This window comes from Pinus tabuliformis, chromosome 8, assembly GCF_031772625.1.
Source record: "Pinus tabuliformis cultivar Carrire ecotype Pingquan chromosome 8, CPIR1, whole genome shotgun sequence".
NCBI classification, from domain to species: domain Eukaryota; kingdom Viridiplantae; phylum Streptophyta; class Pinopsida; order Pinales; family Pinaceae; genus Pinus; species Pinus tabuliformis.
In genome coordinates this window covers 825934726-826006814 of record NC_142294.1, presented here as the reverse complement: position 1 = coordinate 826006814, position 72089 = coordinate 825934726, and the positions used below count along the sequence as shown (strand labels likewise).

At 35.5% G+C, this 72089-nt stretch overlaps 1 pseudogene; it reads right to left on the bottom strand.

Annotated features, from left to right (window-relative positions):
• Nucleotides 1–54963: 54963 nt before the first annotated feature.
• On the bottom strand, nucleotides 54964–56746 carry LOC149238141 (mediator of RNA polymerase II transcription subunit 33A pseudogene; annotated as a pseudogene).
• Nucleotides 56747–72089: the final 15343 nt, after the last annotated feature.

Below are 72089 nucleotides of genomic sequence, written 5' to 3'. Positions count from 1 at the left end.
AAATGATGTTTCCTATAACATACCCAAAATTAGTGCTGCATTGGATGGGAGGCAAGCAGATCATCAGTCCACCATGGTGGAAGTTCAAGGTAAAATTCTTGAAAAAGATGTGTTTGTACTTATTGATCCAAGATCTACATTAAGTTATATTTCCCCTACTATAGTTTAATGATGTAATCTTGTAAAAGAGAAACAAAAAAATCCTTGGTTAGTACAATTGTCCATGTGAACTAATAGAAAAGTGAATGAAATAAGAAATAGTTGCATAATAAATCTAAACAATATGCATATCAATTTAACTTTGAATATATTACACTTGGGATATCATGCTATCCTCATAGGTATGTATTGGTTGGAATCACATAGAGTGATATTTAATTGTTTATAAAATAATTTTATATGTGTTGATGATAAGGAGGAAGCCTGTATGGTTCAAGGAATTCCAAGAAAGATTTTTGTTAGGAAAATCTCTACAATACAAATGAAGAAATATGCTAGAAAATGATGTCAATGTTTCGCTATCCAAGTGAAATATATTTATAATGATAATAAAAAATCATGATTGGAAGAATATCGTATATTGGAATAGTATGCGGATGCTTTTCTAGAAAAAATACCAAGACTAACTCTAAGGAGGGATATTTATTTTACCATTGATCTTGTACATGGAGTTGTTCTAGTATCAAACGCCCCATATAGAATGAATATGCCTATGTTGGAGTTGAAGATTCAACTACAGGAACTTTTGGATAAAAATAATATAAGGCCAATTATATCTCCTTGGGAAGTACCTGTTTTTTTTGTAAAAAATAAGGATGGTACTCTTAGGTTATGCATATATAATAAACAACTTAATAAAATGACCATCGAAGACAAATATTCCTTACCCAAGACAGATGACTTGTTTGATCAAGTAGGAGGAGCTTCTAATTTCTCTAAAATTGTTCTAAGATCAAGATACCATCATATCATAATAGAGGATGAAGATATTCACAAAACAACATTTCTCACATGTTATGGGAATTATGAATTTTTGGTACTTCCATTTGGGCATACTAATGCACCAACTATCATCATGTTCCTTATGAACATTGTACTTAGACCATTCCTAAAAAAAATTGTAATTGTATTTATAGACAATATTCTGGTATACCCGGAGAGTAAAGAAGAGCATGGCCAACATTTGAAGATGGTCCTTCAAAATATTAGAGCTAACGAATTATATGCTAAATTCAACAAGTGATCATTTTACCAGAAATTGGTTCATTATCTAGGGCATGTTATATGAGAAGAAGGAACTGTTTTTGATCTAGAAAAGATAAAGGAAACAATGGAGTGGTGGGTAGCTAAAAGTGTAGAGGAAATTAAATATTTTATGGGAATTCCAAGCTATTATAGGAGATTTATATAAGGATTTTCCAAACTTGCATATCCCATTACTTCCTTACAAAAGAAAGGGATCAAGTTTGAATGGAGCCAAAATTCTCAAGACAACTTTGACAAATTAAAATAACTTTTGACCATAGCCCTAATTTTAAAATTGGTTGACCCAAATAAGGACTTTGTGTTATGTACAAATGCATGTAAGGTAAAGGAATATTTTCGATGCAAGATGGTCATGTTATCTATTATGAATCTAGAAAACTAAAAGAGCATGAGAAAAACTATGCTACATATGATCTATAACTAGAAGCCATCATTCTTGCATTCATAATGTGGAGGCATTATCTTACATGAAGAAAGTTTCAATTGCAGACAAACAATTTGTCTCAAATATCTATTTGACCAACCTAGTCTAAATGCTAGACAAGAAATATGGTTAACATTTAAAAATGAATACAATTTTGATATTACACATATTAAAGGAAAAGAAAATGGAATAGTTGATACCTTAAGTGGAAATCTTAATCAAATATGTTGTACTTCAACAACAAGTTGGTCAATAAACTTAATAGATCAAATCAAAATAGCCACAAATTATGATTTAGAGTAACTGAAAATAAAGGAAAAGTTCAAAAAATAGAAAGTTTGGATGAGGATGGGAGTGATTTTTCAATAGATAGCCAAGATATATTATTGTTTAAAAGAAAAATTTCTATACCCGATGATATAAATTTGAAAATTTCAGTCTTAGATGAATAACACAAAAGGCTAAGAGCTAGCTATCTTGGCTACAAAAAATTAATTATTGTGTTGAGAAAGTATTTTTACTATCCAAATATGAGAAATGAGAAAAAATAACATGTGGCTAGATGTCTTGAGTGTCCAAAAGTTAAGGATTCTCATAAACACCCTATAGGGTTGTTGCAACACCTACCCATTCCAAAATCGAAATGGGAGATAATTTTAATGTATTTCATTACTGGACTACCAGAGACTAGGAAGGGAAGTGACTCCATTATGTTCATGGTTGATAAGATCAGTAAAGAAACACACTTTATCCTTGTAAAATCCACTTTTAAAACCATAAACATTATAGAAATGTGCTTCGGAGAATTTTTTAGACTCCATAGGATACCTAAAGTTGTAATTTCAAATATGGATGCAAAATTCACATCCAAGTCTGGGAAAGGGTTGTTTGAAAGTATGGGAACAAAGTGAAACATTAGTACATTTTACCATCCTCAAAATGATGACCAAACATAAATAACCAATCAGATATTGGAGGATATGTTAAGGATCTATGTTAAGGACAAAGAAACTAAATGGGAAGATTAGTTGCACTCAGTACAATTTTCTTATAATAATGGGTGTCAAACCTCCTTGAAAATGAACCCTTTTTTCTATGTACAAGGTATGCTTGAGTAGGGATCATCCTGAAGATAGATTAGAGTTGGGACACGATATGTAAAAGGAAATGGAAGAAGTGGTCAAGTAGGTTAAACAAGAAAACTTGAAACGTGTTCATAAAGAGTTTACTGTGGGAGATCATGTGTATTTGAAAATCATGCCTAATAAAAGCACACTCAAACCTTTCATATGTGCTAAGTTTTCACCTCAAGACTATGGACATTTTGAGGTGTTGGCCAAAATTTGACCAATAGCCTATTAGCTAGCCCTACCAGACAATATTAAAAGTCATAATGTGTTTCACGTATCTTTGTTGAAAAAATTTGTACATGAATCATCTCATGTAATTGTTTAGAATGTTGTATAGGTGGAACCAAAGGGAGAGTTCCTAGCATAACCATTGTTTATTAAAGACCAAATGGTATTCATCCTCCAAAATAGAGATGTAACACAATTAAAGTTTCAATAGAAGTATTTTTGTTTAGAAGAAGCAACTTGGGAGTTGGAGGATGATTTTAAAGAAACATATCCTTTCCTCCTTGGATGAAATACTAGAGTGTATTCCCAAAAAAGTGATGATCAGGCATCAAGATAGTGTCAAATATAGACAGGGGAGGATGTGATATTGCTTGCCTTCATAAATTATTTAAATAATTATGAATATTTATATTTCTAGTTAAAGTATGCTACTTTGAAATACAATTGAACATTTTAATTATCAATAATTTATTACTGATAATAACTTATTGTAAATTTCTATTTATTACATTTTATTTTGTGAGTGAACAAATATGGAAGATTACTCATTAAGTACAAATGGATAAAAGAGACAAGGATGCAAATTATCATAGAATATTATTACCCATCAAGAAGTCTTAGGCATATAATTTGAATGATTAGATTTATTTGAGGAATTATGATATTGGTCAATTAATTGTTTCCTAGAAGATAGGAAGTTGTCCTTAAGAGTGAGAAACAAGAGCTCATTAATCAACAGATCACTAGCTCATTAATCAACAGATAACTATCTACCACCTGATAGTGAGGTGGAGGTATCTATAAACCACCAAGAGTGGTAGAGGTGTTGGAATAAAGATATTTTGTCTCCTTGCTTTTATCTCATTGTTAGAATAGGAGAGACTAAATAGAAACAAGAAATGAAAATTGAAATAAATTGCAAGCCTAGTATGCCCCGGGGGACATTGGAAGTTTGCAGTGTCATGGCTGGGAGGAGAGAAGTAATGAACAATTGTTTTTCCAAAGAAAGAAAACTGTTTCAAGTTGGTATATCTAACTACAATTTTTAATTGTTTGACAAGAAAAAATAATTTCCTATATTTTTTACTTATTTTCTATAACCTTTAGAAAATATGATTTGAAAGAAGAAACTGTTATGGTTATAATAATTCAAAAGATGTGTATTATATATTAAAAAAAAAAAAAAAAAAAATTATAATTATTTGCAAATGTGAAATTTTATGCTTAATAAAAACTAGATGTAGATTCCATAACATAAAAAAGAGATTATGGAAAAATACACGAGTATATATATATATATATATATATATAAAATCTTTTGTAAAATGGTAAAGTGAGTATAGTCTTATATGGAAAATATATTCTTAATGTATACTTATATATTCTTAATGTATACTTATGGTACATATTGCAAATATAAGCTTTTAACATATATTGGTTTGGATTTTTATATATAAGATATATTAAAAATATTTATTTATAGAATATTCTATCTTTAAAAACATTCGCTGGAAACTAGGAAGAATAAACACTCTTATATATATATATATATTGATAATCAATTATCAATTATCAAGTTAAAGTTTTAGATTGATATTATAAATAGAGAAAAAATAAACGAGGAAAAGAAATATATATATATATATATATATATTTATATTTATTTATTTATCAATTATTAGTTATCAAGTTAAAGTTTTAGATTGATATTATAAATAGAGAAAAAATAAACGAGGAAAAGAAATATAAGAACATTGAGATGCAGAATCAATACTATAATATAACATTTATTAAAAAGAAATGTAACATTTAAAATCCATAGTACAACATTTATTAAAAAGAAATGTAACATTTAAAATCCATAGTACAAGGTTCAAATATGATAAGAGGTGTTCTAACCTCAAAATATTAAATAATAAATAAGTAAAAATTTGAAAAGTTTATTGTTATTAAACTTAGTACTTTGGATAGAACAAGTTTTGTAATGGAACTATAAGCCTCATGAGGCTTTAAACGAAACAATTTAAAAAAGAAAATTTAAAAAAAACAGGGTAACAGATGAATTGTCTTTACATAACTGCATCTTTGCAAAAGGAGGAGTTCCAACCTCAAAATATTAAATAATAAACTAGTACATATTTGAAAATTTTATTGCTATTAAACTTCAGTACTTTGCATAGAACAAGGTTTGTATCCTATTAACCTTAACTTAGTTTTGAATGGAACTATAAGCCTCATAAGGCTTTAAACGGAATAATTTAAAAGAAAATTTCCAAAAAACAAACGAATTGATAAATTGTCTTTACATAACCGCATCCTTGCAAAAGGAGAGACCAAGAGTTCGGGAAACTCTAACCTGGTAAGTGAAATAAGTAAGTTGAAAAAGTGACGCTAAGTTGAGAAAATATATGTGAAATGGCGCGACCATAATTGAACACGTACATGCCAAAAATAAATAAAAATAATTTAAATAACTTGTAAAGAGAATTTTGTATGGGAAAAGTAAACAGGGTTTATAAGCACGAAAATTATCACAGAAAAAAAGTAACAAGACAATACATGAGTGTAACATTGGATATCTTTATACTCTTCGTACCTGTATAGTGGGAAATTAAATTATAAGCCATTGTACATGGGAAAGAAGGTATTATTTAAAAGAGTATAAGATAAAAGGCAAAGGGGGCACCCTATCAAACCAAAGGAAATGGGTAATTGTTTTAAGCTAAAAAAATATGGAGTTTATATATATAAATGTGAAAAACAAGACTGACATTTCTATCCAAGGAACTAATATTCCTAATCTTAAAATGAAAAAAAAATATTGTGGTCATATAAAAATTTTGAAAAAGAAATCGTTGGTAAACAAGAACACAAAACTTTGGTTTCAAATTTAAAAAAAAAAAAACATTGGTTAGAGCACATGTTGTAATGACCAGAAGGATATTAATAATTACTCAATGCTTATGATTTCATTGTAAAACCTGCATATTGTGTAAATAAATGCAATCATTCCCATTGTAAAATCCTATTGTGTAAATAAAAGACCCAATTAAGGTTTTTACAGAAAATTTGATAAAAAATTAAACAAGAAATATTATTAGAACCTCGCTGAGATATCCTTTATAGAATAAGTAAATTAAAATGGATAAAAAATAGTTTTTAACAACCATCTCTTCCAATATACCTTTTTTTATTCAACAAAATAGCATAAGGGTTTAAAGGGTAAAAACCCTACCCAATGACTGTAAAAACAAAATTGACAAGAAATTAACAAATATAACTCTCTACATTGATGAGGGTGTAAAAAAACCAAATGGTTTTTCAATACATTAATCAATTACCAAAGGAGACACACATATGAGGGTATCAAAACCCTTTTATCAACAAAGTATCAATGGAATGAGTATGCCAAAGAAATAAAGAACTATGAAACGGTTTTATAGCGATTGTATTAAAAAACTTTGTGATCAAATCATATTGAATATAGAAGTAAACAAAGAGTTGAACCTCACTTAGAACTATCTGTAATTAGGGTTAAAGAGCATTGAGACCCTGTAATAAAAAAATATTCGGAATTGATTCAAATGCACTCATAATGAAAATCCTTTACAAGATTTCAATCAAAGGAGAAGAAATCTCGATGGAGAGGGAAACCTCTATTACCCTGCAAACAAGAAAAAATAGATAAATATTCAAGCGATACACATATAATCCATAGAAAAGATGTTGGAAGTAATAGAAAACTACCAGGGAGGGTTTTGGAATCATATACCTTTACAGTAAGCTACTACAAACCCAGAAATAGTGGTTTGTTCAAGAAGTGAGAGTTCTATTACCATTACGGAAACTCAGATGTTCATCGAAAGGATTTGAGTTGGAAAAAAGAAAACAAACCTAGAACGCTAGATGCAAAACACCTGGAGCAACAGATGAAAAGTGAGTAAACTGAATAGGGTTTTGACCAACAAAATGTAGTCATTAAACATTTGAAAAGCCCTAAATGAATTTCTCTCCTAGATCATGCTATATTAATTCTTGGACGTTGATTTGGTAGGTCAAACAATGATATGTGGCTACACTGTGTACACACCACATGTAAAGGTGGCAAAAATGTAGAGAGTTCCAAATTAAATGTATACACCACATTACACATGGTGAGCCCAATGTCAATACTTTAATACCACATTCAAATGCCGAAGAAAGAACACCATTTATATGGTTAATTAGTCTTAGTTCAACGTGATAAATATTATGAAAATATTGTAAGTTGTTATGTGCTTTATGCATATAATATGATGGAACGAAAACTTGAATATATTATAAGATCATTACTAAGCTTTTGATCAAAGCTAATAATATTGATAAAGGTAGGAATTACTAAAGTTTTGATCAAAGCTAATAATATTGATAAAGATAGTAGGAAGGTTTATATAATATTGATAAAGGTAGTAGGAATTACTAAGGTTTTGATCAAAGTTAATAATATTGATAAAGATAGTAGGAAGGTTGCTTACCTGCGAATACGGAAATAAAAAGGATTTAAGAACTATATTTTAATAATAAGGATAGTAAAGTATTTGTCTTAGATTTAGTATTAGATTAAGATAAAGAGTTGAGGAAAGTTTCACTTTGTGATAAACAATAAACAATATTTTTAATTTCTTTGAAGAGAGACAAAGATTAGATGATGAAAATTAGGAACAAATTACCTGCATAATACATGAGAAATGCAAACAATACATTTTATTTTTGTTTCAGTTGGAAATAGAAATCATAATGCGCATAAGAAATTTTAGAATTTCTTAGCTCTATCATTAATAGATAAGGATGGGAATTATAGGAAAGGAGAACCTTCATAGTGAGAGAAAAAATTATTAGAAGAGAAAAAATTAATGTGTGTGAGGTTCTTTAAAATAAAGCTCAAACACTGATTACATGAACCATTGTAGGTCCATCAAGTAATCATGTGATAGATAAAGGCTCACCAGTCATAGTGCAACACATATCAACACCCTTGACATCCTCAGAGGCCATAGACACCTCTGATATTTAGATTGGTAGGGAACTATCACCCCTCATAGAATAATTTGAAAGTACAACAAAGGAATTAAATAATTAAATGACAAGAGAGCTTTGCCTTACTAAAACTAGAATGGTTTTGGACACTCAACTACTGAGTTTCCTTGATTACAAGGGACACAAATTGAACTTGGCAGTCCTGAAGGCCAAGGGAAGAAAAGTTCACTCTACTAAAGACTATGATACCACTAGGATCACCTTTTGTTTGTCCCATATAACTTTTCATGACACCTATAGTTTTTCTAAGGATATAAACGATATCATATAAAATAAAGCCCAGAAAGCCCATTCATCCCTAAACAATATTAAGAGAGGACTACAATAGGGTAGAAAATAATTTGAAGAAGGAGAATGTGGCAATCAGGGAAAGAATGTTGAGGGTTGAAGCCTTAGATAAATTAATTCTAAAAATGTTTGTTTCTAAGGTTCACTTTTAGGAATACAAGAAGATATTAGATGAAAAAAATAAAGAAATAAAGATCCCTAGGAGACCAGGAAAATGGGAGGCCTATCCAATTCAAACAATGGAGCTGATGGAGGTGGAGAAATATAAAGAAGAGTTGGTGATAAAATTATATGAAGCCACCCAAGAGGCATAGAAATACAAAGATAAAATCTTACTATTGAAGTCAGAAGTGGCTAATCTAAGAGCCAAAGGTGGTGAAGAAATTGTTATCACCCATACCTGAGCAGAGGATTTGGCTATAGTTGTGGAAATTTTGTTAGTTAATGATGAACTCAATAAGTTGAGGGATTTTTTGGATAGAAAATATGAAGAATTCACAAAAAAAGGAGTGCCATCAAATAATTAAACAAAGGATATGAGGAGCAAGAAAAGTCATATAACTAGGTCAAGTGAGAACTAGATGCCATTAGGAAAAATCATTCCTCTTGAGAAAGCCTAAAGGTGACTTATCAAACCATTTGGGATAAGATCATTTAAGATATACTAGATGGTGATAATAGAGAACAAATTTCATTATTACAGGAAAAATGGGCTCTAATTCTAGAATACAAAAAATAAGCTGAAAGTTCTAAAATGGTGTTGGAGAACAAACTAGAGTAGTGTAAGATATTCATTTAGCATATCCCAACAAGAAGCAGAGTAGAGATAACGCTTCATGATAGAGCTTTCCTAGTCTTCCAATGAAATGTCATCTTCCATAAAGTGAAGTTTATAGGTGAAATGGAAAAAGGAAAGAGAAATGTCAAACCATCTAATGAAGGTCATAGGAGACATCAAGCCATTGTTCATAAAATGTTTTCCTATATTTATAAACACAAATGGAATCTTTTCACATAAAGAAATCTATGAAATTGGGTTAGAAGCAACTAGAAATGATCACCTAGTATTTGAAAAGGTTGGCAGTGCAATGACACCCAAAGATATAATCAAACACTTGCAACCCTCCTTCTACATTATGTGCAAAGAGAAAGAGGATCTCAATGGATTGCAACCTCTAGATTATGACTCAATTACTAATTTGGTTGTTTCTATTAAAACAATTTGAAATTACAAGCTATCTCTAATTAAATATTGGAGCTTGATCTCATCACATATATTTGTAGCTCAGAAATGGTACTTGAAGTAGTCGAAGAATATTACAACATCACATATTTCCACCATCGCCTAGTAGACACGATCAACATTTCCAACGGGGATGTATCACACACCTTAGAAGTCAACAAAATACTCTAACTAGTCACCTTCATAGTCCGATTTGTTAGAGTGATAAGCCTAAGAAGTGGGTTGCACAATGAAAATTGGAGTTCTATAGAAGAAGTTAATGAAAAACTACCCGTTTTCCATTGTAAATTTCCTAGTAGTTTTCTATTACCACTAGTAGTTTAGGGTTAGGTCCTAAGAGGTTGTGCCTTATAAAAAGGCCTTATTTTGAATTATATGGTGCAAATGTAAGAAAATGAATTATATGGCAAGAATAATAATTGGGAACTTAAGAATCCAATGATTTAACAGAGATGTAAAGTAAATTTGCATTTAAAATTCAAAACCCATGTGATAATTCATAAGAAGAACTAATAGTTCATAAATTCCTAATTCATATCATAGAATTAAGATGGAAAGCATACTTATTTAATTACTTGGATAATATACAACATACAACCATACATTAGACGTGAAAGATGTACCATAAAAAATGTCATGAACAACTTCATTTTTATTAGATTGAAATTGAAAATTCAAATTACATCATAATTACATGATCATAGAAGAAAGTACTGGAAAATCTTCATGTACTGCAAAATCCCAACTCTGATCCTAGCCTCACATTATAATCCCAAAAATTAAAAAGAAAAATTGAGAGAGTTTCCATACAAAAATTTCCCCTCCCTTATTACATGAAAATAAGGCCTATTTATAAGGCACAACCTCGTAAGACCTAACCATAAACTACTAGTGGTAATAGAAAACTGCTAGGCAATTTACAATGGAAAACTCGTAGTTTTCAATTAACTTCTTCTATAGAATTCCAACTGTCACTGTGCAACCCACTTCTTAGGCTTATCACTCTGACGGATTGGACTGTGAAGGTGACTAATTAGAGGATTGTGTTGACTGCTAAGGTGTGTGATACATCCCTGTTGTAAATGTTGAGGGTGTCTACTAGGTGATGGTGGACATATGTGATGTTGTAATATTCTTTGACTACTTCAGGTACCATTTCCGAGCTGCAAATATATGTGACGAGATCAAGCTCCAATATTTCATTAGAGATAACTTGTAATTTTGAGTTGTTTTAATAGAAACAACCAAATTAGTAATTGAGTCATAAGTATGCTTATTTCATCTTCATCACTAGAGTCCTCCCATTCTTAGGTTCAGGAAAATAGAGTGGGCACAAATTTTCAACAAATCCAACACCTCCAACAATAGGTTAGTGACATCTTGCCAAAAGCTAATGCCAAGAACAAGTAGCAACATGACCAACATAGGTTTCCATGTAAGTTTTAGGTTGGTGATAAGGTGTGTCTACATTTATAGAAAGAGTCTCTCAGAAGCCCCCATAAGAAACTAAAACCATTCTAATATAGGCCTTAAAAAATCATAAAAGTCGTGGTTGAAAATTATTTTGAATTAAGAATTTTACATTTCCTTAACTTGCACCTAGTATTTAATGTAGAGCTCCTTTGACCATATTATCCACCTCTTTGGACACCTTGAAGGAAATAAACCAATTATCCCCCATATAAATCAATCTTGATTACATTGAATAGGATAAATGGAGGAATCATGGACACCAAGATAAAGGATACCAATTGAAACACACAAAATTCTACCAGAATGTCAAAGCAGAGAAGCTTCATCACCAAGGCAAGTGACTCACCAAGAGTTAAATTTAGTAGAAGTTTCCCTATTTGATAAGGGGACTTGATGCAATGAGGACCACTACTTCCTAAGGATGGAAGAACGATCTAGATGGATATCAGTGCCAACCCACCTCTTCCACTATGTAAATAATTCTCTATCGTATTAGTATTTTTTATTTTTTTTTGGGTCACAAACTTCTGGGATTATATTAAGGCCCTAAACAATGTATTTTGTAAATTCAAGGGGCTAGTGGTTGTAATGGCATGCCCTAGCCCCAACCAAAACTTGTATTCCTTAGATAGGTATTTCCAACGAGCCATCGTGCACCCTAAGTGGATATTATGTGCAAAAGTTCCGCCTATGGAAAGTTGATGCACCAACTAACCACCTCGAGGCCCATAAACGTTTTGGCATTTTATCTTCTAGGGTTATGCTTTTGGACCTCTAGGGTTCTCTCTTTATGTTAAAAGGAAATACTTTTGGCCCTTTGTAGTAACCTTTTGTGAATGCATGTACTTGTTATCTCTTTGTTCAGAGATAGCTACCACCATTCTAGTGAGTGTGTGTTCTAAAATATATTATTATTGTATTTATTAATTGAGGTTGGGTTTTCAACATATTATTGTAATCTCTTCTATATTTCTTTTTGTGTGTTCCATTTACTATCTAGCATTTCATTCATTCTTTGTACAACTTGGATCATCCTATCTATCTACTCCTCCATTCACATTCACATTCCCATTGACTTGTTGAGTAGGTATGCTAGTTTAGTTGTACTCAAGTCAAGAAAAGTAATATAAGTGAATTTGAATTGGTATTTCATCTACATAGTCTATTTGAATTTTATTTCTTTCTATCTTCTCCTTTTTTCATGCAAATTACTAATGTAGTATTTTGTCACAACTCAATGTTATGCTTGTGCTTAAAATCCTACATGAAGTTCACAATTTTAGTGTTTGGGGACATAATGTTTATGTTAAAATTGTAGAAATATTCTATTACTAAGGAAAAATTAGAGTATGAAAGGATGTTTCTATGTTTGTTGATATGTTGGTTGGAAGCCAATAAAAGTTTGTAACTTGATGAAAGGGTAAGAAATGTTGTTGTTGTGAATAATTATTAGTGAGATTAATGCTTAGATGGAAGTTAATAATATTTTGTTAATAAAAGGTATGATATAGGAATCAAGATAAGAAGAAGTGGATGACATTGATTAAATTTCTATGTTTATTTATTATTTAATATAGGGTAGTTATATACTATATATTACTAAAAAATGTGCACCAATGACAAACTTGATCATCCCCATTTAATATCCATCTTGTCTATAAAAGGAGGTCAATTATATTTTTCATATGCTTTTAAATTTTGATTAATACAAGTATTAGTATTTCAAAAAATATATGTATCAATTAGTGTTATAGCTTGCATTCCTACCTTTGACAACAAACACAAGCAAGAGCATTTAGTCCCCTCTATATCTAGTTTTGTAACCTTGATATAAGAATGGTGGGATTCATTAGGACAATAAGATTAAAAATTCCCAATGGAAATGCACATGGCTCCACATAAAATGAATGAAAGCCTTCCTCATATATTTACAACTTCAACTTTTCTATAAGTAATATTTTTTGTCAAATAGTAATATATGCCATCTAAGGTAGTGTAATACATGCATATGAAAATCTCCAAACCATCGCTCCCTATTGTCCTATAGTGGGATCCTAAGGTTGACCCTTCCTTATTTTGTAGGCTCATTTGATGGAAAACAAGTTAGGGAATTTTCCACTTACATTAAGGATAAATTTGACTTGTTGATGAAGAGGGAGGGTATGATTACGCATTGGAGGGAAAATTCTTTGCACATGTGGTTCAATGATGCACTTATCTTTGGATTGAACTTATTCAGGAGGTACTTCGGTCAATTTTGTATGCCATCCCCAAATTTGATACACATTCTACATTACTCTTCATGCGAATTTCTATCCTTTTAACTATAATGAATACCTATGCTCAAATGAATTAAAGTTTTGGTTTTAATCTAGGCTAGACAACAATACATTAAAGTGTTATGCATGGTCTACGTGCAACTCTCCATTTCTAACATCTCACAACAATGTTGCTTACTATACCATTCAACACCAACTCTCTATTAAGGAATTATTTTTTGAACCACAATCCACTCCTCTACTCCTATTAAAGTGATCAACATTAAGAAACCTATTGAATCAAATCCTCAACTCATGCTCATGAATTGCACTTAGACACCTCTAGATCACGAGTTATTATATACTTATAACAAACAAATCAAGAATTGTATGGCTAAGTTGACTTTAAGAATTTGGTCTCTATTTCCTTAGTCAAAATGATGGCTCTTCCAATTACTACTCACCTTCACCCTTATCATTTGGGATGAGTGAATGAAGGAGGTTAATCCTTATTTGTTTCTAAAAAATGTGAAGTTACTTTTGTTATTGACCATGTTTCTAAGAGAGCATTCTATGTGATGTAACCCCATGAATTATATGGAATTGTTATAAAGTGAGCCTTATCAATTTGATTGCTTCACCTTGGATGGCTCTCACATGATCCCTTACATTCTCATTAAAGGTAACCAAAAGTATTACCTTTATGTCTTAGACACCCCCATGATAGTCCCTCTCTATGACATCAAAATATTGCACAACCATACTCTTTTCACCTTCATTTCATATCTTATTAAGATGATTTTTATAAACCTGATTTGGAAAAGTATGTCCCCCCACACTGATGTTCTTGGAACATGTAGATTCAAACACCACTCCTTGAGCATCTACTAACTAGAAATGAAATTTAATTGTCCTATACTTCAGATAACATAAACACTATTGATCTTTTTCCACTCCCTTTGTCATTTTTCACTTCAACCTTTATCATCATCTTTCTCCTTCTTCCTTCTAGAGACCTCACCCATAGAAATGTCCATGTCAATTTTGCATTGTCAATCAGATAGGTTAGGTTACATTTATTGTGTTCGCAAATTCAGTGTTTTCTTTAATAAAAAATTGCACAACTAATAGATGAACAAACTCCAAAATGGATAAATTTTTTGCAAATCCAATCCTCCATTTAATTAAAAATTAGATGCACAACTAAGGGATAAGAAAATTCCAAAATTGGAGGAGAATGAAGTTAAATTATGTATATGCTAAGAAGTCTTCAACCAATGAAAAGAAAAAAGGGAAGTAAGGAGTTGGACTTATACCATGTGTTTGGTGTGAATGATATTCACATTGCCATGTTTGTTGAATATCAAAATGGAAAAGTTTGGACTTTCTTGCATACCTTCAAATTACCTCTCCTTGCCCATAATATTCATGTAATATATGATTTTTTTGCATAGGATTTTAAGGTACTAGATGATGGCATGACATGGTGAGGTTTGAGATGGTTGTAGAATTTGGATCAAATATGACATGTCAGTGCAATGAACTTATGTTGTTGTTATCATGTGACAACCTAACATTTTTGAGGTGGTCTAGCTTGGTGTATGAAAGTAATGATATGCTTCCCTTAATAAATTACTTACTTTAGTACTTTACAAGATTTCAAATTGACCACATAAGCTTATTACAAATTCTTGACTTTTCAAATAATACATAAATATTTTAATGACTATCAAAATTTATCAATAATTTAAATATTTTAATGGCTACCAAAATTTATCAATAATTTAACGAACTATGATAATAGTCAAACTTTAAAACAACTAGATTTGAAACAACTTCAAACATCTAAATTTTGAAGCTCCTAGGTTTAATTACTTTTTTTTGCTGAAGCAAGAATCGAACCTTCTATTCACTTGTAGCTAAAAATAGGTTACATAGAATACAAAAAACCTAGAGCCAACTGCTCGAGCTCCTAGCCAAGGGCCCACAAAACAAAAGAACCTCCTAAACCGTTTGATCTATCTAATAGACGAGGATCTAAATCTAAATGAAAACTAGAAAACTCAATAAGTCTTTAAGCGGACCCGAAGAGGAAATAGAGACCGCGATGAAACGATTTCGGGTCCACTAGGGTGATAACCCTTGAGCAAGTGTTCCACCTGAAAATCCCCGATCCCGAGAAATGTGCAAGAAAGATAACCTGGTCCCATCAACTTGCACAAAAAACCTTAGCCGCAGATCTTTTAATCCTATATCCAATGTGTTAGAGACTAGATTTTCCTCAGGCTGAAAAGACAAGGTTCTAGGTCCACATCAAACCACGCTCAGCCTCGTAGCTAGCCCTACGAGGACAGGAGAGGGCTCTCTCTGGGTCAATCTCAGCGAAAGATAATTGATGGGGCTTGAGATGACTGAAATAAAAACTAATTTTAGGCTAGGTATGAAGTGCAAGGATTTGATTTGAGTTTTTGGGGGTTTTGTGTTGGAAAAAAGGGAAAGGAAAATTTGGGTCCGGGGATAAGGCCTAGTTTTTGCAGAGTTCTGATTGGGGCAAGCAAGGCAATCGTTTTGATGCTTTGGATTGAACGAATGGATGGATTAGACTGGTGAGGGGCTAAGGAGGGAAAGAGGGTCTCAAGAGTCCTCCTCAAACAGGTGAAAACATGTAAAATTAAACAAAATTTCAAGGCAGAGCAGAGCAGTCCAATGAATTCTACCTTAATCACTCATTTGTTTAATTGCAGAAGAAAAAGAAGGGGAAAATGATACACATAAACATAATCGAACTTACAAATACATAGAGAAACACACCATCAAAACATAGAGCCACATGGATCCCAATAAGTGCTGCAAAACCCTGGTCTTTCCTTTGCCAAAATTGTAGAAATGAAATGTACAATAGAGTGCCAAACAATCCCAAGTACCAAACCTTCTACCAAAATCCAACCCCTACACTATGAAATTCATAAAATATATACATTTTCTCATCCTTGTACTAAGGGATTGAGCTCAACCATTTTCTTCAAAATAGAATTAGTTACATTAAACTTGGGCCGAATTTCTGAAAATTGGTGTTGAAGATGAACTCGTATCTCCTAAACCATAGCACCTATTACAAAACGGAAAGAGGTTTTTGTAGAGAAGGTCATGTTGGAGAAAAACCTCTCTCAAAGTTTGGAAATTTGTTTCCAGTAGCTCGAAATATATTCCACCAAATCATCTCTAAAACATAAAATCATTAAAAATTTAAATCTATGAAAATGAGCTGTAAAGATCTAGTCACATATCCCAATCCATGACACCTGTGAAAAAAATGAAAGAGGTTTTTGTTATATGGCTTGCGCTTAAAAAAATTCTCCTTGGGTTTTGAAAAATTGCTTTCCATCTGTTGTAAAATGGTCCCGCACTAAAATGACTAAAACAGTAAAAAATATGAAAATTTTGTTTTATTTAAATGTAGGCTCCAAATATCACTGTATATCTCCCACATAGTAGCACCTGTACATAAACCAAATGAGGTTTTTTTTATTAGATATTATATGAACAAAAACCAAATTCCTTACCATTATTTCAGAAACTGATTTTGTACTAAACTTGTCATTGTGTGCAGCAACTGACCTCAAAACATGCATAACCAAGAATCACTCATTCATTCCTTCTAATCCAGGAACCGGTTACGGGTGTGTGATATACCATTGGAAATATTTTTCCGAGCTTCTTCTAATTGACACAATTGTGACATGTTTTGTGCTGAACATCATGTGCAAAAAGTATAACAAAACCAGACATAGTAAGAGCTTATGTTGATCCCTGGTGACAGGCTGCGAAGACTGGAACTAACATCTCAGCTCCAATGGGGATGGTAGCTCCTTGGAGGTGCCAAGAACTACAGATCTATGGAAGTAGACAATGCCTCTTCCATTGGGCATGGATGGTCAAACAACTGCAAACCTAAAACAACTCATACCAATCCAAAAACATATACATGCTGCAACTTGTACATAAACAAATACCGAAAACTGAAATGTTTCCTTGGGCAGCTTATTTATGTAAAAATATAACCCACTTTGCTGCAAAATTGATAGATCAAGTAATGTTGTAATACCATATCAACCAATCAAGTAACTGTGACAAGGATGCTGCTTGAAAGTGCTTCAACCAGGACACAAATGTAAATGTTGACAACCATACATGCACATAACGAGTTTGGTTATGTAAAAGACAATCTGACTTATCATTCAAACTAAAAAAATACTCCATATATGTGACAATAGGATCAAAGAAACCAGACTCTGTTTGCTGCCCTAACTCCTCAACACAGACCGCCAACTGCAAATTGTCAATGCAAACATCCATGGGCAGCTCTATTGTTTCTTGTTTTGAAGGAGGGAGAATTTCCAAGAACTTTTTGGGATCTCGGAATTCATATGATTGAATCTGATCATTTAAATACTGAATCTCCTTCTCAAATTTTTCAACAACTAACTCAAAGAAACCAGTTTTGGCTTTAGGAGGAAACTTCATAGATCTCAAACATTGAAGCACGACAATGAAAAATACTTCATCAATTTCAAAATCCACTAACTGATCTCTAACTTCTTTTAAAGCTTCACAAAACACAGGGTCTGCCACATACCCTACCATTTTATTTTAGTGCATGAATGGATTAGTGAGCGCTGGAATCTCTGGATTGAGTTGGAGTCGCCAGGTGAATGTTTTAGCCTTCATATGTATCTAACTGCTGTCCACCATCAACAATCAGATCTAACTTGATACATGTACCTGGGCAATTTGCAAGTTAGATGTTCAGCTTATAAGACTAGACCAGAGATTGACTGAAGCAGCTTTTATCTACTTATGCACTCACAAAGCAATGTGCAGTTCGAAGGCTACCTGGCATAACTTTAGGCTCCGTCTGTAGCTTATAAAATGAATGACATCAACAAGCAAACCATTTTCTTCCCCAGTACGGTCACTGAAAAAGATATCGGGCTGGAAAGAAGAGCGAGGAATACCCGCTCGATGAAGGCGATACTCTCTTTCCTCCTTGAGCCACGTGTTGAACGGTGAGTGGCATCGGGAGCCTTTCTATTAAACCACTTAGGGTCTTGAGGGTGCCCAAAAACCCCTTTAACTGTAGCAAAACTACCTTGTACTGTAGCAAAACTCTTGGTGCCGCAGTTTAGCTTCACACTCTTCCCCTGCTGCCATCCTTCCCCCTAAGAGACCCAAATGTGCCAATTCTCTGGTCCTCTGTTTGTCGAACCCTTATCATCCATCTGCGTGATTCTCAATTGGTTGCTTCTCCTTCATGCTTTGAAAATACTCCATGTCTACACGAGCCAGAGTGTGGCAGTCCTCAAGCAGTTTCCCTGTGGGTACCAACTCCCACGGCCAAATCTTGTTGTCTCTTGTATAGAGCACCCCTTTATTAGCCAACCGATCCACCACTCTGTTGGAATTTCTACGCACTTGAACAGATCTAAGTGTTCTTAGTATTCTTACGTGAGATTGGATTCGATGATAGACCTACAAAAGTCTCTAGTGGTTTGAAACTTTGTCTGATGCAGTGTCAGTGCCTATCTTTTTTATTGAATTAATTCTTAATTCCAAGTCAGCCTCTATGATTGTAATATGTAAATTGTATTCAATCAGAATTTCTAAGCATTGCTCAATGGCCATGAGTTTCACCATGTTGTTAGTGGCCTTCCCCAAATGACTATGAAAGATGATTATTATATTGCTCTCTTCATCTCTTATGACTCCTCCATAACCAGCATCCCTCGGGCTTCGTTTTGAGGCTCCATCTATATTGCATTTCAAAAAGCCATGGGGAGGGGGTTGCTAGAAAGCCTTTCCTTCTGATATGTGCCTTGCGATCTTGATAATGCCCTGCAGGGTAGGCAGCTGGAGCCCCAACAATCGTAGAATGCAAGCATGCTAGTGACAAGGGGGTTTCTCAGGGGGTCGCTTCAGAAGGGCATTAACAGTTTCTTTGAGGCGTTTTAAGATCTGAGCCATGATGCTTTGGATTGAGACAGATTTGTCCTTGAAATTCTTATTGTTGCATTCTTTCCAAACATCCCAGATCAAAAATCCTGGAATCAAAGTCTAGGCTATGTTGACTGTCTCATTATCTGAGAAGTCTTTCCTCCAATTATTTAAGGTTTCAATGATGTTATTTTCATTCTTGTCTGTTTGATTGAAGATTGAGGCCACCCAGTTCCATAAGGTGGAGGTGAATCAACAGAGCTTGAGAAGGTGATCCATAGTTTCTTCCTGTAGACCACATAACTGGAATCTTGATGGACCAGCAAAACCTCTCTTTCTAAGATTTTCCCAAGTCAGAATCTTTTTATGCTGTTCTAGCCTCATGAACATTTTGATCTTCATCTAGTGTGGTTTTTGCCATAGGTCCTTCCATATCTTATCAGGGCTTGGATAGTTAAGTCCGGTGGCTATTCTTTTGGCTTCTTTAAGGTTGAAAATGTCGTCATTGTTTCTTCCCCATCTTATTTTGTCATCCAAGGTTGAAGTCAAAATTTTTCTCTTTTCCAGAATCGCTTTGAGAACTTCAGCTTGGTCCTTCAAAGAAGTCTCTTCATTGTAAACTGGTACCTTTCATCTTCTCTATTTACCATTGTCCCTTGTCTAATCCCAAAAGCCACTTACCCTTTTTAGTCCTTTATTGATGGTATCATTTTTGATAATGTCTAGTCCTTCTCTGCATAGGTTAGGTTCCTGCTGCCAGTTATCCTCCCAAAACTAGGCAAGATTCCCATTTCTGATCTCCCGGAAACTATGTTTTTGAACTAAGCCTCTGTTCTCCCAAGCATTGTTCCAAGTATGGGAACCCTTGATGTGTCCTGTCATATGAATGTGGTCCCTTTATTGCCAATCCATAGCATATTTATGTTTCCAGAGCTTAACCCAGGGGTTTCTCGTTTCCTTTAGCCATCTCCACCAAAGTTTTACCCCCAAAACTTTGCTTAGAGTTTCCAGGTCATGGAGACCCAAACCACCGTGGGTTTTGGGTTTGCATATCTTTTCCCAAGCTACCAGATCCCATGTCTTTTTCTCTTCCCCTTTACCCCAAAGAAAATATCTTTGGATATTCCTGATTTGTTGTGAAACTCCCATTGGGTCAGGAAGAGCTGAAAATGTGAAAATTGGAACGGTTTGTAGGACTGTCTTTGTAAGAACTAGCCTACCTACTACATTCAAAGATCTGCTTGTCCAATTACTGACTTTGTCCTTCAATTTATTAGTTACTGTCTCCCAAACTTCTTTACTCAGAGGTTTTACAGTGAGAGGTATTCCCAGATATTTGGAGGGAAGATGATCTCTTTGGAAGTCGAGAATTTTGGAGAGATTTCTTTGAATAGAAATATCAGTATTGAAAAAGAAAACTTTTGATTTTGTAAGGCTTACCTCTATACCAGCTGTCATCGCGAAATCATGTAGGATTTGCTTGAAAGCTTTGGCTTCCTTGACTATGGGTGTGCCTTGCAACATAGTGTCATCCACAAATTGCTGATGAGTCAATGTGTCCCCATTTTGAGTAAGTTTGAGTCCCTGGATTCTTCCTTCTGCCTTGGCTGAATTGATCACTTTGCCCAATCCTTCCATCATGAGAATGAAGAGGAAGGGAGAGAGTGGATCTCCTTGCCTGAGACCTCTCGATGGCCTGAAGGTTCTCGATGGCGAGACTTTAAGAAGGATTGAACAATTGGCTATGGTAACCAGGGCCATGACCGATCTTATCGGTTGTGGTCAAAGCCATACGCTTTAAGAACTTCCCTAATGTATGACCAGCTTAGCTTATCATAAGCTTTCGCTATGTCAAGTTGTATTATCATACTTTCTTGCTTATTAGTCTTGAGTGAATGAACCACTTCTTGAGCTTGAATGATATTATTGAGAATTTGTCTACCTTCCACATATCCAGTCTGCTCCTCTGGCACGAGCATTGGGAGAAGAGGTTTGAGTCTGTTAGCAATAACTTTGGAAATGATTTTATACACCACATTACACAAGGCTATATGTCTAAATCTTTTTGATGTCATGGCTTTTTCCTGTTTAGGGATTAAGGCTATGAAGGAAGCATTAAGCGCTTTTAGATCTGTTCTTGATTTTCTCAAATCCTCCACCACATCAAGAATATCATTTTTGACTGTTTCCTAGCATGTTTTGAAGAAGTCTACATTAAAACCATTCGGGCCTGGACCCTTCCCATTGTGCATCTCTTTGATTACTTCTTTGACCTCTTCTTCTGTCACTGGCCTGTTGAGATTATAATTATCTTCCCTCGTTACCAGTTTTGGAATATGCTGAGTGAAGCTTTTAATAAATTGAGATCTGTCTGCAATGGTCTCCTCTACTATGCTTTGAAAATGTTGTACCAGAATAGATTCCATTTCCTTGTGAGTATTTAGCTCTTTCACTTGAGGATCTCTGAGTTTTGTGATCCTATTATGTGCCCTGTGTTCCATGGTAGACTTGTGAAAGAAACTGGTATTTATTTCCCCTTATTTTATCCATTGCACTCTTTATTTCTATCTCCAGAAGATTTCCTCCTACTGGCATTTGTTGTCCCATTCTTGTTGAAGAGAGTCTGCTTGCATTTTCCTTTCCTCTGTGAAGCCTTCTGTAATGAGAATTTGGTTGGTTTCTTGTAATTTTTTTTCCACTTCTCTTTTGGCTTTAAAAATATTTCCAAATTCATCTTTGTTCCATTCTTTAAGCCTTAGCTTGATGTGTTTGAGTATTTGTTGCAAGAGGAACATTTTCGTGCCCTGAGTGGGCATGTCTTCCACCCACCATTTTCCAATATTAGTGATGAAGTCAGGATGAGTGAGCCAGACATTTTCAAACCTGAAATATTTGTTCCTCGGAGTGCCAAGGAATGAAGCTTTTAGCTGAATGGGCCAGTGGTCCGAGCCACCGAAAGGGAGGATCAAAGTTGTCATGATGCGACCAGTGAGAAGGAGGTCCTCCGAGATTATGAATGTGTCTAGTTTTGAGGCAACTTGAGAAGCTCCTCCTCTCTTGTTATTCCATGTGAAGGTACCATTTATTATTTCCATATCCACTAGTCTCATGTTGTTTATGAAGTTCTGGAAGGCAATTGAGTCTCTTCCAAGTGTTCTGGTCCCTCCTTTTTTCTCTGTGAGAGATTTGATCATGTTGAAGTCCCCTCTCAGAATCCAAGGCATTACTGGGTGTCTCTCTCTCAACTCCTCCAGTGAGGTGAGGAGCCTGAGTTTGTCTTCAAGATGTTGAGGACCATAAACATTTGTGATCATGTAACATTCCTTGTCCCCCAAAGATTGGATAACCATTGAAAGGTGGTTTCTCAATGCCTCAGCATCCAAGATTCCAAATTTTCGAGGATTCCATAGAGTGAGAATTCCTCCCGCTGTGTTATTTGCTTTGACTTCTAGGTACTCATATTTTATAAACCATTTGCTATGTATTTCTCTCATTTTGTCCACAGAGTATTTTGTTTCCTGTATAAACACCATATCTAGTTTTTCTTCTTTTATTTTGTTACTGAGATTTCTTTGTTTTCTTTTACTTCCTAGACCTCTAATGTTCCAGGTTGTAAGCTTCATAATGATGGGTTTGTAAAGGAGTAACTAGTGAGATCTTTCATCTTACCTGAATTAATCATGAGTTTCCCACACTTTGTCAGCAGTTCATTCTGTCTCTTCCATCCTCTTTTCTTGCCTGGGTTTTTGGTGGAGTGTCCTAGTGTTATTTCCATTGATTTAACCCCTCTGTTCTCCTGGCTATCATGGTTCCTTTTGACTTCTGTAGCCTTTGTTTGAGACCTTTGGAGGAATAGCTATTGTACTTTATCAAACTCCTCTTGTGGTAGAGAGTTAATCCCTTTGGTTCCCTACTCTAGAAACTTTTCTAGATCAAGATTCTCCCTCTCAAGAATTTCTTGTAGGTCGTGATCCTCTGTATTTCCTTCACTTGCGGTCATCTCTTGGTCCCTGTCAAGTTCCATAGTGGTTGGTAGGTCCTCCTTTTGTTCATTGTTTTCTTGTATGATTTCCATGCTATCCTCTTTTTCCCTCTCTGCATGATTGTCCTCCGGTTCCTTGTTTGTTCCATTCTTTCCCCCTTCTTCTTCTAAAATCTCGAAACTGTTATGACTTGGTAGCTTGTTCTTGCTGGGTTTCTTTTCGTACTTTTTCGCCCTCCCTTCCCTTTGCCTCCCACTTTGGTGAAACCTTCATGGTCTTTTCCTGTGTTGATTTTCAGGTTGTCCTCTATTTTGTTGAGTGGGAAATCTTTGAAGAGGTGCACATGTTCATGACATTTACGACATCTGAATGGGATGTGTTCATAGTCGATTGCTTGCACCCATTCCTCATCATATACTTCCAGGATGACTTCATCAAGGAGTGCTCCCGATAAATCCATTTCAACACATATGCGGGCGAAGGAGGTATATTTACCTCACAGAGTCGCCTTTGATATCTTTATGAAATGACCTAATTTATTGCCTATAGCTTTTAAGGATTCAGGCAACAAATAATCTAAAGGTAAGGAGTATAATCTAATCCATATCGGGACTGATGTGAATGTTTCTCGCTCCGGGACAAAGTTCATCACCCAAGGTCGCATGTAAAAGCCCACGGCAGCATAGAAGTAGGGTCCTCCTTCGAAAACTCTGTCTTTGTCCTCTAGGTTAGTGAAAACCACTATGAAAAAACCCTTGGACCCAAGATGTAGATTTATTTCTCCCTTCAGTTTCCAGTTGTTTTTTATCCATGTGTACAACGCTTTCTCCGTGGGCCATATACCCATAAACTTACATATTACTATGTAAGTCGCCATGTGATTTCTGTGCACCTGTAGTGCAGGATCATTTAATACCACCCAGGGTTTAATGTTTGTCTTGGGTTTGCATGGTCCTGTCATAGATATGTTCTCAGTTCTCTGACTACTGTCTCTTGATTTCATTTCTCTCCTAACTTCCTCGTGGATCCCTTCCTTTACAAGGGATTTACTACTTTCCAGCTTTTTAGTGCTAGTGGTCTTTGTCTCTGCCTCCATTGGTTTCCGGAAATTGTTCATACTCGCCTCCTTGCTTCTGTTTGAAACCACGTTACTATAGGAGGGAGTGGAGCTCCCCCTCCTTGCTTCTTCATAGTTACCAGTTTGATTGTGTCGCTCCTTCTTCAAAACCCTAGTCCCTCCATAGTTACCAGCTCGAAGTTTTTTTCATCTGGCTCCCAGGTTTAATTACACTATGTTTGTGAAACAACTTTAAAAATCTTAAAATGTCCATAAAATATCTAACCATAAATAAGAATATTTTCAACTTATAATTGTAATTTATTGTAGTAAACCAAAACATTTTACAACACATAGGATAAACATTATTTAATAAATAATATGGATTAGTCATTACAATTTAGTATAAAAAATACCTCCATTATAAATTTTTATAATATTATAATTATATGATAATAAAAATTTATATAAAATTCATGCGTATGTAGTTTAATAAAATTTTCAATATTAATATATCTTTTTAAAATATTATAAACCTAAAAAATCTAAACATTATTTTTTCAATAATAAAAAAAAAAAAAAAAAAAACAAAAACAAAAACAAAAACAAAATCAAACCAACCATTAAAACATCGATCTCTGCTATCCATAAATATTAACTAACACATATTCAAACAACAACAACGAATTGAGAAAAGACGTTAATTAACCCAAATCATTTTAATTTGTTGATGTCTAAGGCATATTCAAACAACAATAATGAATTGAGAAAAGCCGTTAATTAACCCAAATCATTTTAATTTGTTGATGTTGGTGAAGGTGAAGCTCAGTCCACCCAATGTAGAATTAAAAAAGATTGGGGTAGTGTTTGGATCAAATTAGCGATACAATTGTATCGTATCGGGAGACATTAAATTTGCTCCGCTAATTTAATCCGGATCAAATTAACGATACAATTGTATCGTATCGGGAGACATTAAATTTGCTCCGCTAATTTAATCCTTCGGCACATGCGATCTTTTGGCAAAGCCCTTCTCCGCAAATCTCTTCTTAGAGGAATTTATGGCAAAAGTCAGTGGAGCATCATCATTAATCAAAAATATCTCAAAGGAAGGAGCATGGTATTCTGATACAGGAAGCAAACATTGGGCATCAGAAGAGGATCCTCTATATGGCTAAGCTTTAGAAAGATCGAGTCTTTCTTCATGAAGAATTTAAGATGGAGACTTTCTTCATGATCGAGTATTTATATTGGTTTTGACACAACCTTGTACAAGCTGGAATCGATGGTTCCCCCTGCCTTGCTCTCCTTCTTATACTCTAGAGGCCTCTTCACGTGGAATAAGCTAATTAAAACATGGTCCTCTCAGAATCGAGTTTGGAAGGATGGGGTCGAATTATCCTTGCCCCTCTCTCTTCGCCCCTTATGGTCATCGGCTATCAACAGCTTTTCAAGCAAAGGAATCATTCAATCGGGTTCAAAGGATGAACTGATTTGGTCACTCGAGAAATTCTCTCAATCTATCAGCGTCAGAGATCTATATGGTGCTTTCACATCCGGCCAGCCGCCTTCCTCCCCCATTTTTCCACTCAAATTTTGGAAAACATCTTGTCCGCTCAAGATGATTCTTTTCTCATGGCTTCTCTTCTCGGACAGGAATCTCACCTGGGAGGTTCTCCAAAGAAAGGGATGGCAGGGTCGGGAAGATGTCAAATGTGTCTTTCTGCTGCTGAATCCAATACTCACATGTTCTTCCAATGTGCCTCATCTTCTACAATCTGGTATGACTTGTCTTTGATTTATGGTTTTTCTCACCAGGTTTTTTAATGTGTTCACGATGGTTTCATCTGGTGGAGTGCTCAGAATCCTACTTGGCGTTCTTTATTCATTCTCACGTGCTGGTTCTTATGGAAATGGAGAAATTATCGCATTTTCCAGGACTCCAGGACGCCCCTTGCTTCTATCCTGGTCTCAATTTTGGGTTTCATGCCTCCTTCGGATTAATCTCTGATCCTGATCTGCTTTTAGCAAGCTCTTTTTGGACCCATATGCTTTCTTGTTGCGACTTATTTGTGGCTCTTGCTGATCCTGCACATTTTAAATCTATTTTGATGTTGGCTTCACTCCCTCCTCGTGAAGCGTTATATGTGTTTGGTTTTCTCTGGCTAATATGTTGTCTGATCATCGGTCTGCTTTACCGATTCTCATGTATTTTGATCTTTATATTCTCTTAATATAAACCATGATGATTTTCTCTCTGAAAAACAATGGAATGTTCTTGTTGAATGATCTCCTTCTGAGAGGAGGAGCTAGGAAATAGGACGAATCCAGTAAAATTTGTGAAAATTTTCACTACCCGCTTCTTAAATAAGGTAGTTATTAAATATCAAAACATTTAAAAATTTTGGAATCGATTTACGAAATCGATTTACAGTAATCCCAACAATGTTTATACAAACTTATTTAGTATCAAAAAGTTACAATATTCTTTGTGTTTAATCATCTAGACGCCCAACCCAAAAGCTATATATCTGAGCTCTTGGTGTTGATGTCTTTTTGTTGATGTCTTTTTGTTGGCTTTTCTTTTTCCATATATCTCATCCAAATTGTTTGATAGTTTGATCTTGATGGCTAGGAATTTTGAATATCTCATTTCTTTTTGTTACTTTGTGATATAGTTTTTGAAAATAAAGTTGGGAATTTTTTATGGTGTTCATCTTAAATTTTTTGTAAATTGATGTAAAAATAATTTACTATTTTATATACTGATATTATTTTAAGCATCATCTATATAATAGGTATATGATATTTTAATTTAATACATTTTTATTGGTGTAAATTGTAAATGATATTTTTTAAGCATCATCTACCTAATAGGTATAGGATTTTTTATTCTAATACAATTTTTATTGGTACAAATTGTAAATGATCTTGATAGTTTTGAAAAATACCTCAGCTCCTTTGCACTGACGGATAAACTGCTTTTTAGCTGTTTTGCAGTTAGGGATATATTGTAATCAAGCCCAGTAAAATCATAAAGTTTTATGACTTTTTACTTTTACTTATTATAATGTGGATTACTCATAATAAATTTATTATTTCGCAATAAATCCAATTTAAGTCATATTATTATTAATTATGTTTTGGTAACTTTTATTGTTGACGTAAAATGCTGGGAGAATCAGTAGTTAGATAATAGAAGCTCTTGTGTTTGTATTGTTGGAAGACAATGAAATAAATCTTAATCATATTTTATTTATGTTATTTATTATTGATATTGATTATATTAGTGTTTCTGAATGTTATAAATAATGTTCAAATATTGGAAAAATCAATATATAATCTGCCAACTTTATAAGTTTATTTAGATTCTTATTTAGTGTTGTAAGTGTTTTATTTCAGCTAGAATGAAGTGAGAGATATACTTTTATATTTCTGATTCTCTCTTTTTAATTGTTTGTAAAGAGGAAAATGATAAAGGAGATCATTGCAATTATTTTATAAAATTACTCTTTCAAGTAAGTGTCTATGTTTTGTTTTTTTAGTTATGCGTGCATTCTTAAATTTAGTTTTTAGCGTCAATTGTAATTACACATGCTTTTCTTTATTTCTTTATATATATAGACTGCTTTGCCAAATTGCTCTTTCAAGTAAGTGTTTATATTTTTCTGTTCTTGTTTTGTTTTGATTTGATTATGCGTGCATTCTTAAATTTAGTTGTTATAGCATCATTGTAATTACACATTTTTTTCTTTATTTCTTTGTTTATATATATGTAAATATAAAAAACATCTGCCATAATCTATTATTATTAAAAGAAACTGATATATAAAATTTTAAAATAAAATACATTTTCAAAACTCCATTTCTAATTAATAAATAACAATTAAAAAACTAACTATTCATAAATTAAGAACTTACCTTGTTTTTATTTATTAATATAATTAATATATATTAGGTATATATAAATTTTTAAATCAATATTATATATTTTACCATTACATCATTATTTCATTAATTTTTATTTTATATTATAATTTTTTGTAATGTATAACTAATTAAAACAATTAGTTTTAAATTTATTAACAGTAAAATTTTGCAATATTTTTATACATTATAATAAATTTTAAATTAATAAAAATAATTATAGTACAAAATATTATAATATATGTTTTTTAATAATAATAAAAAAATTCTGCATTATAAGCGCTGGGCATTTACTTATGGTGGGTATCAGCGCTTTTCATTTATTTATGGTCGGCATAATTGATTAAATGCTTAGTCTAATGAAGTGGAGGAGTCGCTCAGAAAGTTATGGAAATTCTAGTTATATTGAGAGGAAATTTGGTAAAAGATTTTTGTAAATCCAAGTTTTAGTTGTTAAATTTAAAAATTTTAAGTGTCTTAGATGTTGTTGATGGTGCTGAATCTATTTCCACCATCAAAAACACAATTCAAACACTGCTTCTACAAGATTTTTTGAAATTTTTTTATCCAAATTCCTCAGTGTAGACAACTCCTTAATTAAACCCTATTCTAAATATTGATAGTATTCCGGATGGCCGCAATCTAATAATGTTACTATTTTTCTGATGATGCCAAATTGAACTTTCTTTCCTTCACGTATTTCATGGAATTTAAAATACTTACGATTTCTTGGCCCCTCATGTTATATAGCAAGTTAAAATTTAATTTAATCTTATCAAATTTTGCATCAAATGAATATATATATATATATATATATTGGTTACCTTAGCAAGTTAAAATTTAATTTAATCTTATCAGTTTTGGATCAAATGAAATATATATATATATATATGATCCAAAATGAAATATATATATATAACACCGGTCTTTTTTTAAATTAAATAAAATAGGTTTATAATTTAATCATTAAAAATTATAAAACCTATTATATATAAAAATAATATATTAATAAAATAATCAAAATATAGAAATGGGATATTATTGGTTTAAACTGTCTTTGAAATTCTCAAGTTTCATTGATGTTCTATTGATTTTAAAAATAATATTAAAAGATATAAATCAGCTAATATTTATTAATATTTGAAAATATAGTAAATTTATTTCCAATTATAGAATTAATTTATTAACAATATTAAACTATAAAAATTGTATTTTTAAAAATGATTAAATTTAGATTTCATGATAATGTCAATTTTTTAATCATATAAAGTACATAAAGTTAAAGAAAATATTACTTTATTATAAATTGAAAATATTAGATGATAATATTAATAGACATTAGGATTAGTTCAATTGGCTAAGTCCCTATCATTGAAAGTTTTTTCACTATTGAGAAGTCACGAGTTCAATTCTCTCAACACTTTCTTGAGTGGGGTTAGGTTTTGTAATTGCAAAAAAATAAGCTCTTTTATTATTGAGAGGTCAGGAGTTCAATTCTCTCGACACTCTCTTGAGTGGGGTTAAGCTTTGCAATTGCAAAAAATTAAGCCCCAGGGGCAGCTCAATTGGGGAAGGTGGGGATACACTTTGCAATTGCAAATTGAGTGGGGTTATGCTTTGCAATTGAAAAAATTTAAGTCCTGAGGGGCAACTCAATTGGGGAAGGTGGGGTTACGCTTTGAAATTGCAAAAAATTACATCGTGAGGGGCATCTCAATTGGGGAAGGTGGGATTACACTTTGTAATTGCAAAAAATTAAGTCCCGAGGGGCAGCTTAATTGAGAAAGGTGGAAGGTGGGGTTACGCTTTGCAACTGCAAAAAATTACATCGTGAGGGGCATCTCAATTGGGGAAGGTGGGATTACACTTTGTAATTGCAAAAAATTAAGTCCCGAGGGGCAGCTTAATTGAGAAAGGTGACATATCATAGCTCCCCATAAGCTTACTAATCAGGGTTAGGATTTTTCTAAGTAATTGTTAGGCTTTGTAATTGCAAAAAATTAATTCCCCAGGGGCGACTCAATTGGGAAATATGAGATATCATAGCCCCCCATAAGTTTACTAGTCATCACATATCAACGGGGTTATTGGGTTCCTTTGGGTTGGGGAAGACGACATATCATAGCCCCCCATATCGTTACATATCAGATGGGTTGTTGGGTTCCTTTGGGTTACAAAAAATATATATATCAAATAATAATGTTTAAGCTTTTTCATATGAGCTAAATAATCATAAGGTAATATTGTTAACATTTAAAATGTAATATATCAAAATTATAAAATATTACAATTCTAATTTATAAAAAAATTGAATTATTATATATAAGTTTAATAATAAATCTTAATTTTAGAAATGTATATTAAGTGAGTATTATATATAATGAAAGTAAATATATATTTTACTAAAATTGTTAATATGCCTAACAAAGGATATATAATGATTTCATTTTATTTGATTAAATATCTTTTAGATATAATTATAAATATATTTTTATTTAAAATAGGTATATATAATTTATAATCCATATAACTGTTATTGAACCTTCACATTTATAACCTTTAATGTAGCCCTTGAAAGTCCTAACAAGTAACCTTCAATATAACTCCTATAAGTACTTTTGACCCTAATACATATAACTTCTAAAACTTTATTACTTCTTACATTTAACTTGCAACATGTAAATCCTATAAACTCTAACAAAACCCTTCTAACTCTAACCTCTAACCCATACAACTCCTAAATCTATAACCCTTAACAAATGTGACTCTTACCAGCTATCATCTCTAATCCTTATTTTCCCTAACCCATGTAACCCTATAGTCACTCACCCTTTTTATATAAGCTATATAACCCCTAATCTCTAATTGTTAAGAAATAACGCTTATAAACCATAATATAACCAAAACCCTAGAAGTTATGTGCCTGATAACTTCTAAATGCTAAAACTTGATAATAATATTTGATTATAAACACCAAAATTATATCCTCTAAGCCTTAACCTACATAATTATCACCATGTTACTCAACTCATTATTCTTAATCCATGTAATATATTTGTACACATATATCTTATGTAACCCATAATTTCTAAACCATATAACCTCTAAAAACTTTTAGCACATGTCATTCCTATTTCCCCTAACCCGTGTAACTCTATAGTCACTCGCCCTTTATATATAATCTATATAACCCCTAATATCTAATTGTTAAGAAGTATCACTTATAAAACATGATATAACCAAAACCCTAGAATTTATGTACCCCATAACTTCTAAATGCTAAAACATGATAATAATCTTTGATTATGAACACCAAAATTGTATCCTCTAAGGTTTAACCTACATCAATGATCACCATGTAACTCAACTCATTATTATTAATCCATGTAATATATTTGTACACATATATCTTATGTAATCCATAATTTCTAAACCATATAACCTCTAAAAAATTTAACACATGTCATTCCTTACCCATCTAACAATAACATAAATCTTATAGTCCATAACTTGTAATTGTTGAACACACACACATTTTCCAATATATGAAATATAGTATTTCTATTCCCTTTATATCCTTATAACCTAACCACAATAAACCTTTATTTTTAACCTTGAACTTATGCACTCCTATGTCCAAACCCATATAACAATATTATTCCTATAACACATCATTCTTAATCCATATAAGAAATTACTCCTAACACATGTAATTCTATAACTCTCAATTATTAACCCTAATAACCATAAAAAAATTCTCACACAACTATCCATATTTAAGCCTTATTAATAATCACTCCAAACATCTAACCCTTATAACCATAACTAGTATCCTTGATGACCCTTTATGTAGTCAATAATGCCTAGGTCATATAACCCCTATCAACTATAACCCCTTACCATTAACCTATGTTAAACCCTAAGATAACCTTAAATCCCTCTAACCTTTCTAGCCATGAATCCATAAACCATAGCACCTATGGCTTCTACCTCTTACTGTGAATAAATAATAGTTATACACTATATACATTGTCCATGTATAACTTTCATGCATTTAACATAATATTATTAACTTCTATAATCCCATATTTGGTAATACCTAATCCATAATAATTATAATAACTATAATCCTTCACACTAATTGTCTAATATCTAATCCATTTAAATTTAATCACCTTTATTAGTATAACCATTAATATAAGTTGTAAGCATTATAATAATTTATGTTAATAATTCTTAATCCTTAGCATCATGCAATCCTTATAAACCCTATAATCAATAATCCTATAACGATTAAGACATGGAGGCCTTAACAACTATAACCCCTAATCTATATAACTTGTAAACTTTATCACTTCTTAAGAATTACCCTTAAAGACTACAATTCTCGACACACAACCTATATAAACTCAAATCATTAAGCAATTTAAGTCATAAAACCTAAAACCATTAACAAATGTAACTCCTAATCAATATAATCCCTATCATGTGTTTCTTATATCCCATTTATCTCTACAGATTGCAACTCTTATAATCACTATAACCCATAACCCTTATACACATACTATAAATTGTCTAATACAAAATCTCTAATTGTGGCATCACATGACCCATAAACAATAATATAAACACCATCTTGTCAAACTCATAAGCCATATTATGTATAGCCCAGAAATCCCCTATAACCTCTTCTTCCTAACCCCAAACTTATATCATGTCCAAAAGCACATAACCCCTTTAATCCTATATGATGTCCCTCCTAATTCATATAAGGTATGACCATTAATAAATATCTACTATTTCTCATACATTTAAATATATAACTCTAAAATTTATGCCTCACTACTTCCAATAGCTAAAACTTATAACCATAACCACTATCCCTTGGAACCATTTTTCCTTAATCGTTACCCTTATGACCATAATGATTGTTACTCATAATTCATTATGTAAATGTTAACACTTAATCCATATAAACCCTATTGGCTATAACTCCATACTAAGTAACACATATTATCCTTAATGTATCTTTAAATTTAACCCCTACGCCCATGAATCCATAAGCTATAACACCTATTAATTAAAACTTTAACCCTCATTTTTTAACACATATAGCCCATTTTAAATATGACCCTTGACTATTGTAATCCATTCATCTATAACATTGCAATCCATAGCCCTTATAATTTTTCACAACCAACCCTTAATGTCTAATATTTTTTATTATCACCCCCAAACATAGTAACCCTAATATAAGTGATAATCATGATAAACCTTTCATAAACATGATGACCACTATGAAATTTAAGGCTTGTAATGCTTCACACTTATAACCCTTATAACCATTAAACTAGATAACTATCATAACCCATATAAGCTCGTCACTCCTTTAACCTAAAAGTTGTAAATTTAAACACTTATAAAACTATAACTGTGAATGCTTATTATTATAAATAATACAAACACAAACCCTTAGATAGTAGAAACAATATTTTCCCTAACGCTTATAACCCCTAACTTCTAATCCTTAGAAATCAAAACCAATAACTATTATAAGCCTTGATTTCATAATATCTAAACCTTATAATGTGTATTATCATGCTTGACATATATAAACCATTATTATTATAAACCTTTAATCCTATGTTTATGTAGCCTCTATCACTATCACTTAATATTTTTAAAACCACTAACATTGGCGTCTTATACCCCCTACAAAATTAAAAAAATATAAAACCTTAAACTTTTAAAGCATATAACCTGTAACTAAGAATGCATATCCTAATTATACATAACTCTTAAGTGATATAATTCATAGTATTTTCCCAAATATATATAATCCTTAAACCCTGTAGTGATTCTAGTAACCCTTAATATTTCCCATATAACTTATATCCATTTAACACCAAACTATTACACTCCCTCATTCTACTTATATGAAATCCTTATGAATCTTTCTCTTTATAAACTTGAAAAATTAACCCTCATAATTACTAGTCCTTAATGATTTAACCCTTCAGCATGGTCCTCTATAAACTAATTAGACATAACTTCAAGTATCTCACTTATCACATTTACCCTAAATCCTTATAACTCATAACTCTTAATTCACAACAACATTACATTTTAACCCTTATAACCATCTATGCAACCCTTATATTTTATATATATTAATTTAAATAAAATTTAACCATAATATGTAATTCATAATGCTAATTCACTAAATATTTAGCCATAACAGTTACAATTTCCAAAGAGGACCTCATTGGATATCTCGTTTTCTTTAAAACATTTAAAGGAGGGAATCTCAATAACCAATGACAATAGTTGTTGGAAATCCCAAGTGATTCACATAATTTTAACATATGACTTGTGGCTCCCCTCTCAACAACATACCTTTAGAGGATGGTTCAATCAACTATATCACTCATTCTTATGATCATTAATCCTTATAATCCATATAACCATTAAAACTTGTATCACCTATAACGTGTGAATGTTAAGCTATATAACTAATCTAACTTAAAACTCATATAACCTTTTGTATATAGTTAATAATATCAAATATGATGAATCCATAAGTCCCAACCCACTTATAACTAATATAAATATGCAACACCTAGCATTAAAAATTAAGCCCCTAATACTTTTATCTTTTAATATAAGTTAGTAATCCCTGGAAATTATAACATCTATAAATTATAAACAATATAACATATAATATCTAACCATTAACACTACTGAAACCTAATACTACGACTATCATAACATGTAATACTAATATTTATATCCCATAATCCCAATCTCACCTCATATCCTTTACTAAGTTATAATCCTTACAATCCCTATAATCACTACAATACTTAAGCACTTTAAATATTATCACATCTAATCATGATCCAAAATTATGCAGGAATGAAACATAATATATGTATAAATATAAACATAGAGATGTAGCAGAAATAAATATTCACTTTGTTAATATCAAAAAACTTGAAATATGTTTACATATATAATGGAAATAAACTAGCTTGGGCAATGGTAGCTTATCTTTGAGAAGATATGTGGTGGTTGCATACCTATGAATTGTGTTACAATGAGGTTACAAGGCCTATTTATTATTGGGAAACAATGGAAAATCATAAACATCAAAAAACCTAACCCTAGGAGATGAAGCGCCAAAATTGTGGGCCTCGTTGGGGTAAATTGGTACATCATCTTCCTGGGGTCATAACTTTGGCATACAATCTTTGTTTGACATGCACAATACCTCGTTAGAAATATTTATCCAAGGACTACAACATATAATTAGAAATTTTAGTGAATATATTTTTTCCCCATTTTCCTTTAAAAAAAAAAACCATCGTTTAGGGCCTCACAATGGCTTCAGAAGTTCACGACCCAAAAAATTACCAAAAATAGTAAGTTGTGCTACAATTAAGGAAATTGAAAAACTGAAAGAAACAATGGTGGCGGTCTAAGTGGAATAGGTGGCTGGCCACCAATATCTACCTGGATGAGCCTTCCCCCCTTAGGAATTAATGGTCCCCATTGCATTGAGTGCCTCCATCAGATGTGGAAACTTTTGCTGAACTTGGTTCCTAGTGAGCCACTTTCCTTGGTGAAGGAGTTGATCTAGTTTGAAAAGTCGATATAGTTGGATCTTATGCTGGTGAGTGTTCTTGATCTATTTTTCCATGATCATATCAGTTGTAGCATGTTCAATATAACTTTATTTGAGCTATGTTTGTGTCAGTTTCTCAACAACGTCAGATGTGTCCCACAATTGGGGGAAGTATGGTCGCAGTTGGTCCACATTGAATACTAGGTGCAGGCCAAGCAACGACAGAATGTTGATATCGAAATAATTGCCCCTACAACCTTAATGATGGTGTAAGGCCCATATCAGAGTAGGCAAAGCTTGTGGTGGGCCCCAACGAGGCTCTCCTTCTGCAAATGTAACCAAACTTTTTCACCCCCCTGGAACTTATAGGGCACTCGATGTTGATAATGATGTTATTTGTACATAGAATTTGCTTTATCCAATATGTCATCGACCTGTTGGCGTATGTGCTTAATGTACTCAAAGAAGTTGTTAGCCTTATTATATTTAGACTGAACATGAGCTGAATCTGCTTAAGTAGATACAAGTGGTATGGAAACATTAATGGGACATAGTGGCTGGAATCCCAATCCCACCTAAAAGGGGTTGTGGCAAGTTGAGTTGTGGAGAGCTCTGTCGTATATTTTCTGGACATAGTGGAGGCTCTCATCCCATGTGTGTGGGTTTGTTTCGAGTTGTACATGCACATGATGTATATGATCATCCCGTTGATGACCTATGTCTGACCATTAGTTTGGGGCTGGAAGGTCGTGGACTTAGTGATCTTGGTATCCAAAAATGACCAAAGGCTTGATCAAAATGCAATTAGGAACCTGCTATCTTGATATGATATAATGGAATGTGGGATCCCAAAGTGTACCCATACTCGCTCAAATAATATTTTGGCAATGACTTCGGCTGTGATACTCTTCTTGGAAGCTGCTAGAATGGTCGTCTCAGAAAACACAATCATGAAAACACAGTCATTTCCATGCTTGGTAGAAGGAAGGCTCGACATCTAATCCATGGAGATGGATTCCCAGGGTTTGCTTGGATTAGGCAGAGGAGTATACAGGCCTTGCTTTTTCATTGTAGGTTTGGCAGTGAAACAGATAGTGTAGGATCTTAAGTACTTCCCAACATTATATCGAAGGTTCTACTACTAAAAATACTTCTGCAACACTGCCACTGTCTTTTCTACCCAAAATGTCAAGAGACCCCATTGTAGTGCGCCTCAAAAATCATCTTCACACGCTCGCTTAAAGGAACAAATAAGTGTCCTAGGTGGAATGACAGTGTGTCGTAGAGGTGAAAGTCTAGAACTTGCTTACCTTCTAGGATCATATGGTAAGTGTAGTCGAATTATGGATCACCTTTGTAAAGATGCAGCCATCCTAAAGTCTCATGTTGACAATAGTCAAGCACAATGGTCAACGCCATAACCAATGATCAGCTGAGGTAGTTTACAACATTATTGGTGTTTCCCTTCTTGTACTTAATGTTCAAATGGAATTATTATAGATATGTGGACCATTTTTTATGGCGGTCATTCTGCACCTTTTCTTGTGTTTGTATGAACTGTAAGGGTTGGTGGTTTGTGTGGATGATTGTTTCCTTCCCCATAATGTAATTCCTCCATTATCGATAGGAATGCACAATGGGATACATCTCTTTGTCATAGATGAGATACTTTCAGATTGTATTTGAAAGTGTCTCATTATGATATGCCACTGGATGCCCCTGCTAGGTAAGAACTGTACCAACATCATAATGGAAGGCATCTATCTCAATTTCAAATGGTTGTTGCGAGTCTGGTAATGTGAGAATTGGTTCAGAGCAAAGGCAAGGCATCAACTCAACAAATGTATTCTATTGGGATTCATACCTAAAGAACTTTTCTTTCGCTCTGCCCTTGGTGACTTGACCCAAAGGCCAAGTGATATGAGAGAATCCCAACATGAACATGTGATAGAAATTGGTAAGACTAAGAAATTTGTGGAGCTTTGTTAGAGTGGTTGGGGCTGGCCAATCCTGAATAATTGTATCTTGGCTGGGTCCACATGCACACCCCGCTCATCAGTGATGTACCCCAGACATTGAACCTGAGTCATACCAAAAGTGCATTTCTCCAAATTAGCACATAATTTGAGTTGTCGTAGGGTTTGGATGACTCATCAAATATGATATATGTGCTCTTCCGACCTCTGGATGAAGATCAAGATGTTTTCCATGTACACTACCACGAACGAGTTGGTGAAGGGTCGTAATATGTCTTCCATCAATTGCATGAAGGTTGCGGGGGAATTCATCAACTCAAAAGGAATGACCAACCATTCAGAAAGGCCCTCCTTGGAAATGAAGGAAATATTCCCACCATCAGGGGGTTCAATCGGTACCTAATGATAACCATAATACAAGTCAAGCTCGTTGAAATACTTGAGCCCCTTGAGTTGGCCCAGAAGGTGATCAATCGGTGGGATTGGATACCTATTGTGGATGGTGATCTTATTCAGTGTCTGATAGTCAATACAGAGCCTCCAGGTTTCATGGTTCTTTTGTACCAACATAATTGGGGCTCCCACAGGGTGATGAACATGGCCTGATGTGCCCTTTCTGCAACAACTACTAGATCTGCCTCTTGATTTCATTGTTCGCAATAATAGAGCATCAATAGATTGGTCCATCAGGTAGCAATGCACCCAGGGTCTTATAGACGGAGTGTGTAACCTAATAGTGTAGGGGTACCCTTGTGGGTGAGGTGAAGATGTCCATGTACTCCTCCATGACCTTGTCCATTTGTTATTGTTGTGTGAAGGAGCCCGTTCTAGAGGCTGTGGATGTGACCAAAATAGTCCTCACTCTGAGGGTGAATCATAAGGAAGACGAATTTCTTAGTTTGGGAAATGACCTTACTACATTTTTTAGTAGAGATAAAAGAAAGGGCAGTAGGAGACGCTACCTCTGGTGTCATGTACAATTTATGACTCAAATTAATAATAAAAAAACAAGGTCTACATTCATGTACATCATGATGCTTCCATAGGTATGACTGACCTAATAAAACATCACAGACTTATAGAGGGGAACATTGCAGAATACCTCATCTGCAAAGGGCTTAATGCTATAAGGTAGGCAAAACTACTGGCTGACAATGAGATCTCACCCTAGGTGGAGCCACCCGATGGTCTATGGATCTTGGTGCGACATTATTGGTAGCTTCAATCTCTTAACGATCTTTGCTGAGATCAAGTTATTCTAATTCTCGTTGTCAACAATGAACTCCACCAGAGAACCCTTTGCGCACATCCATGAGTGAAAGAGGTTCTCCCCATCCTATAGATCCTTAGATGACACCTTTTGGAGATTGGTGGTGGTTATCATCATAGTGGGTTCAGTGTCAATGATTTTCTTTCCCTTGTCAGGTTCTAGCTCACAGTCAGAGAATGCATCCGTCTCTTAGTCTTTTATCCCTGCCACTAGGGCCTACTTCGTGTAACATTTGTTTGTGTTGTGAGTGGGAGTTTTATGGAACCTGTTACCGGGAATAGTGTCTATGCAGAGCTACTAATCCCAATAAGGCTGGTAGCTACTTTAGAAACAAACAAACTAAAACTACTTTCGTTTTCCTTTATGAGAGATAGATGAGAGAAGAATAAAGGAGACCAACCTCTGTCTTGCACTTGGTTCCTTGTTCGATTCCTCTCCCTTCTGATAGATCTTTTGCTACTCGCTTCCTTGTCCACCCAGCTTCACAGGGTACCTGTAGAATCAAAGCAGCATAATAATATCCAAGAACATAGATCTATTATCAAAAACAATATAGGATCAGATGTACATTGACCACACAAATGCATAAAACATTAATCATACAAACATGTGGAGGAAAGCTTGAATAACTTTATTGATAATCAAGAAAGAGCCAAGAGAATTACAACCAATTGTTCTGACCCAACATCATCCTCTCAGCAAGAAGCCCTTCTTCACCTCATGAAAAGCTTAGATCACCCAACACTATGATATTGCACCAAGAAACCAGCAGCACTTCCTTACAAGATACAAAATTCCAGCCTCTGGATCTCTGGGATGAGGGATCCATATATAGATGTTTGCAAGGGGGGTGAGTTAGCTTTTGAGATTTGATTAGTGTCTTCTCTCTGATAGTTCTTGATTCCACTTGGAGATTGATGATCTCTTACTCATCCTGGTCGAATTCAGAGAGGCAAGTGTCACAGGAGAAGTTTCTGGAAGATTCCATGCTCCTCCACCTTGCGGATTGACCCTGCCATTTGTCCCTTCTTGCCCATCGCACCCCAAGAAGGGCTTTTTGACATGCATCGCACCTACTGTGTGTATTCAGGTGGGATGCAACGCACTTTGCCTATGGAGCAGGTGAAATGGTCCAGTTTTGACTAGTTCTGAGTAGTTTTTCATGGAGAACTTCTGGGAGAAGATGTAATCAGTTGACCTTGTTCTTTTAGGGGTTGGAACAACATTTTTAGGGACTTAAGAGCACTTGGTTTATTTACATTTATGACTGGGGTTGCAGTTCCCAAAAATGTCTATAACAGTTGCCCCCTAAAGCATGAGGTCGTTAATTTGTCGATGTCGGGTGAAATGCTTTATCATGAGGATCTGAAGTTCTTTCAAGCTGGAAGGATACCTATAATAAGATACAATACAATACATTATCTTTATAATATTTTCATGATCTAGCTGAGGCAGGCATTCCCATGCTCAGCTTTATAAATTCATTTTCATGTACATAGGACAGACAATCGTCTGAGTGTAGACTGATGATTCTGGTAGAGCCATCATCCCTTAGATTGGATGATTATCTGTGCAGCAATGATGTACATTTGATGTCTTTATTTTCTTGAATATATATTGTAGCCTAGACGGATGAAACTAGATCTGGGGTCTTCAATCTCGTTCGATCTTCACTCAAAGTACAAGTCGATCCATGTGAGAGATGTTCTCGAGTCGAACATGGAAATACATCGCCTAATTACCATCCAATGATGTAAGCTATTAATAGGCGCGAGAGGAATCACCGATAATGATAATGATCCTCAAGGTACTGTAGTACAATTCAAATGGCGTGAATAAGGGACGTGGGATCGAACACCACGCAAAATCTTTTGGTCGAAGGCCATTGATGTAAGCCTGTCGTCGGAAGTGAGAAACTTGCCATTGAGGCATGCAAGCTTCAAAGTACTGAAAGGGTTGTTCCTAGATCGACTTCTTGGATAATGAGCTGATGTCGACAAGAAGCAATCTGTCATAGGAGGGCGTTAGTGAATCCCACATCAATGACACGGAATGGAGCAAATGATTTTAATGGAGGTGAAAACAATATGGTGATATACGGTTCAGGGTGGCGGTCATGAAAAGAATGGAGCAAAAATGTATTATAGTGGGTGATACATAGGTGAATTCTCTGAGCGACTTCTCTTGAACATATCGGCGACACTGACATGATGGATTGGTAGCATTACCCCAAATGTGGATGGTGTGATGGAACCATGGTGATGTGACCAGTGAATGGAACAACCCAACCCGACTCGGATGCGGAGTGAAAGTGTCATGTTCAAGAGCGACTTGCTACCAACAAGGTTTCTTCAAGTCCTCTTCCCAATTTTTCCCCAGTCATTGTTGACCAGTACCTCTTTATTTTTGTCAAGCTTGAGGAGGATAACATATGTTTGTTCTATAATTTGCCCTTCGGGCAAACCCATCGCTATGTTTTAACGAGCCTAGCGATAGTGAAACTCGTTCTTGTCTGTTATGGACAAGTTTGTCGCTATTAGGTTTTAACGAGTTTAACGACAAAGATAACTCGGTCCTTTTCAATTTTAGAGAGTCTGAAAAGGGACGTAAAGGAAACTCCAAAAATCCTTTTTTGCCATCTAATCCCTTAAGTCCGAAAAAGTATAAAATAATACAGAAGGGATGAATTTTCGGTACTTTTAACGAGCCGAACAAAACAAGCGCTCAATCTTTTTGTGTAATAATCCCTCAGGTCCAAAAATATTAAAATCTAAAGGAGGGATAGCGCTTCCGGTCACTTTAACGAGCTGGAGAGGCCAATGGCTTGGCAATCTTTTCATATTTTATGAGTCAGTTGAAAAGAGCTTAAAGGAGACTCGTCTTTGAGGAATGAGTGACAAATTCGGGTAGCAGCTGATTCCAGGTAAGGTTTGGAATTTTCCAATCACGGCAGTGTTACAAGGATGGCTAACAGGATCACTCTTCGCAGCTGTTCCTCAAAAGGGGTAAACAATCAAGTGGAGGTGAATGATCGGCCAATACAAAGTGGAGGTGATGATGAGAACACGACCAAGGATTTGAAGGCTGAAGTACTACATTCACGACGGTTATTTACCGGAAATTGGTTCATTTTTTATTTTAAAATGAGCTTAAACGCTGGGGGAAACACTTGCTCATTGCTTATGTTTATTTTTTAACGAGCTTGAAGTCCGCGTTAAAACTGCTTGATCCAGTCATAAAATAAGAATGTCTCATCTAAAAACGGCATTTTTTCAAAGCTTTGCCCCACATCCTTTCTTTATGCAAGTTAGGAAACGACCAATCCTACGAGTTTAGAGGGTTAGAGGACCTACAAATTTAAAAAATAAATGGTCGCTCTTCACTTGCATGCCAAAAGGTTTGCATGCCCCCAGGTATAGTGAAATAGAGTTTCAAGGTTACCCCTCAATTTGCAGACAAAACATTTGTTTTATCGGGAAAGGCCTACCTTTTCAAGTTACCCCTCAATTTGCAGAGAAAATATTTGTTTTATCGGGAAAGGCCTACCTTTTTCAGGTTACCAAAGATTGTTCTATTTGTGCCACAATCAAAACACTTCTTCGACGATGTCTACCGAAATAGACAAAGGTGAGTGGCGCAGACGCCTCCACTCACATAACTTTGACGAGGGAATCTTATTCTAGTCTAATCCCCTTTTCCTAAACGGACGGGTGTGTCAGACTAGTCAGATATCCTTCGTGGAAACCTACCCTATACCTAAAGTTTTCCTATCGAAATAGGCCAGGGTGCATGCCCCCTGGGTTTCAGTCATGCCCTCCGAATCACTCGCACTCATCAAGAGGACGGACTGGGGATTGACGAGACATTCCTTGCATGAAAAGACCATTCAGGGATGGTATATGACTATTTGCTATGCATGAACCGGGGAATGAAAGCTGGTCTACGAGCTTGACCACTCTTCCTTCGTGCGGAAAACACATTACTCTAAAGAGTGAGGAGACAATGGCTCCCATGCAATAAATATAGTCGCGTCCAAGGAGTAGATTATAATCCAGGGGTCCTTGGACTACCATTACGTTCATGTGAACGGTTTTCCCTCTCAACGTTATGGGCACATCGGGAAGGATCCCTAACGGTCGACTGGTTCCTTTGTCAAAGCCTGTTAGATTTCTCATCTCAGGCAAAAGCGATGGCAAACCAAGGGCTTTCCAAGCAGTTGAGGAAAGGATACTCACAGAAGCCCCTTCATCTATGATGGTATCGGCCATGACCATTCTATATACTTGAGAAATTATTCGGAATGGTACACTAGCCGGTAAACGGGGTTTGCCTAGTAGATTCCAGTCAAAGGAAACAACTAGGTTGCTTGGAGGTGGGACCGAATAGATGGCCGAATATGACTCTGAAGAACTTCCTTCCTGCGGTAAAGGAACGGGTACACTGCCCCCATGTTCATCAGAGTCTATGTTTACGAAGAGAATTTGAACGGTGTCGTTCTTGTTCTCTTTGGTGATTGTATCATCTGAAGATGGATTCTCTGAAGGAAAGACCGGGTCAACTGCCGCCTCGACCTTTTGACTTCCATCTGGTATGGATTCAGATGGTTTTTCTTCAATGATAGATGCTTCGGCCGACCACAAGGGCGTGTTAGTTGGATTTTCAACTAGTGACGGACTCCGCAAGAGTTTCTTATATCCAGGAGGGAGCCGTAATGGTGAAACCGGACGGTCATCCAAAACTCTTTTAGCCTCATCTAAGAAGGGACAACGGTGGACGGCGTGATCGCATTCACACAGTTTACAAGGACATTTACATTTTCCTTTTTGTCCAGGGGCTTCACTTTCACTAGTTGACGGTGTATTTTCAACATGATCATCAGAGGTTGATGACACCGGGTTGTGCAAATGAGGAGACCAGTCCCTTAAGATCCGAGGGATGCAAGGACAATCTCGATGATAGTGGTCTCCTTTGCAAATGACACACGACGATTTAGGCCTAGTCGGTGCAGTGTGTGGATTTTCGCTAGACGATGCTTGGTTGCCCCTTTTCGCCTTTGGCTCCTTCTTCTTCTTCTCTTTCTTCTTCTTTTCCTTCTTCTTCTCAGGTACTTGATTTTTGGCTTTACCAGTCTCATCAAGCGAAGAGGAAGGAGGAGAGGAAGAATTGGACAAAGTAGAGGGTTGGGGGGTAACTCTGGAATCATTTAGTTGCTGACTCGATTGTTCAGGAATCGCAGTGTTTTGAACGACGGAGGTTGAGAAGAGCCATACGGGCAAGCCAATTGTCAATCCTGGAAGCGACAATGTGGCCATATGGGGTGCACCAACATCTCCCCAAGAGGAGAAGGGACTAGGATTTCCTCCAAGGGGAACTCCTTGGTTGGTGGACTCCATTTTTCTCAACCTAAGACCAACGTAGGAAATGTGATAATTATTACGTTTAAAATAAATTTTAGACGCTTTGACACAACTTGTTTTTTCAATTTTTAAGAGTCGAGAAAAAACAAAAGATGACTCTAGTCGCCTTCGATTTTTAATGAGCCTGAAGTGACAAGTGCTTAGATGGACCTTTTCCGTTAAGGAGTTTGAAAAGGAATGAAAGGGACTGCTTTGGAAATCTAGACAGAGGGATTACCAAACCAATCGTAAAATTGCAGAATACTTTTTATGGTACGGCAGTCAATCTTCCCGAATGTTGTGTTCAGTGCATTGCGATCGATAGGGCGGTAGACACGGCTTCCTATGGATAAAGGATTAAGCCTATTGTGGTCTCCCAAAATATACTCGACGGTACGTGGGAGCACAAGTCCGTACTGGAACTTATCGTCTCAAAGTGGAGGAATCACCCAACCAACAGTGAAAACAACAGTTACCAGGCTTTACGATGCCGGAATACGTCTCTAGCCTACACTTCTAGATGTTGTGCGTTAGGTTCCTAAGCGTTTTTAGATTCATTAAATTTATTTTATAGTTGATCTTGCTTAAGAAATTTTCCTTTCAGGTTCACCGCGTGATGTAGATGTACAATTCCTAAAATGCAATCTAAGATGATAAACAGTCGTTTAGTCTTCTTTTTGCAAATGAAAATCCTAGCGACTAAGGAAAGAGAGATGGCGTTCTTTCAACAAAGAGCAAAGAGCACACACTATATGCACTGTCCTAAATCAAACCAACAAACAGTCTAAATGCAAATGCACATGCATGTATTTGTTTTCAGCCTTCTTAATGTGTGAATGATAATAAGAAAGCTAATGCACAAATCTGAATTATTTTTCAAAGTCACAATTACTAACAAGTTTCTTTTCAAGACAAAATGAAGACAATGACAACACTTTGCGATTTGGAATTGAAAACTTGCTTTCGACACTAGAAAAACTACTAATTCAAATCAAATACAATAGTAAGAGTGTAATCTACTATCAAGAACAATCAAATTCTCTTCTATGACTGAAAACAACACTTGCGACACTTTCAAATCAAGAAACGACAGTACAATTACGCTACTTCTTTGTAAAGGAGAACTGAAAATGACTCAAAAAATACATAAAAACATTTACAGTTCTTTGCACAATGGAGGCGGAACAACAACAAGGAAAGGGGTTTCAAACAAAGGTGTACTAACTACAGGCAGCAAAACTCCTGAATAGATCTGAAAAGAGTGAACACAGAAACCAAAATTTAGGAACAAGGCCTTGTCTGATCAGCGCACCTGTAACACAGTGAAACTGAAATGCAACGCACCTACTACACTCGGGAAGTGTGCTTCATTTGAAGTTCATATAACAGACAGTGCACTGGACCAGGGATGAGACTTTGATTGGGTTCCGGGTCATAGTTTGCAGTTCAGTTCAGGGATTTAGGCCGAGCAAGTGGTTACTAGAGCCACCACGAGGGCAATTAGAGAGCTTGTAAATCAATTGTTTAATTCATAAAAAAAACCCGGAGATTGACTGAAGCAGCGTTGATCTACTTTGCACTTGCATAGCAAATGCAGTTCGAAGGCTAGCTAGCTTGACTTCAGGCTCCGTCTGTAAGTTTATAAAGTAAACAAATGTAGATGAACAAGCAATCTACTCGCTCCCCAGTGGAGTCGCCATTTTGTTACCGGGAATAGTGTCTATGCAGAGCTGCTAATCCCACTAAGGCTGGTAGCTACCTTAGAAACAAACAAACTAAAAATACTTTTGTTTTCATTTATGAGAGATAGATGAGAGAAGAATAAAGGAGACCAAGCTCTGTCTTGCGCTTGGTTCCTTGTTCGATTCCTCTCCCTTCTGATAAATCTTTTGCTACTCGCTTCCTTGTCCACCTAGCTTCACAGGGTACCTATAGAATCAAAGCAGCATAATACTATCCAAGAACATAGATCTATTATCATAAACAATATAGGATCAGACGTACATTGACCATACAAATGCATAAAACATTAATCATACAAACATGTGGAGGAAAACTTGAATAACTTTATTGATAATCAAGAAAGAGCCAAGAGAATTACAACCAATTGTTCTGACCCAGCATCATCCTCTCAGCAAGAAGCCCTTCTTCACCTCATGAAAAGCTTAGATCACCCAACTCTATGATATTGCACCAAGAAACCAGCAGCACTTCCTTACAAGATACAAAATTCCAGCCTCTGGATCTCTGGGATGAGGGATCCATATATAGATGTTTGCAAGGGGGGTGAGTTAGCTTTTGAGATTTGATTAGTGTCTTCTCTCTGATAGTTCTTGATTCCACTTGGAGATTGATGATCTCTTACTCATCCCTGGTCGAATTCAGAGAGGCAAGTGTCACAGGAGAAGTTTCTGGAAGATTCCATGCTCCTCCACCTTGCGGATTGACCCTGCCATTTGTCCCTTCTCGCCCATCGCACCCCATAGAAGGGCTTTTTGACATGCATCGCACCTACTGTGTGTATTCAGGTGGGATGCAATGCACTTTTCCTATGGAGCAGGTGAAATGGTCCAGTTTTGACCAGTTCTGAGTAGTTTTTCATGGAGAACTTCTGGGAGAAGATGTAATCAGTTGACCTTGTTCTTTTAGGGGTCGGAACAACACTTTTAGGGACTTAAGAGCCCTTGGTTTATTGACATTTATGATTGGGGTTGCAGTGCCCAAAAATGTCTATAACAGAACCCACACCACTTGCTGATGTATTTCTTCTTTGTCCTATTACTCTTGGCTTGTGGCTTCGATGATTTTTCTTAGGGGGTCGCAGCCTGACTTTCCCCTTCTCTTTCTAGTTTGGGGGTGGCTTTTCTCTGCTTTGGGTTCAAAAATCCAAAGGCTTGCTCATTTTTCTTGAATTTTTGCTCAATCTTGGAAGCATATCGGGATGTTGTACCAAGAAAGGAGATGCCCATGAACTTATTTTCATCCTAAATGTATTTGTGTAAACAAATACTATACTTGAGCATTAGATGTTTCTCATAATCTTTGATACCCAACTTTGTGCACAGGATATGGAAAAGATTCGCCAACTCATGCACATCTTGATCCCTTTTCTACTGCAGCATAGTCCATTGTATGTACTTGTCATCGTAGCTTCCCATGGGGTAATATGATTCCTTGATGACGTATCGAAAAGAATTCCAAGTGGGTGTGGTTGAAATAGTGAGGGTTCTCTTTCATCCCTCTGTTCACAATAATTTTCCCACCAGTCCTTGACATGGATGGCAGATTTGAGAAGTGCAAAAGTAACCTTTTCCCTATTGGAAAAATCATGAACCAACAAATATCCTTACAACATATTTAACCATTTATTTACAACGTCTGCATCTATCTAGCCTTCAAATATCAAAATGTCAAAGTTGACTTGTACCATAAAGGGAGTGGCATCTCCAAAGTAGCTATCAAATAAAGATTCATTACCCGTGGGCATCCATTGAACGATCTGGGAAATGTTTTCCATCATCATGTTCCTTTGTCGCTTGAGGGATTCTTCGAACAATATGTTGAAAGGATCTCTTGCTTCCTTGTCTTCCTTTTCTTCCACCATGGGAGGTCATCGGGGTTTGCATGGTCAGTCTTACAAATTTTCAACCAGTTCGATCCTGAACTCCTTTACCCAACCTCGTTGGGGACATGCAAAGAAAAACATAGAATGAGGAGACCTCTCTGATATCATAGATGCATACTTATGAAACAACAAAACAAAATACAGATATAAAAATAAACGTAAAGATGTCGCATAAATAAATCTTCATTTCATTAATATCAAAGAATTAAAATATGCTTACATACAAAGTGGAAATAAACTAGCTCAAGCGATGGTAGCTTACCTATGAGAAGAGTTGTGGTCGCTACATGACTCTGAACTATTTTACAGTGAGGCTCGAAGACCTATTTATTATTTAGAAACAATGAAAAATTCTAAACATCTAAAAACCTAACCCTAGGAAATGAAGCACGAAAACTATGGGCCTCGTTGGGTTATTGGTACATCAACTTCTCGGGGTCGTAACTTTGGCATACGATCTTTGTTTCATGCGCAGGATACCTCATTATAAATATATATTTGAGGACTAAAAATTTTGACTGCAAACATTAGAAAAATAATCATATCTTCCTATTTTCCAAAAAAATGTCACTTAGGACCGCAAAACAGATCCCTAAGTTCATGATTCATAAAGCTGCTAAAAATAGTAAATTGTGCTGCAATTAAGGATACTGAAAAATAGAAAGAAACAATGGTGGGATTCTAATTAGAATAGACGAGTGGCCACCAATATCAACTTGGATTGGTCCTCCCGCCTAAGGAAGAAATGGTCCCCATTGCTTTGAGTACTTTCATGAGATGGGGAAACTTCTCTTGAACTTGGTCCCTAGTGAGCCACTTTCCCTGGTGAAGGAGTTGGCCTACCTTGATAATTCGATATAGCTGGATCCTTTGTTGGTGAGTGTTATTAATATGTGTGTCCATGATCTTATCATTTGTTTATTGTTCGATATAACTTGGGTTGAGCTCTATTAGTGTGAGTTGCTAAGCAATGTGAGATTTTTCCAACAATGGGGGAAAGTATGGCTGCAACTTGTTCACATTGAATACTAGGTGCAGGCCAAGGAATCATGGAATGTTGAGGTCGAAGTAATTATCCCCTACAACCTTAGTAATGGTGTAAGGCCCATATTTTAGCGGTTGAAACTTGTAGTGTACCCCAACAAGGCGCTCTTTCTGCAAATGTAACCAAACATTTTTTCCCACCTCAAACTTGTGTGGCACGCGATGTTGATCCTGACGTTGTTTGTACTTAGCATTTGCTGATGGATGTGTTGAATGCACTCAATGAAGTTGTTAGCCCTGTCATCTTCCACTAGTACACAATGATTAATTAGTTACTAAAAAATGATTAAATTTTGCATATAAACAATCATTTTTCAGTCGGTGACAAATAGTGGTTAATTTACAGTATCTTATAATGCGACCAACTTTTAGTCGTATTTAGCTTAGTCATTAATTTGTTGTCTCAATTTTATCGTTTAGTAGTATATTTAGTCATTAATTTTGTCATTACTTTTGCCATTGATTTAGTCATTAATTTCCACAATTAGTGACCAAATACATAACAAAATATACTACTACATGATAACCAAAAAAACCAATTAATGACCAAAGAAATATGAGCAAAATGTTGGTTGTGTTATAAGATACCATAAATTAGCTACTAATAGTCATATATATGAAAAAAATTCATCGTTTGAAATCATTTAATGACCAAAGAAATATGACTAAATTTTGGTTGTGTTATAAGATACTGTGAATTAGCTACTAATAGTTGTCTATATGCAAAATTTAGTCATCATTTGTAATCACAAATTGATGATTTACAATGGTTATTTATCTTTTTTTAGTAGTTTCATATAAATTATACAAATGATTGATTTAGTATTTTATACTCATTTCATTTACTTTTATTAATAATCATTATAAACGACTAATCTAGTCATTGTATATTCATTTTATTTATGTTCATCATTAATCAATATAAATTACTAGTTTACTAGTTTTAGATTGATTTTATTTGTTCATTATTAATCAACATAAATTAATTAGTATTATTTTGTGACTAAATTTAAAAAAAAAAATGTCATACAATGTGCATGTTCATCTAATGTGAAATCGCAAAATTACATATGTTAATTATAAAACTAAATAATATAAAGTACAACTATAAATATCTTCAACCACATAAATTATATTGTATGAAATTTCAAGTATTACAATATTAATTTCCAACTTAATATTGGTTGGACTAGAATTTACAAATTAAATGTTGTTTCATCACTTCAAAATATTATCCTTGCATCGCCAAGGCATTACAAATGAATTCACAAACTCTAAAGGCTTGACCATCAGTTTGTGTGTGTGTGTCTCATGCGGGATATTGGCTTTAAGTGTGTCACTAGACTGGTTCTACTCTTTCTCTCTTTTTGTATTTTCCACTCCAGTGTTATTATTCTCCTCTTTCTTTAATTCCTACTTTGGTATTGTGTGCAGGAAGGGTCATAGTCTCGTTTCCTTCCATAATCCATAGCTCCAATGACTATAATCAAACATAGTAAAGATCAACAAATCACATATCTCAATCACAACGTCTATCATTACCAACACTTATAAAGGAAAAGCCCATATTAAATAAGTAATAATTTTGAAGTCAAATACTGAATGTGACTAACTCCATAGCAGCCAATTACCAAAAGTTACCAACTCTTACAAGGAAAAATCCCATATTAAATAAGTAATAGTTTTGAAGTCAAATATCGAATGTGACCTCATAACATCCAATTCCCTAAAGTTTTGGATAGCTTGGATGAAAGACACATGAATGGAATTTATTTCCACTACAACTCAGTTCATGCACACATTTAACACCTTTTCAAGAATGAAAAGACCACACCCTAACAAAATCCTCACTTACAACTGAAAAATATTCTCCACTTGTATCTCAACAAAATAAGTACACAAGATTTGTATGCCTCTAAAATAATAAATATATTAAATATATTAATCATTTCCAAGCCTTTATTTATCTAAAACTGATAAATGTTTACAACCACTGAACATATTTCTAGAAAATATTTAAAAAATTAGATGATACAGACATCACATGTGGAAACTACAGATACCTCTATGATGCAGGAGCATTCACCCAAGAGAAAATCATTGTAATTAAGTAGACATAGGGGGTCATGTAGCTTTGGACAAGTAGTTTCCTAAGTCTCAAGTTAATGCAATATTTAGGCCTTTAAGTGATTTAGTTAGATAATGGAAGAAGTTGTAAATTCTCTCAAATAAATGAGAACATGAGTAGTGAATAAATGACAAGAGTCAGAAGTCAATTAGGACTCTTAGAACAGTTCATGATTCGAGGGACGAGAGAGAGCCTTTAGGAATTAAATAGAGATTAGAAGTGGACATAGAGGATAGAGAGGATTTAGGAGTTAGTTCAATAGATTTAGGAGTCGAACCAGGATGAGTTCAACAGAACTCACTGGCATATATGTAAGCCTATGGGCAGAGTCAAAAGGGGTGATGCCACTGATAGATGAAGACTAACCCTGTGCGAGACACAAAGTCTCGAATGTATTCATTTGTTTATATACATATACATATACATAAACATACACATACACATACACATACATACATACATACATACATACATACATACATATACATACATACATACATATACATATATACATATATATATATATATATATATATATATATATATATATATATATATATATATATATATATATATATATATATATATATACACGGAGGATTATTCCTGACTGTGTCAGTATGTGGATAGAGTGTTTAATGAATGAATTACATGTAAATTATGAATTCTCAAGTTCTGTAATAGAGTTGTAGACAAATTTCTATAGAACATGCAGAGAGAAAGCAGAATGATTTAGAGGAATCGTAAAAGGATCTTAGAATCCAATTGAAGGGGCAGAGTGAAGCTCTGGATAGAAGGAGCGAAGTGAGAATTCGCTGAAGAGTTTAAGCTCAGAGATAGTGTGCAGTGGAAGCAGAAGACTAGAACCTTTTGAAGAATCAACCACAGATAAAAAAAGAAGAAAGCGCGAAAAAACCAAGGAAAAAGAGTCAAGCGGAGGAGTAAAGGATGGTTGCTCAGTAGCCGTTGGATCATTAAGATCAACGGTCAGGATTAAATCATAGTGGCGAAACATTATCGCATCACATCGCTTCAGTGGAGAGGAACCAGACTTGTTAAATGACTGAATTCCGATATGGCGATATAACCGGACCCGAAGTTTTAAAACGGCAAATTTAAAATCCGATTGGGTTTGAGAGTATGATCGCATCGGAGGTTTATGTGTTATACTCCGACTTGTGATATTGCGATGGAGGGATGTGCCGATAGAAATAAGTCAGCAATCGGAGGTTGGGGTGATCAGAGTAGCGCTGTAGAATGGTTAGACGGTGCGGACCCAATGGAGTTATGATGGCGAATGTATAATATTTGAAATCCGCTATATGTGTTCAGAGCAGGATTTCAATGTATCTTATGTGTATTCGCGGAAGATGTGTTGCGAGCCTTTTAAGGCTAAAACATATATTAACAATTTCGATAGTCGCATATTGGAATCAGAGGGGTGATGAGGCAAGTGCATTGTTGGGTGTGGAGCCTGATTATCTTCTGTATTCAAAGGTATTGCCACATTGGACCCGAATTCGAAATGGAGCGGCAACGTCGCCCGTAAAATATTCACTACAAGTGGGTTCCAGGGGGGGTGGTTGCGACCTTTGCGGAGCCCCCCCCCCTAGCGGGGGGTTTCGGGGGCAGCGCCCCCGAAGCTAAGAATAGATGTGAAATTGCCTTGTAAAAGTATAGTAATTTCTAGTCAATCTGGGCCGTTCATTAAGCGAAGATCTTACATTAGAAGTTATGTTTAATTTAGGGTTTCTTGCCCTAGAAGGCAACCCCTCACTATAAATGAGGGAATTGTATTGCATCTATGTAGATTTGTATCCTGAGTGAGAAAGAGAGAGGTGATTGAGAGCGAAGAGGGTGTTACAGCGGATTTGTTGTAGGTTGTATCTCTTCAGTTTGTTGGATAATATAAAAGGAAGTATTGGTTGTTTCTCCATGGATGTATCCCAAACTGGGTGAACCACGTATATCTGTGTCTCTCTTGTTTTATGCGTTTTCTGTGTTTATATTTCTGCAATATTTTATGTGTTCCATTGCTCCGTAATATATAATTTTCTAACAAATGGTATCAGAGCCAAGTTCTATTTGGCTAATAAACTCGCAAGAAAGAAGGGTTCCTCATTCGAGTGGGAGAAATGGCGGAAGATGGTAAGCTTAAGGTTGAGAGATTTAACGGCAAAAACTTCTCGTTGTGGAAGATGCAGATGGAATATTATCTATATCAAAAAGATCTGTACCTACCATTGGGCAGAAAAACAAAGATGCCGATGGGTATGAAAGTTGAATAATGGAACCTTCTCGATAGAAAGGCACTCGGAACAGTACGGTTGTGCCTCGAAGCATCGGTCGCCTTCAACATTTTAAAGGAAACAACGAATAGGGTTTGATTAAGGCGTTGGTGAAATTATATGAAAAATCCTTGGCCTCAAACAAGGTATTTCTTATGAAACGGTTATTTAATATGAAGATGTCGGAAGGTGGATCTGTTGCAAACCATTTAAATGATTTTAATATTGTTACAAGTCAGTTAAGTTCTATAGGGGTAAACTTTGATGATGAAGTTAGAGCTCTGTTATTCTTGTGCTCTGTTAGTGCTCGAATCTGCCTCAGGCTGAGGAAGGCAAAACTCGAGGCAACATCATACCACGCTCAGCCTCGTAGCTAGCCCTACGAGGACAGGAGAGGGCTCTCTCCGGGTCAATCTCGGCAGACAAGTTTTCAAAGGGGCTGAGATGACCAATAAAGAATGTTGATTTTAGGCTAGTAAATTGATAGAAAGGGATTTTTTTGATAAATGATTGGTTTTCTGGGCTGCATGGGAAAAAAACAGCTTGAAACAGAGAAATATAATAAAAAACACAGATTATCTCCTGAGGCAAGGTAGGCAAGAAATTTTAACATCAAATTGAGATTAAATGGAACGGCAAGACTGCTGAGGAGTTGACAAGGGCATAGAAGATGAATCCTTGTCAAACAGAAGAAAACATTAAATATGAACAAACTTAAAGGTAGAGCATACAAATTATGAATTCTACCTTAACTCTTCATTTGTTCAATTGGAAACGATCATGAAACGAAATGAACACATAACAGGCTACATATGAAACAAAGGATGACACAAATGTTAAATTTCATACCACAGGAATCTCAGGGGTCAGAGCTGCATTTTTTATTAAAATCTTTGTCAAAACTGTACAATAGAAGCTCTGTTTTTCTCCACGCACACCTCTCTGCACTGTCTCCCATACAAATGATTTTTTAATACATTAAATAAACTATTCTAGGAGAAAACAGATCGACCCAAAACAGGGGCGTTGTTTCACCTGAAGTTACATAAATAGAGATAGAATCATCTCTTTATTCTAAAAACAGAAAATTGTTCCCCTTAAAATCCTCTGATGGCCAATAAACTGGAGCGCAGATCCCTTTGAATCATCAACTGAAGTCTTAAATAGGAATCGAATCCTATTTCTCTGCTTATGGCTGGTATTCTGCGTTTAATTTGGGTTTAACTGTCTATTTGCTTCCAATACCGTTATATCACCCTCCCAAAATATCACGACATGTGTCTCTGCTGAAGGCAAGTTTCCATGTTGCCACATATGTTCTTTAGATGAATCGAATGCCCTGTTTGACCACAATGTTCATCTTTTTCCATGGTAGACAAGTCTATTGCCACTCCAACCACAAGAGATAGAATTTCTTCCGGTATAAACATTATGTCATAGATTGCTCGGTAAGTGCGCAGGTAAAGGAAGCCTGGTGCCACAGGCGACACACCACCAGGAGCCAAATGTGAACGGAAACCATGACCAAGTAGTGCTCCCACCCCACCATGAACTATCAGCTTTGACATCAAAGAGTTTGAAGAACCAAGAGCAGCGGCAAAACAACTCTTCAGAAGCTGAACAACAGCATGTCTATCTTGCTTGAACACAGTGCGTGAGCTAAAAAAAACAATATAATCATGCCACCTGCGTATTTTTTGAGCCCAAAGTGCTGCAACAATGGGTGTACTGGGCCATGGACTTCCACCTGCAGTACTTTCCAATGCTGGTCCAGCAACGCCATGAAGATACTCTGCTGATTTGTCCAGCTTGAATGTTATTGTGAGGCTCACTAGTGCTGCTAAAGGTAAAGGAAGAGTTGCTGGTGCATTTCCGCCTACTGTGAGACTTGGTATATGAACACCAGTAGCAGCCAGGACCTCATTTATCTGATTTTCAATATTGTGAAGATTTGCTGCAGGACTTGGCCAGTCCGTTCCATTCATTGATGCAGGTTTCCAAACACCACGAGTGATTTCTGCATTGAAGTAGCTGACAATGATTGCAAGGGAAGCGGGAAGAAAATCCACAAGGTCTCTAAGACCTGTTGTAAGGTCTCGAGGTGAAAGTCGCCCATGTGCACAAGCAGTCAATACAGCATCCACAACAAATGGGATAGCTCCCAAAATATCCCATGCAGGTAGCATAGGTCTTAGAGATGCCTCCTCTCCTACATTTCCCGAAGAGTTGCTTAAAGTGCTGCTGGCAGATGTTCCAGTTGTCGAAGACACAGTGCCCCCCCTTACTAAATTTCCGATACATCATATTTAGAAGTCTACCTGCAATTTGATGCAGAGGATCACAATGAACAATGCCCGAAAGTTTTGATGCTATGCAAGCTTTGTGTTGGCCCTACCAAGCATTAAATTTTGGAAATGAGTCAATAAAAGCTGGTTGGGCAATTGATGAAAGTGCTCCAGGACTTTGGCCTTTCATTGGAATCAATGGTTGAGTTAAACTGGAGCCTAAAACAGATGACCTTTCACCCAAATACTTTTCATTTTCCTTGGCACTGTTTTCGGCAGGTGTATTAAAAGATGAAGCCATACGATTATTACGCAACAGAAGAAGGTATTCAAGAGTAAGTTCTGAACCAACAGGAGCTCCCTTTCCTAACATGCAATTCTCATGAGGAGGTCGATTAAATTTCCACAATTTTAACAGCAGAAGAAAAGCACATGAAAATACCATGTAAACTGAAATATCCTCTCCTGTATTTGATGTATGTGGAACTGTTGGAGAGATGGATCCAAAAACCTCACAGATAAGCATCAATGCAACCGATGCAACATGAAGTGTCTCCACCGAATCACCCCATAAAATCATAGAATATAAAAGGTACCTCTCGGTGCATTTCAACTCCAAAAGTAGATGTGATCGGGTAGTATCCCAGAGACATATTGAATTGTTACCAAGACCAATGAGAAGCAAACTGCTTGTGACCTTCCCTTCAGCGACATAATCTTTCTTCAAGACTTCCTTATTTAATCCCTTTAAAAACCGAACATCCATCACCCAGTGACTGAACTTAGGCACGGTCTGAAGCCAAACTTTCTCCCTTTCAAATTTCTGGAGGAAAACTTTAGGTCATCAACTAAAATTACAGGAAATGAAAGAAAGAAAACAGCTTTCCATTCAGTCCATGACAATGATGTTACTGAAAATAGAATGGCTAATGGTTGTACATAGAGTACCAATACATGAAGAACCATAGTTAAAATAATCGATGATACCAGCCATAAATTACTCCATGGAGGAGGAACAAGAAGACTTTGGTTTTCACTAAGGTTATTGAGTGCATTAAACATCTCAACCACCACAAATACACTCATTGAGACTGTTGTTGGTCGCCGATCCTCAAATATGTTGCATGAATATGTTGTTTCTCTTTCTAGACATGTATCAAAATTAACGAGTTCCTTGTAAGGTAATTTTGGGCCACCTTCAAAATATAGAAACCACCATGAAAAACCCGCAATAGTAGCAAGACCAACATAAGCACCTATCACCAAATAACGGAAGAATAGCCACCCATTAATAATAGCTTCATTAACCTTTCGGAGTCTCACCATTATCACTTTGCGATCTGTTTTGCAACAAGCCCTTTTGATGTGCACACCAGGGATGAAAAGAGACAGAGCATTTCACAACTCTGCACTGGATACACAAACCACCAGGCCGGTTGCATATAGAGCGAACCAGTTTCCTTTTAGGAAGAACAGCTCCAGAGACATCAAATATACCCATGGTACTAACCTTTAAGCACGTCTTTCCAGGCATCCACAGCCCACAAACCATGTGTACCCATTGCGGTATAGTTGGGTCATGCACGGTAGCAGCGATAGTATTCTTTAACTTGAATTCACTATTCAAATATTTTCTAACCTTCCCTACTTGACCAGAGTCTTTTTCTGTATCATCTCAAGACAAACTCTAAAGCACATTTTGTTGCACTCCTCTTTTCCAAGACAACAGACTAGCAAGACGAAGTCTAACATGCTCATTGCCAGAAAGTTGGAATGGCTTAGTAATGGCCATTAGTAACTCTGTTTCTAGATCTAGTACTTTAAAGTTTGATGATGTTGTCAGTGATATCCTTAGCGAGGAAATGCAATGGAAAAGCTCCTGTGAGACATCAGGTAATGCTTTAAGTGCAGAGTGTAGGGGAAGAAAAATGGAAAGAGGAAAGAGCTCAGGATATTGCAATAAATCAAGGAAAGGCATATCCAAGTCCATATCGGGGATAGTGTGCTGGAAATGTGGAAAGAAAGGACACCTAAAGAAATACTGTAGATCTCAGAAGGGAAAAGAAGGAGATGCACAACAAGAAAACAATCATGAAGCAAATGTGACAGGTGAGGTGTTACAAGATGCTTTGATTCTTTCTTTCGAAAACATTACTGATTCCTGGGTAGTAGATTCAGGGGCCTCATTCCATGCCACACATGATAAGAAATACTTTCATGACTATGTTCAAGGAGATTCTGGACAAGTCCATTTGGGTGATGATAAAACCTGTAAAATTGTTGGAATGGGTAAGGTTCTTGTAAAACAACAGAATGGAAACCAATGGCTACTAAAGGAGGTAAGGCATGTTCCAGATCTGAAGAAAAATCTGATTTCAAAAAGGCAGTTAGGTGGTGAAGGTTGTGTGACAACTTTCACAGATAAATTTTGTAAGGTCACCAAAGGAGCCTTGGTAATAGAAAAAGGTGAAAAGTTTGGTACATTGTATTTATGCAATGGTATTTCTAACTCCGTTAATGCTTTAACTTCCAAAGGAGCATATGCAGCATTATGGCATCATAGGCTCGGACACATGAGTGAGAAGGGGATGAAGATCCTTCACTCAAGGAATTTGTTGCCAGGTTTGAAGAATGTTGATTTGGACTTCTGTGAGAATTGCATTTATGGAAAACAGAAGAGAGTTAGATTTCTTAGAGTTGGGAAAGAAAAGAAGAGCGAAAAATTAGAGCTTGTGCATACAGATGTATGGGGACCTGCTCAGGTATCATCTCTCGGTGGCTCTCATTATTATGTTACTTTTATTGATGATGCAACTAGAAAAAATTGGATTTATTGTATTAAGAATATATCTGATGTATTTGATACTTTCAAGAAATGGAAAGCTTTGGTTGAGATTGAGACAGGAAAGAAATTGAAGTGTCTCAGATCAGACAATGGAGGTGAATATTGCAACAACAAGTTTGATAAGTACAGTTCAGAGCATGGAATTCGTAGAGAGAAGACAGTTCCAAGAACACCACAAGAAAATGGTGTGTCAGAAAGGATGAACAGAACAATCATGGAGCGTGCAAGGTGCACGAGATTGCATGCAGGATTTCCTTTACAATTTTGGGTAGATGTTGTAGATACTACTGTTTATCTAATAAATAGAGGGCCTTCAAGTTCCTTGGATGGTGGTGTTCCAGAGAAAGCATGGACAAGTAAAAAGGTAAAATACTCTTTTTTAAAGCCTTTTTGGTTGTGAGGCCTTTGTCCATATTATTAAAGAAAATAGAACAAAGCTTGAGGCAAAATCAAAGAAATGTACCTTTATTAGATATGGTGTTAATGATTTTGGTTATCACTTATATGATTATGAAAATCACAAAATCATTAGGAGCAGAGATGTAATATTCAATGAAAAGGTCTTGTATAAGAATTAGTTGCAGGAAAAGAAACAGGAAAAAGAAAACAAGGATTACACAGTTCTTGATGAGATCACTGAAAAATTAAAGGTGCCTGAAAATAATAATAATCAACAATCACAACAATAGCAACCACCACAACAGCAACAGGCACCCCAAACACCTGAAAGTGGTGTTAGAAGATCTACCAAGATAAGTAGACCCCCTGAACGACACTCTCCTTCATTATATTATTTATTGTTGACTAATTCTGGTGAACATGAATGTTATGAAGAAGCAATGCAGGTTGAAAGTAGGAAGAAGTGGAAGCTAGCCATGGAAGAAGAGATGAACTCCTTAATGCATAACAAGACTTGGGACTTAGTCAGGTTGCCTGCAGGTAAAACTACATTGTAGAATAAATGGGTTTATAAGCTGAAGGAAGAAGATGGAGGAAAACAGAGGTACAAAGCTAGACTTGTGGTGAAGGGGTTTGCATAAAAGAAAGGTATTGATTTTGATGAAATATTTTCTCCTGTTGTTAAAATGACTTCAATTAGAACTATTCTAAGTCTAGTAGCAACTGAAGATTTCCATCTTGAGCAATTAGATGTAAAGACAACATTTCTCCATGGGGATTTGGAGGAAGAGATATATATGCAGTAGCCACAAGGATATGAGGTAAAAGGGAAGGAGAAACCAGTGTGCAAGTTGAAGAAGAGCTTGTATGGCTTAAAACAGGCTCCAAGGCAGTGGTATCTAAAATTTGACAAGTTTATGTCTGAAAAAGGTTATACTAGATGTCACTCTGATCATTGTGTTTATCTGAAAAAACAAAATGATGGCAGCTATATTATATTGTTATTGTATGTAGATGACATGCTTGTTGCAGGGTCTAACATGTAGGAGATAAATGTGATCAAAAGAAAATTGGCAAATTCATTTGCAATGAAGGATTTGGGAGCTGCAAAACAAATCCTTGGAATGAGAATAACTAGAGATAGGAGAAATCGCAAACTAACACTGTCTCAGAATGAGTACATACAAAAGGTGTTGAAAAGATTTAATATGCACAATGCAAAACTAGTTAGCACACCTTTTGCTAGCCATTTTAAACTTAGAAAGGAAATGTGCCCAAAGACCCAAGAAGACATGGATTATATGTCTAAAGTTCCATATGCATCAGCAGTTGGAAGCTTAATGTATGCAATGGTCTACATAAGGCCTGATATTGCACATGCAGTGGGAGTTGTAAGCAAGTACATGAACAATCCAGGAAAGGAACATTGGATGGCAGTGAAATGGATTCTCAGATATTTGAAAGGTACCACAAATCAAGCATTATGCTTTGGTGGTTCAAACATTTCTCTACAGGGATATGTTGATGCAGATATGGCAAGTGACAGAGATAATAGGAGGAGCACTACAGGATATGTATTTACTGTAGGTGGAACAACTGTCACTTGGGTTTCAAAAATCCAAAGTGTTGTTGTGCTTTCAACAAAAGAAGTAGAGTATGTTGCTGCTACATAGGCTAGTAAAGAAATGATTTGGTTACAAAGGTTTATGGGTGAATTGGGTAAGGAACATGATATGGGCATGTTATACAGTGATAGCCAAAGTGCCATTCATCTTGCAAAGAACTCAACATTTCATTCTAGGACTAAACACATACAACTCAATTACCATTTCATACGATCAGTGTTAGAAGATGGAGAGTTGAAGCTGGAAAAGATACACACTAGCCAGAATCTTGCATATGTGCTAACAAAAGTTGTAAGAAACTAAGAATATGCTCAGTTTCAATTGGTCTTCAAGTATGATGAAGAAGGTGAGAAACAGCTAGGTCCAAAGAGGAGTCATTGTCTAGCAAATGAAGCAGTGGTGGAGTTGCTACAATCAGTCTCCAAGTGGGATATTGTTGGGTGTGGAGCTTGATTATATTATGTATTCAAAGGTATCTCCACATTGGACTCCAGTTCGAAATGCGGCAGCAATGCCGCCCGTAAAACATTCACTGCAGGGGGGGTCCCAGGGTGGGGGGCGGCTGTGACCTTTAGGGAGGCCCCCCCCCTGGCGGGGGGTTTCGGGGGCAGTGCCCCCGAAGCTAAGAATAGATGTAAAATTGCCTTGTAAAAGTATAGTAATTTCTAGTCAATCTGGGTCGTTCATTAAGCGAAGATCTGACAGTAGAAGTTATGTTTAATTTAGGTTTTTTTGCGCTAGAAGGCAACCCCTCACTATATATGAGGGAATTGTATTGCATCTATGTAGATCTATATCCTGAGTGAGAAAGAGAGAGGAGATTGAGAGTGAAGAGGGTGTTACAGCGGATCTGCTGTAGGTTGTATCTCTTCAGTTTGCTGGATAATATAAAAGCAAGGACTGGTTGTTTCTCCTTGGATGTAGCCCAAACTGGGTGAACCACATATATCTGTGTCTCTCTTGTTTTATGCGTTTTCTGTGTTTATATTTCTGCAATATTTTATGTGTTCCATTGCTCCATAATATATAATTTTCTAACACGTATGACCCGTGAAGGGAGCGATGCCGATTGCGATAAAGGTAGCCTTGGGGATTGTGTAGAAGCCGTATAAAGGCGGAAAAAGGTGTGTGTGCATATGTTTTCTTTTATAATTGGTTTATAAGGAAAAATAGCGCAGATGAGTATTTTGTGTGAGAAACATATATTAACCAAGGTTTTGAGAAGGAAAGGTTATATATGTGTGTTTAAAGGGTTTAGAACATTTAACAAAGGTTTCTACAGGGTGATAGAGTCCCGATAGAAGAAGATAGTCCTGATAGGAGGTTTTAGCAGGGTGATTGAGTTCCGATATAAAAAGAACTGTGAATAAAGGGGCCTTAACCATGTAAGTTCTGAAGATTTGACTCCTTTGAGAGTCAAACACTTGGGAAAAATGTATTTATGCATAGTGTGGGTATGAGCGGGGGTTGCCCTGCATCATTAGTGGTACCAGAGAAGAATTGTAGTTGAACAATTGGTGTTAAAACAGAATAGAGAAATTGTATGTGAAAGAATTAAAAATAGAGTTATGTGTTAAGCAATAATCATATTCTAATTTGACAGAAGGAAGGCACACAGAGGTGATGTGTAGCAGAATTTGCAGATGCAAGAGATAGAGGAAATCCATTCAAAGTACAGGTGGAATGGTGAAACAAGATCATGATAAGATCTTGAGGGTGAGGTAATATGTTCTGTTTTAAATTGAGAATGTGTGGTTTTTACACTAATGCACAGGTGACAACAAGAGAATTTGTGAGAGGAGAACCAGATGTGTTCTTGAAGACAGAGTAAGGAGAATACTCTGAAGGAAAAGTGGTAGTGAACCCGAAGAATCCAACAAGAGATTGGGCAGAGAGGACAACTGAAGTGTTCTCAAGAGAGAATGAGAGATTACAAAAGCCTAGAAGGAGAAAAGGTGTTGCTCAAGAGGAGGTTCTATACATAGGACTGTGCTTACCAAAATACTGAGTGAGGAGAGCTTAGTGAGGTAAGATTACAGCAAAGAGGATTAGTTGTTGTAGAGGCTTGTTGTAGATAAGTGAGGAACTCATGAATAAAGAGGAGAAGAAGATGACTATTGATAGTGATAGCAGAGGTTTAGAGAGAAGCCACAACAGAAGAAATATGAAGAAAGAGGATGCCAAGGCAAATGTCAAGAGGATGAGTCAAGACGAAATTGACAAAGAGATTGCCAAGTTAAAAGAACAACTCAATGCATTAAGAAGAATACTAGAGGAAAACCAGAGACTAGGTTGGGTCTTGAAGAAGAAGCCAATGGAATGGCATGAGATACAGAGAAGGCTACAACAGAGGCAAGTGAAGTGGCTGAGGGAAAAACTCAAAGAAGTTGAGTTAGAAATGGAAGAGTACATTTGTGAACCAGAACAGGGAGAAATACTGGGAGAGAGTGAAGGCTACACTGAAGCTAAAGAATGGAGATCAAGTGAAGATCTCATGGACTATTGGGATAGTTCAAAATAGCATGAGGAGATGCTAACTGAAGATGAAGTTCTGACTGAAGATGAAGACTTGAAGACTGAAACTTCAAGTGAGGCCAAAGGGTCACATGGTTTTAAATCTGAAAATTTGTGTATGTTTGCAGGTGAAACATGTAAGGAAGGACAATTTGCTGATATTGTCATAAAGGAGGAAGAAGACAAGCAGAATCTAAATTATGTTTTGGAAGAAGATGAGATAGATAGATCTCATATGCAGTTGGAGAAAGATATCAAGCAACCAAGTGAAGGGCTTGAAGAGATTGAAGAGGAGACCATCGAAGAATTTCTGAATCATAAGAAGGATTTAGAACAGCAAAGAGATGTGATGGTTGCACCATCAAGTAGGACCATAGGGTCTTATGTTTTTAAAATTGATAGTTTGTGTATGATGGCATATATTGCAGGAGAAAAATAGCGTTTTGAATATATCTTCAAAGGAGATGAAGATCTAGAAATAAAAGGTGACAAAGAAAACTTTTCAAAAGAGGAGGAATTTGACTACATACAGAAGAAAAAGTCTATTGATGAGTCTATAGAAGCTGTCATAGAAATTAGGAATCAAGATCTTATTCTGATGAAGAATGAAGAAATATTGTCTCAAAAAGGTAATCAAATGAGTTTGATTACTGTTATTGATACAGAAAAAATGCAAGAGAATTTTAATGTAGATGATGAGACAAAGATAACTCTGGGAGAAGAGTTACAAAGGCACAACAAGGCAAAATGTACAGAAGAAAAAGGACATCTGCTAAAAGATGTTAACGAAGAAGAAGTCTATGCAAAAGACTTAGCTAAGGGAGAAAGGACATCTTATGATCTCTCCATAACAAAGGAAGGTATGGAGAATTGTGTGAAATTTCCAAAATATACTCCAATTGAGATTATTGAGTTATATAGGAAATTAGATTTTCAAAGAAGGGAGTTGGAAAGATAGAGGATAGATGTTAAAGAATATTGTTGAAAAAGGAAAACAAAAACATTTTCATGAGGAACAGTCATAAGGAAAAGGAGATGATAATGAGAGTTTAGCAGATTGACAATGCAAAAGGAGGAGTTCACTACAGTGGACAAAAGCAGAGAGATATCACTGAAGAAGATGGTATGGAAGAGAGACTAATGGATAGTCTCATGAATTCTTTTGAGAGTTCAAATTAGCATACTAATGTGCTAATAGAGGGGAAAGAAACAGAGCAACAAACTGAATTTTTTCCAAAGGAATATAAGGCACAACAGCCTTATGTTTTTTATTTTAACAAGTATTTTGTGAGTGCAGGTTTTGTTGTAGGTGCTCAATTGCTCGAGAAAATGCTGGAAAATCATGATTTAGTGCAAGAGGGTAAGGATGGTAGGGAGGCAACAAGCAAAGCAAAAGTCAGCATAAGAGTTAGCATAGAAGTCAGCATAGCAAGCAAAGAAAAAGTTGAAGTAAGCAAAGCAAAAGTTGGAGCAAGAATAACCAAACAAGAAGAAGAACAACAAATTAAAGAATTAGTGGACAATAACAAAAACTTGAAGCAAAGAGAACGAAGAGAAAGTAAGAAGTAGAATATGGATTAGTCCAAAGATGTACTGGAAACAAAGATTGAAGAAATGTGGCAGCTGATGATGAAGCAATTCAAATGGAGGAAAATGGTAGCAATAGGAAGCAAAATCAATCAGAACTTGAATCTAATTGACAAGAAGAAGAAAATGGAGCAGAAGACAACAAAAGTACAACAACAGCGAAGGAACAAGACTTTTAGACAATTACAAAACAAAGTATGGGATCTAGGAAGACAAAGATCAAAGACACATGATCAGGAGATCATGAATATTTTCTACCTTGGGAGTTTGATGCAGGATCATTCACCCTAGAGAAAATCATTGTAATTAAATAGACATAGGGGGTCATGTAGCTTTCGAGAAGTAGTTTCCTAAGTCTCAAGTTAATGCAATATTTAGGCCTTTAAGTGATTTAATTAGATAATGGAGGAAGTTGTAAATGCTCTCAAATAAATGAGAACATGAGTGGTGAATAAATGAAAAGAGTCAGAAGTCAATTAGGACTCTTAGAATAGTTCATGATTCGAGGGACGAGAGAGAGATTTTAGGAATTGAATAGAGATTAGAAGTGGACATAGAGGATAGAGAAGATTTAGGAGTCAGTTCAATATATTTAGGAGTCGAACCAGGATGAGTTCAACAGAACTCACTGGCATATATGTAAGCCTATGGGCAGAGTCAGAAGGGGAGAGGCCACTGATAGTTGAAGACAAGGCCTATGTGAGACATAGAATCTCAAATGTATTCATTTGTTTATACATATATATATATATATATATATATATATATATATATATATATATATATATATATATATATATATATATATATATATATATATATATATATACAAAGGTTTATTCCTGACTGTGTCAATATGTGGATAGAGTGTTTAATGAATGAATTACATGTAAATTGTGAATTCACAGGTTCTGTAAGAGAGTTGTAGACAGAGTTCTATAGAACGTGTAAAGAGAGAGCAAAATGATTTAGAGGAATCATAAAAGGATCTTAGAATCCAATTGAAGGGGCAGAGTGAAGCTCTGGATAGAAGGAGCGAAGTGAGAATTCTCTAAAGAGTTTAAGCTCAGAGATAGTGCGCAACAGAAGCGGAAGACTAGAACATTTTGAAGAATCGACCACAGAGAAAAATTGAAGAAAAAGTGAAAAAAAACCAAGGAAAAAGAGTCGAGCGGAGGAGTAAAGGATGGTTGCTTAGTAGTCGTTGGATCATTAAGATCAACATCCAGGATTAAATTGTAGAGGTGAAACATTATCGCATTGCATCGCTTTAGTGGAGAGGAACCGGACTTGTTAAACGACTGAATTCCGATATGGCGATATAACCAAACTCGAAGTTTTATAACGGCAAATTTAAAATCCTATCGGGTTTGACAGTACGATCACATCAGAGGTTTATGTGTTATACTTCAACTTGCGATATTGCGATGGAGTGATGCGCCGATAGAAATAAGTCGGCGATCAGAGGTCAGGGCAATCAGAGCACCATTGTAGAATGGTTAGACGATGCGGACCCAATGGAGTTATTATGGAAAATGTATAATATTTGAAATACGCTATATGTGTTTGGAGTGGGATTTCAACGTATCTCCTTTGTATTCACGGAAGATGTGTTGCGAGCCTTTTAAGGTTAAAACATATATTAATGATTTCGATAGTCTCATATCGGAATCAGAGGGGTGATGAGGTAGGTGTGTATGACCCGTGAAGGGAGCGATGTTGATTGCGATAAAGGTAGCCTCAGGGATTGTGTAGAAGCCGTATAAAGGTAGAAAAAAGTGTGTGTGTGTGTATGCTTTCCTTTATAATTGGTTTATAAGGAAAAAGAGCACGGATGAATATTTTGTGTGAGAAACATATATGAACCAAGGTTTTGAAAGGGAAAGGTTATATATGTGTTTTTAAAGGGCTTAGAAAGGTTAATGAAGGTTTCTACGGGGTGATAGAGTCCCGATGGAAGAAGATGGTCCCGATAAGAGGTTTTGGTGGGGTGATTGAGTTCTGAAACAAAAGGAACTGTGAATAAAGGGGCCTTAACCATGTAAGTTCTAAAGATTTGACTCCTTTGAGAGTGAAACACCTAGGACAGATGTATTTATGCATATTTATGCATACTGTGGGTATGAGCGGGAGTTGCCCTGCATCACTCTACTCCCTGCATTACATATATATTCATTCACTAGAGTGGAGCTCGGGTGCTCGGGTCTCTTTCTAATTGTGCTCCTCAAAGTTCTAGGGTTGCGTGATTATGGTGTGGCCCACTTCTATCTATTGTTACTTGTAATGCCCGACTCTTTATTAAAATGGCTTATGGGGTTGTGGGCCTCCAGTTTGACCCACTTACTATCACCACATTAGCACTTCTAAATACTTCCACTTGCCTACACGTATAGAATGTTCGTCTAATCTGCCTATGCACCTGTCAGGCCCACTGGTAATTCCTGACACTCAATGAAATTTTTTTATAGGTTTTCAACCTTCTGGGTAATTTATGTTATGGGTAATAGAACATTCCTTGTCCACTGTTGGACTTCGTCAATTTCTATTTCTGCTAGCCCGATGCCCGACACTTGAAAAATATTAATTAATGAAACTAGTGGGCTTCTGAGGTCATGGCCTAATGTTGTTATATGACACTTATTCTCAAGTTCTATCTCCCTCACCGTCAAGTGATGGACTTTCGTCAATGTGAAATAACTAAGTGTTGAAGCCTTCAGTCCCGATAATGTTAATTGGCAATTATTTTTCTCTGAATTGTTAACTAATGCATTCTTGTCCACCCAAAATGCCTAAGTATCTCGCTCCTCCATGCATTGATTCCACCTCTAGCTTGATTTGTGTCTTCTGACTCCTCTGTGATTCTAATTAACTCATGATCATTGATCATACAGTTAATCAATGATCGACAATATTGCTCCTTCCATTATGAAAAGGGTTCTCGCTTCAACTATAATGAATCCTTCGACCCTCTCTGTAATATCCACACTTCCTCTACGCTACTCTGATCCTACAAAATATATATATATATATATATATATATATATAAGGTGTGGATCCTACTTAAGCTTAATACATGCAATATCAAATAATTGTGCATACATGTATATCATGCTAGCAATTGAATAACTATAACTTGCATTCTGGGTTCATACACTCCAACATAGTTTCAATAAATATACAATAATTTACAAAAGGCCCTTGGTTTGAAAATACATCATTTGGCCCTCTTTGGACCTTAATTCCTCTCTACTTCTCTCGAATCCCCTCTATGTACTCGCCATTATTTCATGAAGTTGATTGCCTAATTATACAAATGGAATTCTAAACTAATTCAATTTCAAATCCACTATTTTGTCACATAAACTAGATCCTTTAGATCCACACTTCTCTCAAGAGATCTAACTAATTCCCAAATCTCTCTTGCTTTCTCAATATTCTCGAGACTTCTCCAAAAGAATAGATCTTATTACACTTTTATTTCTAAATACATATTTTTCTAGAACTCTCTAAAACATAGGAAATACAATAATTAAATAATTTCCTTCAATTAGGGAATCAACTCCCTTGGTAAATGAAAACCTCTAGGTCTAGCCAAAATACAATTTTGACTTGGAATTTTGAATGCTCTGCATGATGAACTCTTTAGGGATTAATGAAATGAAAGTAGTATCAAGAGTTGATAGCAAGGATATATAATTTCTCAAGGCTTCCACCTAATTCCATACATATTCTCCAAATATTCAACATTTTTGAAGAATTTTGTCATATGGTTTGAGGTATTTATCCATTAGAATTCCCATTACTATTTTCTCTACTTTTATTTTTGTAGTTTCCCTTAAGATAATATCGTTCTATTTAGGTGTCACTAGTTTCATTATGTTTCCGGTGATCTTGGTTATCTCCTTCCTTCTATCTCTGATTATCTCTTTGGACAAATACTGGAAGTGATAGACCAATTATTTTGTAATTTCCTCATGGTTATCCATCAACTGGTTCTACGAATTTTTAAGACTTAAAATTCTATTTTGTTTCCTATTTTGTATCCTTGATCTTTGGAAAAGCTCTGTGTTTTTTCTCATTCATTTAGCCAGTACACCCTGGATTTTTGTTTTCGTAGAATTTATTATTATTTTAGTCTCTCTTTTATTTGGATTTGTAATACTACTTCTTGATGCTTTATCTCCCCTAATCTTCCCTCTTCTATATTTTTTTGTTGTGGCTCTTCCAATTCATGTTCAAGTTGTTTTCTTGCCTCTTGTATTTTCCCAAACTCTTTTATATTACATTCTTTTAATTTCCATTCCAAGTATTTGAGTCTTTTATGGAATTTATACATCATTGTTCCTTATATGATTTTTTATTTTCTCCACTACTTTTCTATGCAGCTTTTAAAGTTGGGGTGCCTTAGCCAAAAGGCCTCAAATCAAAATGGTTTATTTCTTGGGCTTCCCCTGGAAATCCACAACTAGTTTGATATGCCATCGATATGATCCCCAATTAGGTAGAATTGAGGCTTTAGTATAGCCCTTATAGGGATAATCAGATTTTGATAATAGGTATTTGTCTAAACTAGAAGTGACTTGTGCAACTCCTCATCTCTTGTTTTTCCATGTATAAATACCATTATTTGTTCCCTAGTCTACTAATTTGGTACTCGATACGAATTCTTTGAAGATGTCAGTTTCTTCACCCAGTGTTCTTATTTCCCATTTCTTCTCCTACAAGTTCTTGATTATTTTGAAATATCCTCCTACGATTTAGTACTTATTCCCAACTATGCTAGTTTTTTTTAATGTACATATTGTATATAAAAAAAAATTATTGTCTACTAGAAGAGTGGGTCCTACACAGTAATAATGTAGTCTGTTTTATCAATCCTAGGAATACAAAATATTATTGTGATAGTTATGATCATTGTGAAGGAATCCAATAGAGTTATGTTATCTGGATTCCACAAAATTACAATTCCTCCAAATTCTCCCTGGGCACCATTTGCCATGAAATGACTATTCCTCCATATAATCTTCAAGATTTTTTGGAGGGTTCCTATTGAGCATTTGGTTTCTTATATCATCATAACATTAGGCTTTTCCTTCATAATTTTGTTTTTAAGGAGTATTGGTTTGGATTCCCCATTGAGACTCCTTATGTTGTAGGATATCACTTTGTTATATATTTCTTGGGATGGCATGAAAGGCCTTTGTTATTAATGTCACCCTACTTGTATTCAAAAGGAATTCTCCCATTTCTTGAAGTAAGCGTTTATTGCTTTTCTCGTCCCTTTTATTACCCTCTCTACTTGCTTAAGCTTTCCTTATTTGATTTACTTTTCACTTCCAAGGATGTAACCAAAGAAGGAGAAGGAGAAGAGTTACTTGTTGCATGTTTGTGCAACCATTCTTGATATTTGGTGAAGGCTTTGGTTATAAGATGACTTCCTCTTCTAGTATCACCACTAGACCTTTTGATTCCCATTCTAAAGCTAATTTTTGGAAGTCTATTCTATAGATAGTCGCTTCCTCAGGGTCTTATGGTTCCTCTTCCTCTTATTCCTCTTCCTCAGGGTCCTATGGTTCCTCTTCCTCCATTATTGTATCTTCTGTTGTTGCTTCTTTGTTTGGATTTTCTTCTTAATTTTCCTTATGCTTTTCCTGATTCTTGTTGAAATATGGCAATAAGAATATTCCAATTTAATTTTTCCTTGAATTAAATTGTGAATTAAAATAGAATTTAGTCTTAACAACGACTTGGAAATAATTAATTAATTTATTTTAAATTAATTAGTTGGAGAAATTCAAGTTAAAAGTCTTTCTGAAGTCATGCAAGAGTTATCCCTTAAATTAAGGAGATAAGATTGAGTTATATTTGAGTTGTAATTAGTTAACTAAGTTTACTGAGTTAAGTCTAGTTAAATTAGTTCCAAACTATTTGAGGAACTAATAGTGAGTTATCAATCAGTTGATGCATTAATGCACTCAACTAGTGCTACTCGAGTTAACTGAAAATTCCCTAATTAAAAACACATGCATGTCTATTCTGAGAAAGACCCAGTTGAGATTACTATTAAAGGACAGTGTACTATTGGTTGCATGTGTTTTCTCATGGAGAAAACTCATGCATGTAGTCAAGGATTCATCCTTGAGGATTGCGCAGTTTAGAAGGATTGGTTCTCCACTTGGTAAAGGCAAATCATCCAGAAGAAAATAACAGCGCAAGGAAATAAGAGCTTGGAGGGTAGAGAGGAAGGCTGGAGAGAAGCCAGGATTGCCTGTGAGCATCTGTGAGGATTGTACTAAGAGCTGGCTAGCTGTGAGAGTTAATGCTTTGTATAATTCCTATGTATTTCCACCATGTATGATAATACAATAGTGTGGGGTTTTTAGCTGAGGCTTTCCCAAAAAGTATTTTCATGTGTATTGTGCCATTGATTCTTCTTCTTCTAGTTATATTGTTCATCTCAATATTTAAGCTTCCACAAATTGATAGTAGAAGTAGGTTATAGTATTCTGCTTTGATTTATATTGCATTATTGGGTTAACCTACCATCATATTTTCTACATGGTATCGGAGCTGTAAAGAGTATATTGAGAAGAGAATGCGAAGTTTGAAGTTCAGGGTTGTAGGCACAAATTGAATTCATATCATACTTCAAGGTTAGCCAATGGCGTTCTATGGCTTGAGACTCGAGTATGCCTTGGAAGGTAGCTCGAATTACATAGCATGGAAAGATAGAATGGAGGATGTATTAGAAGACAATGGCTTGAAGGAATTCATTGATAAAAAAATCCCAAAGCCAACTTCAACTAATGCACAAGAGTTGGCTGAGTGGAAGAAGTGTGTGGCAAAGGAGAGATAGATCATCCTTGAGGGAGTTCGAGACCATATTGTCTCGAGTCTCCATGGGAAGGATAATCCATTTTCAATGTGGAAGACATTGAAGGACCTCTACCAAAACAATAGCGAGCAAAGGAAATTGGCGATCAAGGATAAGCTTCGAAGAATCAAGATGGAGAAGGGCGATACTATTTCCACATATATGAAAAAGCTCACCACCTACAAAGATGAGCTTGTCATAGTGGAAATATCTACTGTCGATGATGATATGGTGAACCTCGCTCTCCTTGGCCTTCCAAAGAGTT